The 57,283-nt window shown below is 41.7% G+C and overlaps 2 protein-coding genes across 4 annotated transcripts; one reads left to right on the forward strand and one right to left on the reverse strand.

Moving 5' to 3' along the window:
- Window positions 1-2,740: 2,740 nt before the first annotated feature.
- Window positions 2,741-43,869, reverse strand: nagpa (N-acetylglucosamine-1-phosphodiester alpha-N-acetylglucosaminidase). 2 transcript variants are annotated; one of them, XM_008283179.1, is made up of 13 exons: window positions 43,864-43,869; window positions 29,878-29,994; window positions 26,007-26,212; window positions 25,345-25,612; window positions 20,018-20,157; window positions 17,718-17,826; window positions 14,867-14,995; window positions 14,495-14,694; window positions 13,980-14,027; window positions 11,392-11,520; window positions 10,352-10,483; window positions 7,562-7,643; window positions 2,741-4,444 (listed from the first exon to the last, which is right to left on the reverse strand). In XM_008283179.1, exons 2-13 carry the CDS (start codon window positions 29,958-29,960, stop codon window positions 4,198-4,200), a joined length of 1,773 nt encoding a protein of 590 aa, XP_008281401.1. In that variant the 5' UTR covers window positions 29,961-29,994; window positions 43,864-43,869; the 3' UTR covers window positions 2,741-4,197. The 2 variants fall into 2 exon arrangements, with proteins under 2 accessions (XP_008281401.1, XP_008281402.1); XM_008283180.1 differs by lacking the exons at window positions 29,878-29,994; window positions 43,864-43,869 and adding an exon at window positions 29,505-29,626.
- ndufaf6 (NADH:ubiquinone oxidoreductase complex assembly factor 6) lies at window positions 35,248-53,335 on the forward strand. 2 transcript variants are annotated; one of them, XM_008283177.1, is made up of 9 exons: window positions 35,248-35,521; window positions 36,792-36,891; window positions 37,182-37,304; window positions 37,564-37,620; window positions 37,958-38,060; window positions 39,823-39,956; window positions 43,512-43,613; window positions 48,194-48,250; window positions 52,855-53,335. In XM_008283177.1, the coding sequence occupies exons 1-9, from the start codon at window positions 35,331-35,333 to the stop codon at window positions 52,981-52,983; spliced, it is 996 nt and encodes a 331-aa protein (XP_008281399.1). In that variant the 5' UTR covers window positions 35,248-35,330; the 3' UTR covers window positions 52,984-53,335. The 2 variants fall into 2 exon arrangements, with proteins under 2 accessions (XP_008281399.1, XP_008281400.1); XM_008283178.1 differs by lacking the exon at window positions 35,248-35,521 and having other exon boundaries at window positions 36,794-36,895.
- Window positions 53,336-57,283: the final 3,948 nt, after the last annotated feature.

Consider the following 57,283-nt stretch of genomic DNA (forward strand, 5'->3'; position numbering starts at 1 on the left):
TTAGCCGTTGAATTCATTGTCAGAGATGAAAGCGAGCGAGAGCATCGTCATTTAACAACGTAATACAAAATAACATAGAAACAAGTAAAGCTTTAATAAAGAAATAAATTATTAATGGTTTTATAGATGGAATGTTTTTTTAAATCATGATGAATTTGAGGCTTAAATACAATTTAAGTAATTTGCAACTGCTTTAGTAAAGAATTTAATAAGCAGTAAAATGATTATCTGTGAAAAGTGCTGTTCTTAAAAATGAGTCTGCAGTGCTGAAGGTCACATGTCACTGTTTATTCAAGACAGCTTCTGTAATCTGCCAGAGGATGAAATGCTGCCCATAGCAGCAGCTTTACTCCAACAGATAGAATAAAAAAAGAGTGAAAAATTTGCTTTATAAATCCACAATCTTCAGCTCAGCATTTAGACTGCTAAACACATCAGTGTCCACGTCATAAAAACAAAGATCTGCACTTCCCTCCTATTTCTCAGATAAATCCAAACATTAAAAAAAAAAAACCGTCGTGCATCAGTAACTGACAAGACGAGAAAGCATGAAGTGTGGTTTGAAGCTGTTTAGAGCAACGAGCGTGCAGCTCAGAGTCCAGGTCGGAGGTCAAGCGAATGCTCCAGTGAACTGCGAGTTGACAAAAATGCCCCTAAAGGTGCAGTGACCTCGGGGTGAAACCTCAGCCTCGGCTGACCTGGATGTCTGTGTACACAAACAGCTCTGTCAGTAACACTAGAGTGGCCTCGTGGTAACACAAAGCCGAGTGCTGAGTGGGGGGAAAAAAGGCTAGAATTAAGTCGGTCAGGAAAACAGCGACAACCAGCACAAGACTGAAAAGTAAAAGTAATACATAAAATTACTGCAGAAACATTTTTACCCACAATAAAAACGCATGTTGTGTTTTTTGTGCCACGGAACCTTCTTTACATGTATTAATCAGTGCATAATGAGATGAATAAGAATTTTAAGAAACATAAATATGTCACAAACCACAGGAAGAAACTCTGAATAAATCAGATTCTTGTGCACATGCTAGTTTGGCAGTGTTTGTCTGTTGATTGTTTGCTCAAGTGTGAAATATCTTCACAAAGTGGGTCCAGAAATTTATGTTCCCCTCAAAATGAATCCCACCGACTTTGGTCATCCGGACTTATCAGTGGGTCAAACTACTTTAATATTTCAACACTTCAGTTCATACTGGGATACTGCCAAAACTGACAAACTCCCGCCACTATGCAAACAAAATACGTGCATGATTTTCATGTAATGCAGCAGGCTAGCACTCTGCCATTAGCATGTTACCAAGCTATCTGTGTGCAACATGCAGATACTGTCATGAAATGAAAAATACTTTATTTATCCCAGAAGGGAAATTCAATATTGCAAAAGCTCACTTTTTAAAAAAAAAAAAATCAATATAACATATATTTTATACAACAATAATAATAATCATTAAGTCAGTCAATTGTCAGTCAATCAGATTTGTTCGTCATGCCTGTTAGCATAACATTGTAACTCCATGTTGATTTGTCAGACACTTCCATAGCTTTGAATCACTTTGCAGTGATCCACAGAGGTTTAAAGCAACAACTGGGCCTTGAGTTTCTCCCCCTTTCATTTAATTTTTGCCAACTATAGAGCAAGTACTATACCGTGCTTGTTTTGTTTTTATTTGCATCTTCCACTGGTATGCTACCATGCTAAATGCTAACATGTTGATAAATGTATCTATGGGAACATTGGTGGATTAGTTTGTTTGATTCAAGGGTATTGTGCATGTTTTTTAGGATGTGAACAAAAAGTGGGAAGTTGCATTGTTTGGGGGCCTGGAGATGGATGGGTAGCAGGAAGTTGGACCGAAAAAAAAAAAAAAAAGAAATAGCCCAGAGCAGCTCGTTAAGGTGGAGGGGAAAAAACAAATGAACTAGAACTTTCAGTACTTTTTGGGGAACTTGTGAACTGTGTGAACTTCAAAATTCATGATTGTGAAATATTAGAACATGAACTAGCTCTTGTGAAGAAACAACTGAGTCCTCAAACACACAGGCCACTGAAATCCAGCGAAGTCACTTCCTCATGATGGAAAGAAATCAGTAAAAATCGTTGTTGGAGTGGAGTTAGACACAGGCGAATACAAAAACAAATCAGAAAAAGACCTCTTTTAGAAGTCAGAACAAAATTCTCATGTTTACATTTAATTTTATATTTAAAACAGGCAAAAAGCACCTGTCACATTTACAACAGGGATCCGGTGACATTAATAAATGACATCATATCTTCTTGTCGGCACCTTTCTCCATGGAAACAGTCCAAATATTTGACAACCGACACACTTGTGCGTCCTTAATTGTTCATCTGATATAACTCTAGTAGAATGAAATGAAATGAAAAATGAAATGAAAAATACTTTATTTATCCCAGAAGGGAAATTCAATATTGTAAAAGATCACTTTAAAAAAAAAAAATCAATATATCATATATTTTATACAACTATAATAATAATCATTCAGTCAGTCAATTGTCAGTCAGTCTGATTTGTTCTTCAAGGTGATGGCTGTTGGCAGGAATAAATTTCTGTATCTCTCCGTTCTACAGCGAAAGTAATTGTCCATCTATATAACTTGTTGCGGCGTCCAAACAAACCTTTTCGCCGCTGAGAGTTTGAGGTTGGGTCCTCAGGTTCACAGATTTGTGACGCGCTTGGAGGCTATAATAACAGATACGCTGAGATCCAAATATGCTTTTTGTGTATTTATTGGGACAAAAGAGCACAGAGCTATCACAGCGCAAAAGATGGATGAATGGAAAAAATGAAAACCAGCGGAATAAACAGATAAAAAGGTGATTAATGAATGAATGGGTAGCGGTCAACAAACATTGTGGCTACTAACCAACCCTGACTCTCTCCTCCTTCCCTCTGTGACACAGGTGAGTGCACCCCTTTATACACACACATACACTTCCGCATGTGCACACGCCCACTCCCACCTGAACCACTGCCTCTGCAACACACACACATTCAAGCACACTGTGCTCCTCATCTTCAAACTTGTATGTCTCCTACATAACTCTAATAGAATATTATAATATATAATATCATAGTTATTTCACATTCAGGCATTGAGCACAGACTATACTGAGAAAAATACTCGTTTTGATTTTTAAAAAATTGTCACATAAAAACCCAGTTTGCATTGAACGTCACAGTCCTTCTGGTTAAAGTTCATCTGATTACAGCTCCTATCAGGAGTCTGTATCGCAAATTACAGTTAATTAGTCTGGGTGAAGACACTGGTGATGACGTGTTGGAACCAAAGCATAGGACCATTTACCCATTACACAAATGTATGGACACTTTTATTTTTGTTGATAGTTTCTGGCTGTATATCATTATTTGAAGTGACAGGATTATTCTATTAACAGAAACTGAATCTGCAGCAATTTTTTTTAGTCATTTATGGTTTCATTAACTTTTTGGGGGACCTGAAATGTAAGACTCTTTAATATCTTTAAAGTCTTTGAAATCACCATTTTTAAGACCTTTCAAGATCTACAGATACCTTCAATGTCACTGAAAAATGATCATGGGTATCAAAGTACATGTGATGACATATTAAAATTGCCTCTATTGCTTTTTAATTAATTTTTGCAAGCTACATACTTCCTGTACTCAGTTATTCCTGTGATCTGATTGGTCAACTCGTGCTGTTGGCAGATCTGACATGATTTTACCTTCTCCATGTAGTCGTTTACCCTGCTACCCTGGAGACCGACCCGAGAAAACCAGGGTTAAGCTCCAGATAACCTAATAACATTGTTTTGTAATAATGTAGAGTTCAAAATTCATCACCTCAGATGAGAAAAAGTCTAAAACCTCAAGCCAGGATGCTGAGACTGCTGACAGAATAAAGCTTTGACCATTTTTCTTTCATCATCACATTCAAAAGTTTTGGCTCCAAACAAAGGCCGCAAGCGAAACACTTGAACAGCTCCCAAAGGTTTCCTCTAAAAATACCTGCTGGGCAGTTTGGTGCCGACAGACGATACAGAACGTATCATTTCAGCAAGACTGTCGATGGACATTTGCAAAGATTAGAAGATTAAATTAATAATTTAGTTCCATCTCTTTGTGCAATAACACTGTCTCCACTTAGCGTCCTTGGTCCTCCTGACTGCTACGACCTTCCTGAGTGCTACGGAGACCAGATTTCATCCTGAGAGTCTGAGTTGTCCAATTCGAAACCCCTCTCCCGTGACGCTCCAGCTTTGTCTCTGGAGCGTGAAGCAGCTCCGTTGATGTCGGTCAGCGGGACGTAGGAGTAATCCCGGCGCTCGGGGAAGTGGGAAGCCACCCTGCCGCGACACGCCTGTACGATGTGAACCAGCAGGCTGGCCGACAGGAGAGAAGCCAGGGTGAATGTGACGATGAGCCACATTCGCCTGAGGAAAAAGGAAGGTTGGATCAATTTCATGACTCTGCAGCTCAGTAAGAAGAACCAAAACCATGGAGGTCATGAGCATACATGGTCAAAACAATCTGCATCGCTCATGAGAAATCGAGCTGCAGTGACTTCACTCTGTCTACATATGTGCATGTAAACACAGCAACAGGCAGCGAATCATGACAAATAATTATTAACTTGCAGCATTCACTGAGTGCATGTGCAGGTTGTCCTACTTCCAACTCTGTCTTTACATGCTGGGTCTATTTTTACTACACTGACCTGCAAAACATCTCTTGTGAATGTAAATACAGTCGTGACTCGATAATCCGACCCGTAACAATCCTAAACCTTGCTATCCGACAGGTTTTTAGGAAAAACTAACAGAACCAGTGAGAAATGGCCTTAACATACAGACAGCCTTGGATTCCGACTCCGACATGACATTTTATGTCACAAATCAGGATAACGGCGTATTATCTGACTGAACAATCCCACAGATTGGCTACGTTCACACTGCAGGACTTGATGCTCAATTCAGATTTTTTTGTGAAATCCGATTTCTTTGCGAGTTCGTTCACATTTCCAATTAAATGCCACTTGTATGTGATCTGCTGTGTGAACTTCATACGACCCAAAAGTGTCCCGCATGCGCAGAAGAGGACACGACGACGTCACACGCAGCGAGCGTGCTCAGTGTTTATGGAAGTAAACACGGATGGAGGAAACAGAAGTGTGACCGCTATCCTAAACTAGCATCAGCAGCCAAGTACTGCCTGTGCGTTCCAGCCACTTCCACCCCGTCAGAGCGCTCCTCCGGGGTGGAAGTGTCCCCCGACCGTGCCGAATATTTGGACATTTATCATTAATTGGGCCTGAATATCCAGAGACCATAAAGTGCTATTCGGATCAGATCAACTAGTTATTATAACAACTATGAACAATAAATATTAACAACAAATGAGCCTTCCAGCATTAAGCCCTCCTTGTAGCTCAACCTCCGTCTTGACAATCCGACAGCCTTGATATCCGACATAAAAGAAGGTTCTACATTTAGTGTCGGACTATCGGGTCACGACTGTACATTCTGAAAGTCACTGACATACATTTACTTACTGTTTTCCCCTTTATGTACAAAAACAGCAGAGCTAATTGTCCTTGTGTGTTACTTAGTAGTAAGAGGAGGAACAAAAGAAGACAGAGAGACGTACTGTTTACCGTTGCTGATACGTGAATTGCGACAGCTTGAGTGCGACCACAACGAGAAGCAGCTCGATGCAGCGGATCTCATGATGACTACGAAGCTCCCCAAAGCAAAAAGGAACATGTCCATAACTCTTTGTTGTTAGGTACACGCTATCAGAACTAGTTTGTACAATGTGTTGACAGACCCTGTGTGTATACCTGATCTGAACAGCTACACTCCAAGACGGACAGAAAAGCTGCCTGTCATAGAGACGGAATACTATTAAAACATAAAACATGGGAACAAAGGTGTGCAATGGATGACCACCCTCATGGTTCAGATCGTATCACAGCTTTTGGAATTAGATCATTGTTTGGATCAGCAAAAAGCAAATAAATAAGAGAAAGTAAATACCTTGGCTGCCACTGTTAACTGTTTCGACATGCCCTGCTCATGTAAACACACAACCGCTTTGTTATCTCGTCACTGCGACTCTGCATCGAGATTTAGTGAATGATTCGCCGCTGAGGCAGAGGAATGCTATAGATTTGTTTATATGTCTGTGTGTTTCTCTGTTTCCCGTCTCTCTAGGCAGGATAAAACTACCAGGCCCACATTATGAGACAGGGCCTTTATGGAAGAATGCACTCTCCGGGGGTCCTCTGAAAAGTGACAGGGGTGTGATGGTTAAACAATTAATCTGTGGTTCACATATCAAATCAAATCAAAATCAAGTTTATTGTCATTTTGCTGTACATACAACAGCAGTACAGGCGAGATGTGAGAACGTTTCTCCAGGATCCAATAACTAAAAGTAATTAAATTGTGTGCATATCCGGATCAGCGGTATGTGGCAAACATTAACTACAGTCCCTTCTACCACCACAGTATGCGTGTTTTCAAACAGCATCCCCAGGAAGACATTCACAGTCTCTCGCTTGGGTGATCACACGGAAAGTGACAGAGACACTTCATCAAACCTACAAAGCGGCCCCACTGCTGCATGTGGTGGTTTCACAAAGGTGCCGATGATGGATGACACACGTGAACCCGATCAGATGTTTGTTTCCAAACACTAGCCAACTATCTGACGTAGCTTAGAAATGCCGGTGACAGACGTAAGTTTCAATTTTTATGTCAAATAAGGGTTAAAACCAATGTTTTTTTTGTTTTTTTTAAAGTCCTTTCCTACATCTGCGACCAGAGTGCCCATTCAAAAAGAGCTCTGCAGAAACCATAGCAACAGCTAACAATCCCTAACTTGCATGTGAAAGGTAAGGAGGCTAATGAATGCATCCCATCCTCAGAGTGTCAGCCTTGTTTACATGCAAAAGAGCCTGAGACAAAAAGCCAAATGCATGTCTGGACTGGCTTAGAGATGTTTCTTTGTTGTTGTTTTTTTCCATTGAAGAAAGCAGAAAACTTTTGTTTTCGGCGATATAATTATTCCTTATTAAGTGTCTAACATCAAACTGACTCAGCTTAAACTGGCCTCCAAGCATTTGACATATTTTAGTTTTTTTTTTTCTAATCAGCTGGTGGGTGTAACTTTAAGCCACACTGATAGAAAACAGACCATCCATAAAATGAGTGTTTAAGTGGCTGGAACAGAAGACAACCGGAGCAGCTGTGTGTTAAATAACATGCATTTGGCTAGCAGAAATGTTCTATATTTGAGAGAGTGTCTTTTTTATATCATTTATACAAAGAAGAAAGGCAAAGCAGCGAATAGATTTTTACTATTTCCCCTTATTAGATTAGGAGTATTCCTCTCACGTGTTGACATTAAATCGAGGGATAATATCAATGAAAAAACTGCTCAAATAGCAAAATGTCACAGCTTATTGAGCAGGTATGGAAGATGGACAGCAGAGGTGAAAAGTCAAAGGTGAGATGGTGGGTTCATGTTGCCTGACCTTTGACACTTACTCTGTCAGATATGGCTGCTCTCTGTTAGCGTCTTCTTCTTGTCTCCATGTTGTAAACATCTGTTTGGCCAGGCAGTGTCCAGCTGTGGAGGAAAACAAGAAGGAGAGGTAAATTACAGAGGATGTTGGCCAAGTTTTGGTCAGTGTTTTTGAGTGAGAGAGTCATTTTCCACGCTGGAATTTTGTTTTTTGTTTTAACCAAAATGGGCGGCTGTGGCTCAGGTGGGTGTCCTCTGATCGTAAGGTTGGCGGTTCGATCCCCGGTCCCTCCACAGTCAAAGTGTCCTCGAGCAAGACACTGAACCCCAAGTTGCTCCCTTGCATGGCAGCTCTGTCGCCATTGGTGTATGTATGGGTGAATGAGAGAACACTGTGAAGCGCTTTGAGTGCCGCTAAGGTAGAAAAGCGCTATATATACATACAAGTGCAGTCCAGTTCCCTTCAGTTGGTGTGTGAATTGGCTGCTCCTTCTGTCATTAAAATCCCACCTGGAGTGACATCCTTGTATTTTAAGGTGTTTTCTTTCTACCCTGCATAAAGAGCTGCTTCTCCAGCTTTGTGTTATTTTCTTATCTACTGGGTCAGTGTGAAATCTGAGCAGCATCATGACAACAAAACCTATTAAAACGCTACATTTCCTGTTGCAATATCAGCTACGAGCAGGAGCTGCTGTTATTTTACTGTATTTTTGGACTATATTTGTTTACATCGGATCAAACGGTCACTATTAAAAGTGTGTATAGAGACTGAAGACAACCTGAAAATGCTTAATTAGGTTTCAGGCAACTTTCTTCTACTATTTTGAAGCAGATTTATGAATGTTTACTCGCAATGGGAATTAGAAATGACAGTTTTCTTTGGAGGCGAAAGTGCCGCTGAATGATTTCAACATGTGTGCTCGGATGAGTTACGACTCTGAGAATGAAGATCAGAGTTGAATTCATCACAGCAGTATCTTTGCCTTCCCGTCACTTCAACACTGAAGCTACTGAAACATATTAGTTGTGGCATTATCTTTACCTTAAAGTGCAGAATCACCCCATTCAAAGACAGAAAACCTTAAATTCTGTGCCTTTGAACTGAAGCAGCCATATCTTTAGATGATTTGCATGTGTTAATCTTCACACACTTTGTTTCTGCTGTGCTATTTCTTCAGATTAAATTGTTGTTGTTGCATTTTTATTCTAATATTTTAAATTTTTGTGCTTTTATTAGAGGCACATAAAGGCAGAGAAGAAACCATCAGATCATCGAGCGGTGTCAACATCTACACACAGCATGTGCTAAAAGGCATTTCTATACTGCTGTCTACTTCGCATACATCACGGCGGCAGGCTAAACAACATCTGTCAGTATGATATAATATACTGCGGCGCCACAACCCAATTGCACAAAAGCAATTACAGCTCAATCAATACGCCTCTAAAGCAGCTTCAAAAAAACGGAGCACTATAACCTTCATGAAGAGTGAATTTACTGCAGGCCTGCTGAATCTGTTTTAGCTCGGTGTTCGTAATTAACTGGTAATATTCTGCAGAACAGAAAGGGCTAAACAATGTGACTTGGAGTTATAGTATCGAGTAGAGTTTTTGAAGCTGATGTGCAGGTGAGCAACATTTCCAGTCCTTCCAGTTGAGTTGTAGCACTGCTGCTCTGTTTGGACAAACAGCAACAAAGACAGAGCTGTTCCTAGGTCTGCTCTATGTAAACAGTCAAACAATAGCTAAATGTGAGCACAACACGCACCTAAAAACAAGAAGGAACACAGTCGCTCCCTTGTTTCCCCCCATATTGAGGCTGATATACTCATTTAGTGTCGCTAATATTTTGCGTTTGCATCTCACAGTGTAATAGTTTCTGCATAATAGAACCCAGAGAGAACCGACGCTGCACGGCGAGAACATGGAGACTCCACGCAGAAAGATCCCGGGTGTCCTCACCGGGACGCGAACCGGCGACCTTCTTGCTGCGAGGCAACAATGCTAACCACCGAGCCACCTTGCAAAGTATTTTTATAAATGGAAGAGTACAGCATACATAAATCAACAATAAATTAATGTAAGTTAGTTAGAAAAGGTTCAGCTGAGATAATATGTGACTACTGTAGATCTATCTTTTAATATCAGTGAGCAGTTTTCCAAAGCAGTCTCTATAGTTTGTAATTTTAGAAACGCCAGCCTCATTGTTTGTTAAGTGGTCTGACGACAGAAACAGCAGAATATGTAAATCAGAACAGTTGCACCATGAATTCAGTTGCAAACACAATTTAGGTGACCACAGAAGGCAGAAGGACATTGAATAGATGCCTAATGGGTTTTACGATCAGGGCAGTATTGTATTGTCTTTAGCTTTTTGTGTAACCTCACAACAAATGTTGATACAGACAACAGCACAGCACAACCTCTATCATGAACCTGTGTTTGTGTATATCCTATCATGTGTAAATAATGATTTGGTCCATCAGTCTTTCTCATCACCAGATGCTTGCTGGGATGCTGTTTTGTGTTGCCAACAGAAAAGGGGGGAAAGAAGAAGACAGTGAGCTGCTTTCATGTTCTTCAGCCGTTCACTGTGGACAGAGCTCAAACTACTTTTGTCCCTAAAAAGAAGCCCCTCAGTGTCACCTCAACATGAGCAACACAGACACAAATTCAGACAAGCCCATACCTCAGGTGGGAATGAGGAAGAGGAAGCAACTGAGCCACCCTGAATCTAATGATCGGCTGGATGAGAGAACGATGTGACCCCTGCATGCTTATGTGTGTTTGCAGATGTTTAAAAATGTATGCACCTCTGTGTAAGGTGTAGTTGGCTTCTCCTCGCAGTGTGACATTACAGCTTCCAGTCTGCGGGTCACATGGACACAGGTTGTCACAGTGACACTCCTGAGCACAGGCTGGACCGAAGAAACCCGGAGAACACGCTGACAAAAAGAGACGGAGAGAAATTAAAATAAAGTGACATTTTACAAAAAAGACAAGAACAGATTTAGTCTCACAATAGCACACTCAATGTAATGAAAAATTTAAGACTGTGAAGACTTCCATCCATCCATTATCTATACACTGCTTAATCCTCAGTAGGGTCATGGGGGGCTGGAGTCCATCCCACCTACGGACAATTTAGAATCACCAATTAACCTCAACATGTTTTTGGACTGTGTGGAAGGAAGCCCTAGAACCTGGAGAGAACCCACACTGCAAGGGGAGAACATGCAACCTCCATGCAGAAAGATCCCAGGTGTCCTCACCGGGACGCGAAGCAACGGCGCTAACCACCGAGCCACCTGTTAAGACTTCTTAACTGTAATATAAAATCTAGTTTCAAAAACCTGTGCCACTGTCACACCAGCAAAAATATAAAGTATGTTTTAAAAAAAAACTGATATTTTCCATCAGTGTATAATGTAACCACAGGTTCTAATGATATAAACAAATGAACGCAACCTGGACAAGTGCTGGTGTCATATAATGGATGGATGGAGGTTTTATTTTGCTAAAACTGACTATTAAGATCTTAGTCACGACTGCAGCTAGCAGTAGCAACGGCATCCGCATCACGCCTGATTGTGTTGACTGAAATAAATTGAGAAGCCTTCTGCAGCACAATCCACCATCACAACATCTCCCAGAAGCATGTTACGACCAACCTAACTTACTTCCTGCAGCAGGGAAGAGACACTATATAAGCCTTCTGGAAGCCTAATTCAAGATCTTTTAATGCTGTCACATGGCTTCTGAGCTCACATCTGGTGAGGGACATCTAGCGTAACCTGTCGTAAGGACAATTTCATTGACACAGATGCAAACTGCACATTATAAAAGAGCCTACTGTGTTCGCAGGTGTCACCATGGAAACCAGGAGGGCAGGCGCAGCGTCCGTCGATGGGGTTGCAGGAACCGTCGTTATTGCAGGAACAGGTCTGACTGCAGCCGTCACCATAGAAACCAGGGAGGCACACTTCAGTGAAAAAAAATGGGGGAAGAAAACAAAGTCATGTAATAAATGAATGAGTCGCATTTTTCTGCCCCCTAATGTATTTTACAAAAAAGCAATGTGAACCTAAACCAAACAATCTGGTTTGTTCGTCCACCAACACAAAGAAAGCATCATTTACGTGCATCTGTTCATGCAAGTTAAAACAATGTTTATTTGATTGAGTTCATGAATAAACCTGCGATCCGTATACAAGCAAGTAATAAAAATTATGTGTGGACAAATACATCTTACAGCCAAAAGGCTTCCTCCAATTACAAAGGAAAACAAAGGATCTAAAATAGGGGCAATTATTTTCACAAGTGTTTGAGGACTTTATTAGACACACAATGCTTATTTCCTGTTGGAATAATTCTCTGTTATGATCCAATGATCTTTTTGATAAGTCTATGAGTTAATGCTGTAAATGTCCATTACCTCTATTGAACTTTGTGAGTGTGAGATAAGGACACGATGTTCTTACCATGAGAACTTTGCCTAATTGCACCCGTTTGCGGGAGTTTGTTTTCTGTTTTCTGTTCACTGTCTGTATGTAAGAATCAGTGCTTTGTGCTTTTAGCAGAGATGGCAGAAGTACTCACATTCTTTACTTAAGTAGAAGTAGAGATACTTGTGTAAAAATAGAGTCTGGTAAAAGTAGAAGTGCTGACTCAACTCCTTTACTCAAGTAGAAGTAAAACAGTACAGGTTCAGAAATTTACTTAAGTACAAAAGGGAAAATGAATTTTTAGCTTTGATGATACGCATTACCTCTTTTGATAACTCTGCGAAACGAAACAAGTTTTAAGCACACAAAATAGGATTGTTTTCATCCTTTAGGAACTTGCACAGTGCTGCTACAGAGAGTAGAGTTTTCCATTTCAGCAACATGATAAACATTAAACATTATAATCAACATGGAAACACTCGTCTCTTCAAGACTACCAAAATCTTTTATTGAGCCTCAGCAGAAGCTGGTTCTCAAAGTTCTTTGAATGACGTTTCAGCCCTTTTGGGTCTGAAAATCAGTCCTGCAGGGCTAAAAAGCCTCTGGCAGGCAGCTGAGGCAGGCAGGGCTGTGTTGAGCTTCAGGGACAAATTGCACACTGCTGGTAAAGATAAAGACGTTTGTTGTTACGTCTTTTATGTCGTGTCGTCATCCACGTAGGTTGAAACAAGTAACGAACCAGTTTTGAGAATGTAAGGAGTAGAAAGTACAGATATTTGTGTTCAAATGTAGGGAGTGAAAGTAAAAGGTCGTAAGAAAAATCGATACTCAAGTAAAGTACAGATACCTGCAAAATCTACTCAAGTACAGTAACAAAGTATTTCGTTACGTCCCACCGCTGGCTTTTAGTCAGTCACTTGTTAAGAATCTGTACTCTGTATGGTGGCTCCTTGCTGCAAGTAAAACTTTACTTTGACTTGAGAGAAGACTCACAGAAGAGTAGGAAAGGCTGACATGAGTCTCAGATCAGACGCCACTTCAAAACATGTCACTTTTTTTTTTTTTTTTTACATGAAAAACACAAGCTGAAAACAATCACAAGGCAGTAACAAAGTAAAGATGCCTCTTCATTAGATCATTAAAGTAAGAATTCAGGTGACACAAACGATTTCATGCTTTTGTCAGCTCCGACCAAAACATAGCTTATGTCTCTTTTTGTCAACTTTTGTCCCCTATAACACATCTTCCTCTTTCCTCCCTTATCGGGATCTCAAATTACTCTTTTCTGTACAATTTTTTCTCACATGATCACAACAAGATCGTCAAGCGTGATGCTGATGTCGCAGAACCTGTAGGTCATGTTGCTCTTTCACTCTTTGTTGCTGGGATTTTACAGCATTTGGTATGCAAGGAGTACAACCAGCAGAGTCTTTCAGATCTATGTGTACAAACTGGAAACGCAGGGCTGAGGACCCTCTAAGGGTGAACTGAGGTGAAAGAGGTGAACCAGGGGCAGGTGAAGCCATGTGCAAACAAGACGTTTCTGATTTTCAGAGCAGGTTCACAGTATGTGATCTTTCAACTCTAAGAAGGATAATTATTGAACGTATTCTCGAGAAGCCAACAAATGGCAGACTTCTGATGTTGAGAAACTACAGACAGAGGAAGATGACTGAAGACAAACCAAACAATGTCTGCATATGATGTTATTTTATTACCTTTCTGAGGCCCAACTGGTGCCTTATACTTTACTAACAGGCAGTTTATACTCTTACAAAAACAGTTCATTTCATTCATTCCTTGTATTAAAACAATTCGCGGTTGGCGAACAGAGACAATAAAATGCCTTTTTTAAAGCTGGTATGACTGGACCTTTAGGGTAGGTTAAGGTTATAGGGCTTTGGAAATGTAATGAGGTTACACGTGTACAGAAAAACAAAAACGTGTGTGAGTGTGTGTGTGTGTGTGTGTGTGAGACCAGATAAGGTTTGATTACCTTGGCTACAGTTCTTCCCTCTCCATCCAGCATCACAGACACAGCCATCTGCAACACAGAGGACAGAGACAGAAAGACGTCAAACACAGCAGACACACAATGAGTCACCAACAAGAGGTAGAAGAAGAACTTTGATCCTTAAGCTAAAAACATGTTTGCAAATATATAAAAATGCTTTGTTTTGTGTATCTTAGGTAAGTTTAATTACTTGATTGCATTACTTATAGCGATATCTAAGACTGACAAAAGCCGTTATCCATTATCTCCATTCATTATCTATACACTGCTTAATCCTTCATCAATTCCTGCTCGCAGTTTTATTTTCCAGTCAACCCTGGCCAGGTGATAGGGACAAGAAGACTTGCATTGTGAAATTCTCTCATTCGTCCCTTATTCACAAAGCCCAAGGTTGTTCATTTAGCTCTTATACTCAGCAGCAGTTCATTTAGCTCCCACTCAGCAGCTTGTCTGTTTCTTCACCACCTGCTGCATCTGAGCTCCAGCTCCACACTTACTGGCCAGGCAGAGACCGTGGGGTCCACACGTCTGACACACCGACGAGTCACAAGCGACGCCCTGCCAGCCCTCCTGACACCTACAGTGTCCGTCCACACAGTCACCGTGTCCGCTGCAGTTTGCTGGCTGGCACCGAGGTGGATGGACACACAGGATGGTGGAGACCTTCCGACCACAGCGCCACCTGCTGTCTGGTATGCTGGGAGGGGAGGATGATGGGCAGTTCATGGGCATATACAAAAGAAAGCACATATCGGAACAAAGAACTGTCATTTCAATAACATCTATTGTACACATTTAACATCCTACGGTATACAATAAAGACATTTCAAGTGTGAAGTTTCACGTGTATGAAGGATTTCCTGGCTTACCAATGATCAGAGGGGTAGCTGGCCAGTGAGCCATTAACCACAAAAGTGGAAGACCCGCCTCCATCCAGATTAATGGCATTGATCACTCCATACTTCTTCAGGGCCTCAGCCATCTCCCAAAGACTCATACTGTATGGACACACAAAAAAAAAATCGAACTGAAAAGCTGAAGACAACCAGTAAAACCCGAAAAATGCTCAGGACATTGAGTCATTCTGGCAGAATGACATTAGCGGCGACTGCCAGATAACCAGCCCCCAGTCATTCTCCTTCACAACAATAACTCAATAACCCAGTTTGGCACAGACATTTATAGACTTCAGAGGAAAAATCCTACTGACTTTGGTGATCCTCTGACTATGGCAGCCCAAAATGTGCGTCTGCATAGCCACGATGTTACAAGCAGCAGTGCACATGCTTGGCAGTAGTATGCATATGCAGAATACGTAAATGCATGTCTATTGCATGTGCATTAAATGTAGCATCGAAGCAGACTCAATATAAGATAGAAGTCTGTTATATTGAGCTGTTTATAGCGTAATATCACAAAAAAGGTAGAAAATGTTGGGCAGACACATTACGTGTACTACTGTTTAGAAGCTCCCTTCTTTATTCAAGGGCTCTGCAGTTTTTTTAATGGCAACAAAGTATTTCTTGTTTAACTCATCCACAAAGGGTCCACATTCTAAAATCAAGTACTGTACTAGATAGTTAAATGAAGCCCTTGATGAGAAATTGTACTGAGCTAAAGAAGCTAGCTGCTAGCCCAGACATGATGCCAAGACTTCCATTCAAACACGATAATATCAGTGTGAAAAACATGCTAAATGTTGCAAGACATACTAATCATATTAAAAGTTGACACACTGATTTTCTAATGCTGGCATACATGCATGTGTTGGTTAACAACACTTCATGTTAATGAGCTGTAGCTGTAGCAGAATCTCCACTGAGCTACGGCCACCGATTTATCATTTATCAAGGGCCTTCATAATATGTACCTAAGAGAGGATAACCCATACAAAACAACAAATCCGTTTACCAATCAGGCATAGAGACAAGCCCGACATGTCCGAAAATAGCTACCCTTCACAAGATAAGTGGTAAAGATACTGGTCAGTTCAGCTGGCGACACTTTTGCTTGGTAGTGCATTTGCTTTATTGCGTAATAAATACAGAGGATGATTAAGCAATTATCAAGCAGCACTCATTATTAAATTTCTGTCCACTGACAAATCAATCAGGCACTAAAACCATTTAATACATTTTGTTATACCATTTATTTACTGCAGTTTGAGTGCCTTTGCTCAGTCTATGTTCCCTGTGGATCCTCAGCTCGCTTAAAGTATGTAAGTGGTGACTGTAAACACTGAAACCCATCTTTCAGGCAACAGTCACAACAACTGAGAGCATAACACCATGACGCGTTTTCAGCAGCCTTTATTAGAAATACTTAACAATTTGAAACTGCGGGCTTGTTGTTCTTGAGGACAGAGGGTCAGTCTCGAGGTCGCTTTTATTTTTTTCTTTAACATGTTTTATTGAGCAGGTGGAGGCGTGATATTGAGCCGAGATATACTGAGGGCAAGTGGACATATGCAGACATGTCAGTCTGTTGTGCCTGTAAAAGTGAGATCATTAACAACAGCACATTAATCTTTGGAGTCACCGCAGGGTCACTGCATTGAGGGTGGAGGGAAGGTCAGATCAATAGACATCGATTGGTGAAGGGATCTTAGTGGGCTGAGCTGACGTGAGGCCGATACTGTTAGTCCATCTCATTAACTAGCTCTTTCAGGGCTTTAAAATACCCTCTTCTACAGCATCCCTATTTGCCATCAGATTGTTTTTATTCTAAGCCTCCAGTTTCTCTTATTTTCTCGTACATTTTTGCAGGTATTTTGTTAAAACTGTGTTGCAACAATCTACCAGGAAGTAAACGAGCAGGATGAATCTAATTATTTATGAGTTCAGATGAGTGTGCTTTAGTTTCTATTTGCTTTTATAGTGTACCATCTTTAAGGTGTTTGTGCCAAGCCGGTATCTACATCTGTCTGCTACGTTTTATGGCTGGGCACTTAAGTTCATACCAATAAAAATGTGTTTGTTGTGTCAAGTATTGAAAACCATGTGGGAAACTGGCATCGACTGCTCGGCCAGATCATCTGTTTTGTTTACTTGTGCTGTGATAAGATATTTCCTGATGTGAATCAAAAAAAAATATTTATCCAGGCAAAGTCCTTGTAGAGATGTTTGTGTCATGAGAACGTAAACACAGATGCATTAAAAACCCAGGCTTGTTTTGTTACAATGAAAGGTTCTTTATAATCTAGAAACTAACGTATATCACCGGCATCAAACAAACTGGGTTTAAACTACTATGGAAAACCAAGAGGCATGTGTTTTTAAATGAAAAATGCAAAGATTGTAATGACTTGACGTATATTTGATAGAATTATCGCACACCTTTCAATGATCTTAGCTATTTTTAAACCGTGAACAATTAAAAGGGCATGGAGGTTGTTTTTCTCTGTGTTTGGCTCAGCAGTGGCTCAGGCCTGTAAAATCAAACCCTGCATATTTAATTCACACTTGGGGCACTTGTGTTAACTCAAAGGCTTGTGAGTCACTTTAGGCTAATGGAATAAATTATCATATGTTTTTTTTTCCTCATTCACATCTGTGTCTGCTCTTTCTGTACTCCCTGGAGGGCGACTACCTCTCTCATCCACTTACTGGGGGGTAAGTATAAAAATACTTCTTCCATTTCATGACTATTTCTTGCTGACTAGATGTTTGGAAGAGAACAGGAGTCGGCCGTAAACATCCTTTAGCTCTCTTCTTTTCTTACCCTCTTATTCCCGTCTGTCCGTCGATGTGAAACAGGACTAGCTTTCCCTCGGCATCATGGCCCACTGCCGTCCTGGCCGACACCACATCTACAAAAGTGCGTAGGTGCCCTGCAAAAATACAAGAAAAAAGTTCGCTGTTGTGTTTTTTTTTATTAAAACAAGTTCAAGAAAGCTTATCTAATCACACTGTATTATTACTGGAATAGCTATGTAGTATAGTTTCACATAAAAAGTCTTGGAAGACAATAAAAAACAAGAACCACAGAAACGTGCATCAAGTATAAATGGATTAACAGCTTTGTGTTTTTAACACAATGGCTTGTATTTTTGATATTCACCTCACATATGGAAGGTCTAACACCTTGCATCTGTGTATCCAGTGACTGAGGCACAATGACATGAGGCTGCTTGCACCGAGTCTGTTTTTCCAGCTAAAGACAAAACCAAACCACAGAACTAATGAAAATGTCCCTCCTTATCTTCTTTTCGGCCTGAGGCAGAAGGAGCTGAGGAATCCATCAGTGTTACACAATGTAAAACACATTGTGTAACACGTTTTGTAACACTAATGGAAAAAAGTCATTAGCACAGCTCAGTACAAGTATTTCACTTCAAAATTTACTGCTTGCAGCAGTTACAGCATCGTGTCCAGCTGCTGCACCAAGCTGTGCACAAGTTAAGACCAAAAGTGTCTCTGAAGTTATGATTTAGATCAGGGGTTCTCAACTGGTGGGTCGCGGACCTGTTCTGGGCGGGTCGCGGACAGCTGGTCAAAATTAAATCATATATAATGTGCATCTCAGGTTGGACTTATTTTTTATTTTGAAAAAACATTTATTTTGACAGGCATGGTAACCATAGCTTGTTTGACGTTCATTTTAAATTTGTGCTGATGTTGGGATGCAAGATGGCAAAGCGCAAATATGACCCGGAGTATTGAAAATGTTGATTTTCATACTAGGGCTGGACCCAAATAGCCAACTATTCGTTCCTTATGCTGGAATGGGGATATGAATTTTGATCTCCGAATATTCCTCCCACCTCCCCCCCCGCCACCGCCGATACAGCAGTGTGACCGTCGGCTCAGCCCCCCCCCCCGTCTGAGTAATAAGTTGAGAACCCCTGATTTAGATGACTGAACCAAATGAATGCATGTTGCACCATCAAAATCAGGTCTTATGTAGGGTTCAGTTGCTGTAAAGTATTTCCAACTATTGCCTACTTGATGCTACTTTGACTTTCAATCAGTCTGTTGCAACCCCACAAAGTAACCTGCTGGCCTGGAACTAGCGAGCTCTATGTAAAAAACAAAGGAAGGACTTTGTGGACAAATTCAGTGATGAAGTGAAACACCTGGTGCAACCTGACCAAGGGGGGAGTTGGCGATCTAAAAGTGGAACTTAACCATTGCAGTATTTCTAGACTCAACACCTTCAACTGTTTGTGGTTGGGTTGCATTGTAGGTAGTGTAGGCACCAACGACAAAAATAATAATTAAAAAAATACAGGAAATCAATGAGGTAAATATTGTGTTGAAATAAACATTTCACAGTAAAGACCTGAAAATCAATTCCTTATTTTAGAATGATAAGGTCAAGTTTCAGGGTTATGTAAACCCTGACAACTCACTTCTGGGAAACCTCATCCATTATACAATATGTGTGTGTGTGTGTGTGTGTGTGTGTGTGTGTTTGTGTGAGTGTGCACACATGTTTCTGGCTTAATGAGTCGTGTGCACTTAGCAAAACATCATGTAAACTTTGGTTGGTCAACATACTTTCACTCTTGTTAATCAAACACGGCTGCTGTTGGTGTTTTGGTGGTGGGATGAGGTTATATCAGGTCACAGGTGAGTTTCTGTGTTATGCAAACACTGGAAGGCAGCACGGGTGATATGGTTACATTTAATTACTGCTGAACTGAAGCTGATCCAGTTGCTACCTCCCAGTCTGGGCTGAGGTCAGGTGAACTGATCCTAGACAATGGGAGAGTATTCTAGAAGAGACTGGCATGCTATTAAATACTGGGATTGCATTATTTTGGATAGCCGTTAATACGGGCTTACTGACAGTCTGTGTCCTGTTACGTAGTCCGTTGGCTTGATGTTAAACCACTTGGTCCACATTATTTTTTATTTCTGATTTATTCTTCCCTTGTTAAGGAGATGTCAAATCCTTCAGTGTGTGACTTCAGCTTTTACACTTTGCTGCGATCAAAGACCAATTTCCGCTGGTTAAAAAGAAACCTTGCTTCCAGCTGTATAGTTTTCGCCGTCAGGATACGGATGTGCGACACCTACCCGTCTCCTGCATCTTGTCGCACTCAGCCTCCAGACTCTGTTTGATGTAAACCTCGCCATCCCTCAGCAGCCATATCACACCGCTGACCAACTGGACAAATGGGTTGGACTCGTCCAGAACATCTTCCTGTGACAGATACCTGAAGGGGCAAAAGACCGATAGAAGATCAGAGCATTATAACAGCCCACAGACAACACTGTAGTGTATTATCGCTTTATATTTCTACACTTAACAGCTGTGGAATTCACTAACATGCTCAGTTGATAAGTCAGCAATTTAGGCCCAGATTGAAATGTCTTAATAACTACTGGATAGCTTGATGTGTCATAGCAGGACACCTCTAAATGTACTGACCAAGGTATTGTCAACCTCAGCAATGCTTTGAGGGTAAAGTTAAAACTATTAGTTCAATTTTAATATAGATATATAAATATTATGTAGCCTCCCAGTTTTACAAGCCAATACGAAATCGATCCAGGTGCGATGTAATCCTGTCCAGCTATGCGCCATCAATCACAGACGCCGCAGACAGTGTGTTCCTCGTGAAGGGGTCGGGAAGAGCAGCAACTCTTTAGATTTCAGCGCAAAGCTGCCTGTTTAGAAAAGCCTGGGGTTACACAGTCCTGGTGGAATTAACCAACTTTGCAGCATTTTGAGCTGAAAAACTGAAACTGTGGGGAGACTTTAATAAATTTGCTGAAAAGCGGCACCGTTTGGGGCTGTTAAGACTAAGAAGCTGATTGCTAGCATGTTACTCCACAAACAGCAAACAAGTTCTGCTCTGAAAAGAAAACTTTATACTCAGCAAAGTGAGGTAGCGCAAAAAAAAAAAATCTACTGTTAGAAATCCATTTAGTACGACAGCACAAGTATAATGAGGACACGTGAAAACAAAAGGTCAACATCATACGTAAAACTAAAACGGGACAGGGAAACCAACGGCTGCCTTTCAGAGGATATTTGGACAAAACACTGTGAATTTCAATGGAGGATATGGAGTTCAACCTCATGGAGATCATTTGGCTGGAAGTATCTTATTAGGTACTTTATTACACCTGCTCAGAGCTCTCGTCATTCAGGCTCTTCTACTTGCTGGAGGTCACGTGGCTCCCAGGAGGCCAATCATTACCACTTGTTTTGGGCCTGTCCAAAAGCAAACGCTTTTTGGTGCAAGATTTATTCAGAATTAGCGATTTAATTTGGGTCGGATATCACATTTAACTTTTGGGCTTACACACTCTATAGCTATGGGTGTTAAAGCAAGATATCTGTTTGGTGTTAAAAGTGTAGCTGCTACCAAGAAATGGCTTAAGCCAGATGCTGGATCAATAGAGGACTGGTACGACATAATTTATGAAATATTTGTAATGGAGAGAATAACTTTTTCCCTGAGACTGCAACAATCCAAATTTGAAGCTATTTGAAAGGATTGGAAAGGGTATGCTTCCCTGAGACGCCCCTCTTTAGTTTAAGATTTATTTCATTCACCTGATTGTCTTTCAGACAGGACACTTTGTCAGGTTATAACCATTTATTTGAGATCACATACATTTAGTTTGGCGGTGACTCTGCTCGTGATGCTCTGGAACGATCTGCGCAAGCATGACACAGATAATCCCTGAGATCACAAACCCCCGCAGAGCCATGAATTTACAATTTACAATTTTTCGAATACAGTATGAACACGAGACCAACTAAATAGCCTTCACTAACAGAATCTAGATTACATAGTTCAAGGTACAATAATGAACCATCTGCAACCTACAATCCCACGATATGGGAAACACGGGGTTATATGAGATTGAACCGTTTTTAAAAGGTGGTGGTTGGGGAGGAGGAGGAGATTTGATGATCTGCAGAGGCTGGAGTAGCAGCGATGTGGTGAGCGTGAAGCGGGCAGAATGAATGAACGCTGCCTCAGTTATAAAGCACGCTAAGTGGGTGGGCTGGACTTTAGCGATGACGATTGGACAGGAGGGGCCATGTGACCGCCTGACTCCGTGCCTGTCTGAACTAACGCGAAGCTCCATTTACATTAAGGTTTTTAAAAAAATAAAAACGCCCCATGTTCATGTTGTATTGGCATCATGCAATCGTACAAAATGTGTTATGAAAAAGAAAAAGGAAAATGGGTCACTGTGGAAATATAATTACCTGTGATGAAGAAGATTGCATGTGATGCCAAATAAAGAAACATTTTTAAAAAGATGAAAACAAAAGGTCTAAACTTTAAAACATTTTCTCAACACCTCCAGGTTTATATCAACCACAAAACACAATACATACAGATTTCCCCCATATAGGACCTTTAATGCCACTTTCAGTTCTATTTTTTATTTATTTTTTCACAAAAGAGGCTCAGCCCACATGGTAACTTCCAGTATACCAACAGTGGCAGATCAGCCTGTTTACATCTTGCAGCAGCTGTTGCTCTTTGATAAAAACCCATAAAAACACTCAGATATCAGCATTTCAGACCCAGTTTGTTAGTCACATGATTAAACAGCTGCTAGGACTCTGGACTTGATTTAACTGGGCAGGGCGAGGCTACTGAGCTAGCGGATATTGTTTTTCACACGGAAAAGCTGCTGCTGATCAAGATCGCTGGAGCGCTCCACCAGAATTATTTTCACACATATCCGATCTGTGTTATTTGCGAGAAGTCAAGCGTCCGCAGGAGGCGTAAACACAGCCCTTCCGTTGCATCACACCGACACCACAAGTTGGTGTTGTGCGCATGAAGCAGTATTTTCTATTTTAAATTAGAGGCAGGTTTGTTATTAGCCGGACTTACAGGTCCAGGACAACACATTAAAACTCCTCCGTGTGGTTGTTGCGAGGCTCCAGCGCAACCACAGCCAGTGTTGCATCAGGTAGGAATTCCTGGCATTTGTGACCTCAGTTATCAAACAAACAAGTTAAATAGACTATTTCATGGTTTATAAGTAAACGGTGAGAGCACGTGCGGTTGTTTGTGTGGGTCAGTGAAGATGTGCTCACCTCCCAGTGGCGTTATAAAAAGCTCTATCGTAGGGTAATAATCAAGTTTTTAACTAATATCTATTTTAACTTCTGGGTGGATCTTCAGTTACTGACAAGACAATTGGACAGTAGTTTCAAGCATTTCCTTTATTAATTTATCATTATAACCCACTGGTTCAACGGTGAGTCATGTAGACATGAACTCATCACTTGTGGATTGTTTTTGACTTGTTCCTTAAACTAGAGCAGAGTTTATAAGCTACAGGTCCGTGCAAACAGGAAGTCACTAATTTGCAAATGTGGTTTACATGACACGAAACCAAACAGAGCCCAGCAGCAGGGGCATACGTGAGAAGAGATAGCATATTAGAAACGTGAGGTCAGGTGCGAACGAGCAGCAAGACGGGACTGAAAGTGGCTTGTGTTTATGCAGAATGTAGTTTCTCACTGTTTAATGACACGTCCCAACACCGATGATAACTTTCATGCAGGGGGCCCGTGCCTTATCAAAAATAAAAGCGGCTTGTATGCTGAATAAGTCTGGCGGCTTGCCGTAACCTGCCTGCAACATGGATTTCTACGATTCTTGTTTCTAACGTTTGTAAACTAGCTTTTCCAGTGAAGCTCCACTTAAAGTTCACTCTAAGTTTGTAAAGTGAACTTCAAGATTTTAATCATTATTCTAACAATGCCAACAGTATTCAGCTGCATCTCACAACAAGCTTCCAATAAAACAGTGCACGTCATCGCATCGTGGTGCATATAAATGGTTAGTGAGATGGTTCGATTAGTCTTTCGCCCCTATACCCAGGTCGAACCACCGATTTGCATGTCAAGACCGCTGCGGGCCTCCACCAGAGTTTCCCCTGGCTTCGCCCTGCCCAGGCATAGCTCACCATCTTTCGGTGTGCATGCTTGGTCAAAATCAAAATTGCAAAGCAGACACTATGTAAAGATGTCGATTTAAGTGTCAGGATTTTGCCAATTTTTAGGACAGCTGCCTGCTGAAAATCTTCATTATCATTTATTCTTTTAGCCTTTAAAGTCCAAGGTAACGGCATCCACATTTCCTGTTACATTTAATCAACTAAATCCATCCATCCATTATCTATACACCGCTTAATCCTCACTAGGGTCATGGGGAGCTGGAGTCTATCCCAGCTGACTCAGGGTGAAGGCAGGGGACACCCTGGACAGGTCACCAGTCTATCACAGGGCTACACTTAGAGACAGACAACAAGCACACTCACATTCACACCTACGGACAATTTAGAATCACCAATTAACCTCAACATGTTTTTGGACCTTGTGGGAGGAAGCTGGAGAACCCAGAGAGAACCCACGCTGCACCGGGAGAACATGCAAACTCCACGCAGAAAGATCCCGGGTGTCCTCACCGGGACACGAACCGGTGACCGTCTAGCTGCAAGGCAACGGTGCTCACCACCGAGCCACCTTGCAGCCCCTAACTAAATCCAAAGATATCAAATTTACTATCACAAAAGACTGCAGCAAATCCTTACAAGTGAAAAGTTGTAAACAAAGAGTGTTTCTGTGATCACTTATCAATACTGATTAATCGGTTAACAGCTGCAGCTTTAAAGGTAATCAATATGAAAAATGTGCCAATTCAGATGTCTCCCATTTAATTTAACAGCGTTATTTTTGGTGGGTAAGCTGACACGGGTTTACATAAGACTGGAGCTGGCACACTGACAAGAGAAGAACTGCTTAGAAGGGAAGAAGGACTCCATGCATGAAAGGAGCTGCTACAGAGAACCACAGCTGCAGAAGCTGTCTGGTATTAGAAGTTTCATTTTGACTTTTGTCTGCCCCTTTTTTAAGGAAAACAACTCACTTTATTCAGCAGAACAGGTGTGTTAACATCATAGCACTTGTAGGGACACTTAACAGTTGGTGTAGGTTTTCTGGTCTTGAAAAGAGCCAACCACATTGTACATACTGCAGATGCTTGCAGTAAATATATATATATTAAAAAAAAACAAAACAACAGCACTCGAGTCAAATCATACATAGAGCCGCACCATGCCAGAACTGCTCCCTAATAAAGAACATTTCCAAAGTTTTAAAAAGTGGAACTTTTTTGGCTCAGACTGAGGCTCTCAGACTTCATTCCCATCTGACATTCATGATTAATACAAAATACACAAGAAACACACATTATCTTATTCATTTTGAGCAATGTCTGGCCATGAATGAGTTGTGATTGAGTCTTGATCACTTGGATGAACTGACCCTTCCACAGTAGAAGTGTGATTGTTGGACTGATTGTACTTCAAAGACACTAGCAGTGTTTTTCAGCATCACAAGCTGAATCTCTTACCCGAAAACCAGGCTGCCGTCGCTTCTGATTCCAAACTGGGCGTTTTGCACTCCGCCGCTGTCCTGAACCCTCCTGCCGTCGCTCACCACGTTGCCCAAACACGCGCCTGAATGTGTGTTGAAGAAGCCGGCGTTCTGGGCGTACAGACACCCAGCAGCCGCAGCCGTCTCCTCCACTGACACTCTGTGGTTCATTTTACAGCCGCCAGTGCCTCCTGGCTCCAACACAGACACCGTCCTCAACGGGTCATGGACCACCGTCATGTGACCTGCAAACACAGACGCAGCAGGATGAGATGAGGGGACACAAAGTGAAACACCTGCATTCAGAGCTACAACATAACGGGACTACATCAGCTAAGCAAGCTGCTCAATGTCAAATTTTATTTAATCAGAGTCGAGTTAAGTCAGTAGGATGATGTTTTTTACTTTAAGAATATTGTGTTAATAATATTAGTTGCAGGCAAAATGAATCTCTTTTCCTTGTAAATACTTTTCTAGTCAATTTGCACAGATCAATCACACATCAGGAAGTGTTTAATAAATAGAGGGATATCATCAAGGATCAAATCCAGGTTCCACACAGAGAATCTGATCAGCCCAAATTATCTACACTTGATGGAGTTATTTTCTGTTCCTGCAACTTGAGACATCTTCACCAACCGTAAACCCATCTGGAGCTTCCCGGCACATCAGACGCAAACAACGTGGAGTCAGCGACAGGCCGTCCGCTGTGGTTACTGGATGGATGGCTCTCGTGGGTGGTGTTGCCGTGAGCGATGGGCTGACAGCTTCTGACGTGGCGGTGAGAGTGGGTGGGGCCGTGGCCATCAGCGTAAGGCAGCAGGAGGTCATCGTCCATCGACACGCTGCAGAGGAAAAATTTTGTTCATTTCAACGGCGAGAAACAAAGGCAGACTGAAAATCGAGTCAAGACTGTATTTATAAAATTCAAAACATATACATGATGACATCCAGACTGAGATGTGGTCCAGCTTATAGAACACTGCGAGGTGTATTAGGCCACTCTGGAGAATGTTAAGAATGGCTACACATGACTGTTTTGCAGTCATATTGGACCTTTGTGACAATTAATAGAAATGTCATTGTTATGTTCTCTACAGAACATCAGTTTTTGCTTTCACCATTTACATGAAATTACTAAATAAAAATGCGGCAATAGTAGATATTACCCATGAAACCCACTGGTGTTCTTGAAGGAAAAACAAAAGCCCAAACTGAGTGCTGATGCCATCCACAACAGCACACCAGTGTGTTCAGCACTGTCAATAAATCCTGGAGTATCTCATTGTGTCATGGTGGCTCACAGTGGAAGAAAAACATTCCCACAGCTCTTAAAGCGATAAAAAACATAACTCCCCCTTGGGGACTCTGTGGAAATAAAATATTTTTTTAGTGTTGTTTTTTTTTTTACATTATAAATAAAACCTGTGTTGGCTCATTTAATGGGGTAGATTTCATCACACTGCCTCCTCTGGTCAAATCAGAGTTTCATCACATGTAGGAATGTGTTTTCACAAAAGCTGAGCTGCGGTTTCTCTTCAGCCTCAAGTAAAAACAGCCCGTGACCAATCGAGCTTTTCAAAACTTTATTATCTCGTCATTATTTTAATGTTTAACTTTTATCCGTGACTTCCTCCTTTTGTCACACTGTTATTCGACACGAGGGCATTTTTACCTAAAGGATGATGTCCATTAATAACTGACCACCTAAAAATCTGTTTAGCAATTAATCAACTATGTGTTTCTGCAGTCTGACATGGGAATTGTGTCTCAGCAGTAAACAGGCTCCATGGTTGATTTTTGTAATTTGAAGTCATAATAATGTCAAGATCCCTAAAATACATGATTTGAGCTTAAATATGGCATTTCTCAGCTGAAACACCAATGTCTTCAATTTGCTTGTTTCGACTGAATAGCTGTATAACAACATATAATATTAAATTCAGTTCAGTTTATTTAGACTTTATTCCTCCTGGAAAAACAGCTTGAACTCCAATTGAAAATTCACTGTCAGATGAAAGCCAGCTGACTGGCGAACAACGAATGGTGAATCTAAGAGTTGCTCTTAAAACACGACATCCTTGAATTGTAACATAATATTGAAGCAGATTGTTGGAAACTGTTTGTATCATAAATTAGGAGAATTTTTTTTAAATAGATGCGCAAATGGGAAGCATAGATTTTGTCCCAATTTTTGTGTAAGAAAGACTTTAAGGGTATTAAATGTGCTGGTTGCATGTGGAAAGTGGAGATAGTCTAAAAAATGGACACATTGTCGGTCTGCAAAAAGGCACAATTTACAAACTATACTAATCGATTTGTTTGCTTTACTCAAATAATCAATGTGCTCTCTCAGATCAACTTCCCTTCTTTAGTTCAAATTCAGAGACCTTTTTTTTGCAATTATAGTTGTTGTCAAGTGAGACCTTTGATGAGTCTATGATGTCTTTTTGCCACCATCCATCCATCCGTCATCTATACACCACTTAATCCTCAATAGGGTCGTGGGGGGGCTGGAGTCGTATCCCAGCTGACTCAGGGTGAAGGCAGGTTCACCTGGACAGGGAGGGGACACCCTGGACAGAGACAGACAACCAAGCACACTCACATTCACACCTACGCACAATTTAGAATCACCAATTAACCTCAACATATTTTTGGACTGTGTGGGAGGAAGCCGGAGAACCTGGAGAGAACCCACGCTGCATGAGGAGAACATGCAAACTCCACGCAGAAAGATCCCGGGTGTCCTCACCGAACCGGTGATCTTCTTGCTGCGAGGCAACGATGCTAACCACCAAGCCACCTTGCAACCCAAAATTAGGATGTGACAGAGCTATTTTCATTTATAAGAATGGACTGTTTGCGGGCTTTAGATAATGAAACAAGCAAAGATTTTCTGTCAACTACTGAATTAGTTAGTTGATGAATTCCTGCAGATCCAACCAGTCTTCCTGTTTAGTGTAAGCCTAAACTCTACCTCTAATGGGTGAATCATGAGAGGTAGACTGTAAAGCCTAAAATATGCAGTCAAATGATCATTTACTAAATAGAAAATGGCACACACACACTAAGCAAGGTCAGGCTGAGGTCACCTCCACAGTGGGGGAGGGGTCAACCGTTACACAACTACAATCTGCAGTAACTTGACATGGGTGCCTTCAGGCCAACACCTGATATGCAGCTTCACATAAAATTAGCCTACACACACTTTGTCACATTTACATGTTTCTTTTTTTAAAAATATTGCTCTAGTTTTTCTAATAGTCATGCAGGGCTGGGCGATGCTGTGTTTGTTTATTAGTCGTACGATTTGAGCCCCTCTTTATTTGTGCATTTCTTTGGTTTCAACCTGAGTCCAGGATTTTCCGACCTCGCATGACTTCTCTGTCATGAGATGTGAGTACTTTTCCCCACAAGGAGAATGCTTTACTCTCAAAACTAAGACATTCTAACAAGGCGAGGAGAGTTCTGCTGATCCTACAGCCGGAAAATCATTTGAACACATGGGGAGACTGCAATATAACACAGCAATGGTCTAATTAATAAACACACTGATGTCTGAAGTAGCATCACCAGTTAACAGATAATCTATTGATTATTTTCTAGGTCTAAATATATAGTGAAAAATGCCAATTGTAGTTACTCACAGTTCAAAGGGATGCATTGGGGTTGCCTGATTTGTTCAATCAATAGTTTAACAGTGAATAATATTGTGTTTATTTTCAGATTATCATAAGAAAGGTCACATTATCCCATTTAAAAAGGCAGGAACAATACAACTACAAAAAGAAATTTTAGATTAATTTTCCATCAATAAATCTACTACTTTGCAGATGTGTTTATTTAAATAGAAGAGTATTTGTTTACATGTGACAGCTTGTTCAAACTGCACATGTGTGGTGCAGCGGCGCCATCTTGTGGCTAACCGGTCCGACTGCAGCAACGTTTTCACGGAAGCTTCCTCCAAGAACAAAAATAAAACGTGATGTCTCATCTTAAAAGTTTGCACTAAACAAGTTTTATCTGCAGCTGAAACCACGACAACACCGGAAAAGTTCAGTGTAATGAATACGGTCAACGTGACAGATGTAATTACGCCACACGCCATATTTATTATTTAGTTTTATTACTTACATTTAAAGTGATTTGCTTTAATATTTAAGCAAACAGGTGGTCCTTAGTCCGTTTTCTATTTGAGCTCAGTCGGTCAAATCTGTCAACTTTGAACCACTTTAAGAGTTTCGATTCCGGATGCTGTTGCCCAACAGCTGCCAAATAAGGATAGCGGTTCGGTTAGCTTGAGTTTATGTACTTAGGTGTTAGCATGAAAACACTACGTCGTTTCAAATTAAATAAATTTTACCAAAAAAAACACCCACAGCCAGCGGACTAAACTGACAGCCACGAGGTAAAGAAACTAGTGTGGACATACTTCTCTCAACCGTTAGGCTCGGCTAGCAGCAGCTAGCATGCTAACCGTAGCACTTAGCTCAAACAGCCTTCTTACCGGGTGTGTTTGGTGTCGGACAGCCGGACACAGAGCCACAACAGCAGCCACACACACGTACATTTCACCGACTCTGCTGCCATATGAGGAGGAAAAACTAGCCTGCCACACTCCCCTCTCCTCCTGCTGCTGCTGCTGCTGCTGCTGCTGGATCCCACATTATCCAGCTGCACACAGCACGCAGCACCAAGGTAAACACTACGCGACACACTTACCTTTACTTAACAAAATAAAAGCCGTGGTAGTAGACGGTGAGCAAAATAAGGGATTAAATTAGATTATTTTTTATTTTCCTGATTGGCAGGTAAGTAGAAGATTTTTCATTTTATTTTTTTAACGATTGCTGAAAATCAATACATTTAGAGGTAGTTTAATTATGGCATATTGTGCCAAATTGGACGTCAATAATCATCTTATGGGTGGATAAATTGTAATTAAGTAAAAACCCATATTAAGATAATTTTGACTTACCTTGGCTCGACTGAAAAAAGCGCTTTACTGCACAGAATTTCATTATTGTTATTACTGGTATTAATATTATTATTGACATACTCGTATGTTACCTCATAATTTTGACTAAGCGCGAGTGACTAATCATAAAGTTAATCAAATTTGCAATTTTCCTCGCAGCAATATGTTGGTATTAATCCTGTGTCCTGTCACAAAGCTATACGTCTGTTTTATTGTTGTGTCCACAGACACTGGTGATGTTATCTAAATTCTATTTATCGTGGATTGGCTGTTTAATTAAAGATCTGGAGGTTGTGGCAGGTTTCTGTGCTGTGTTTTGAATTTCTGCAGTGGGGGCTTACATTTTACTTACATTTGTGTCATAATTTGACAGACAACAGGAATAGGAAACATATTTTGCTCATCTACTATAGACGTTTTATCACACTGACTAGGCCCTCCTTCCTACATGTTGTGTTAGATGAACATTAAAAACAAAGCCAAAAGTCAAGTGGCACTGTTGCCCATCCATTTAATATATGATGTATTTAACAAACAAGACTGAGGAAGTTGTTGTCTTGCAAAAGCTAGGGTGGACTGTTACTAACTCATATTACCCCAACAATAAAATTAATGCATATCATGCATATATGATTTCCCCTAGATATGAAATATGAATTCAATTAAGACTTCTTTTTTTTCAAACTACGGCAAGAGAAACACACTGGGACTGTAAATCAAGAGGTGTTTTAAACTTGAACTTTATAATACTACGAGTATTTCATATAAATGATGCGCTTTTACTTTGAAGAAAATTGCAGCGCTTCCGTAAATGTTGCCGGTAACTTGACATAGTGAGGTCACATCACTTGTCTCCGCTCGGCTGCAGCCACAAGTCTGTCACCTGTCCTGCACATATATGGGCAAGTTGAAAGAGGAAATAAGTATTTAGTGACAGTAAGGACGTGTCTTCTTTTGATTGTTTGTTTCCTGTCTTTGCTCAGTCGACATGTTTCTCCTTGCATTCATTTTCTCTTAATTTTGAATTTTACATTTATTGTCTAAATTAGTTCCAGGAGGATCTTTTGTGTCAGTGCCCCTCGGCCCATTGTTCTATTTCCATCTATGGTATGAAGTCATCAGTTTCAGTTCTCTAATCAGTGTTGTGGCTCAATCCCACATCTCTGTTCTGACTCTATAGATGAGTCTTGTTGACATCTGTACCATCTAAACTGATGCTTATTTATGAATGAAGGCATAACATGTTACAGTCATGTTTAAAATGCTGTAAATTGGTCACAGTTCCCTTTTCATTTACTGTTTTTATTTCCCAAAATTTCAGTTTTACTAATAAAATAAGAAAACAATGTCACTTTATGGCATCAGTGAAACTGAAGCACGCTCTCGGACAACTTCTCAGGTTTGTAGGAGACACCATAAAGAAACCATCTCCGACCACCTGTTGCATCAGCAGCAGAGAAACCAGTATAACAGTGATTATCAGCCACACCTTTCTGTGGAACAGATGGAGCAGACTAAATTTAGCTTCCTCCCAAAGTTGGCATACCAAAATGCCACTCCATGCAAATGACATCTGAACATATTGTCCTAAATGTGCTACACTGAACAAGAGAAAAGAGAATTTGCTGTGTCTTTGCAAGATTTATTAGGGTTTGTTTGCTTCTTCCAATCTTCATTAAAGGTTTTTCTTAAAGTGGATTTTTTTTTTCAGGGTCATAACATGAGCCTGACCTGTCTACAAAGTAAATATCACACTATAATATGATAGCTTGAATAAACAGACCATGAATCTAGATTAACCATCCATCCATCATCTATACACTGCTTAATCCTTCACTAGGGTCGTGGGGGGGCTGGAGTCGTATCCCAGCTGACTCAGGGTGAAGGCAGGTTCACCTGGACAGGTCACCAGTCTATCACAGGGCTACACTTAGAGACAGACAACCAAGCACACTCACATTCACACCTACGGACAATTTAGAATCACCAATTAACCTAAACATGTTTTTGGACCTCGTGGGAGGAAGCAGGAGAACCCGGAGAGAACCCACGCTGCACGGGGAGAACATGCAAACTCCACGCAGAAAGATCCCAGGTGTCCTCACCGGGAGGCGAGCCTTCTTGTTAACCACCGATCCACCCTGCAGCCCCCTGATGAGCATTAACAAGTCTTTTTTAGAAATCAGGTTTTTCTCTGAGGTAATACTGATTAATGTTCCTCTATAAATAAATGAACACATATTATTTGTTCTTGTTCTTTTCACTGAGCTCTCCGTATCTATTGTTTTGGACTTCTGAGGATACTTTAAACCATGTTTCTGCAGCAACATAAGATATTTCAAAGGGTTCCCATATTTCCAAGCAAATACATTTTAAATGTGCAAACACTGTTCGTGGCTGAATACGGCGTAATTAGTCGAAATGCTGCACAGTGAGTCTGAAAGCACAGCAGAGTGCCTCTCTCATGCCATTAAGATTTCTTCTTGTGTTTTTGGTCCAGCACTTGCACAGTGTTCTCCTATAGTGTGATTATTATATGCTGATTCAAATATATGATAGGAAAGATCACGGGTGTCCTCATCGGGACGCAAACCGGCGACCTTCTTGCTGCGAGGCAACAGTGCTAACCACCGCTCCACCTTGCAGCCCCTCAGCTGTACATGCAAAGCTCTTTTTTTTTTTATTTGTGAGTCTTTCAGAGGTGAAGAGTTGTTTATCACTGAGTGTCAGAATGTGACGACAAATAGTTCAAAAATTTAAAAAAAATAACATTTTTTCAATTTAAAATTGCAAAGGATCTGCAGTTATGATTATCTACAGTACATACCAACATAAATTCAGAGAACCTGGAGAAATCTCCAAATGCTTGCAAAGGACAAGGCCAAATACCAATATTGAATAGTCTTGGTGTTTGGGTCCTTATGCAGCACTGCAATAAAAACAAACATGACTCTGTAGGGGAAGTCAGTGCATTAATTCAGGGTCAATGTCCGTTATTCGCTGCATCCACATTAAGACAAGTTAAATCTTTTAGCATGTAAAGGAAAGACATATACGAGCAACATGCAGAATCCCAAGCTGTGATCTGACAAATTAAATTTTGATTTTTTTTTTTTTTTGAAATCATGAATGTTGCATCATCCATCGACCTCATAGCTTGTGATCAGCACACAGTTGAAAATGAATCGTGACGGTTTTGGGGCGCCTTCATCCACATGGCATGTGTAACTTTCCCGTCTGTGAACATCACACACTCAGTCTCTGATCGTCATCTCAGGAGACTTTAATCATACGTCGCTCTCTACCACTCTCCCCACATTCAGCCAGTGTGTGGAGACAGTGGGGCCTTGGACCTGCTGTGTGTGGACACCAGGATGCATATTACTTAATTACTGTTATTTTCTTGTACTTTCTATACTTTCTGTACTTTCTGTACTTTTTTGGATGCTGCTGTGGCATGTAAATTGCAGGAAGACGCAAACCTGCAAGAGGAACAAGTGCAGGTGGAAACAAACCTGCCGGACGAGATTCAAACCGTGGAGGTAAAGAATGAAGAGGTTCCTGCCAAGACCAAGAAGGGCAAGAGACTCTTCAGTTTCTTTCAAAGACTGATGACGAGAAAGACGGAGGAGGAGAAAAGACTTAAAAGTGAAAAGAAAGAAAAAGAAAAGGCAGAGAAGAAGGCCCTGAAGGAGCAACAGAAACAGGCCAAAGCCAAAGAAAGAGACCTGGTTCCACTGATGGAGTGTGGCAGCGACCAGAAGGCGGACTAAGCTGCTGCTGGTTCAGGACGGACAGCAGCAGCTCCCTCTGCCTCCTCCCGTCCCCCAGCTTCCCTTCATCCTCCCCTTCTCCTTACCCATCCTCCATGACTGTCCCCCCCCCATCTCCTCCACCCTTATCCCTCCTCCAGCCTCCATCCATCACCCCTCTCCTCCATCAACCTCACGTGGGTTTTCCCCAGGTGCTCCGATATCCTCCCACAATCCCCCAAAAACACGCCGATTTGAAACTCTGAATTGCCCCTCCAAAAAAACTGGATTTGGATAAATACAACAGAATAAAGTCCGCTCTAAATTCTTTTTGGTTTCCAAGTGTTGAAGTTGTTTGCAGGTCTTGAGGGTTTTTTTTAATCATTATAACTGGACAGGATTAATATAAAGGTTGGTGTTCAATATGATAGAACTTTACTGAGATCATGTTTTTAAGCTGCTGCTGAGAGTCGTCCCACTGGGGTGTGTTCAACAAACAGGTGACGAATCAATGAGTCCAATCTACAAAGAAATGTACCACCCGATATTTCCATCATAAGTTGTCCATTTTATCATCGCTTCAGTTACATCTGATTTTTCTGATTCTTCAGTTGCAGCTGATAACAAACGATGGATTTCACAGCTAAGTTATTTTGAAGAGCTGATGATTCATACGCATTTGAAGATGAAGGAGATTTATTTTCTTCACGTTTTTTTATTTAAAGAGAAATAAAAATGCATATCAAACGAGAGCTGAGGTCTTAAGAGGTTAAAGGTGCTAAAGTTTGACTTACTCCGAATACAAAAGAAGAATCCTGACTCGTCCCAAACTTAAATCTGTCACGTTTTCTACGATGAAAACTAGTCTGTCTTGTGTTTGGCCTTGGCATCTATTACTCTAGAAAGAAACCACACAGGGATCCTTGTGTGACGCGAGTGTAATTTTTTCTACTTTTATTTTGGCAACAGTATGAATCGATTTCCGGTGTAATTGTCGCTAACAATGAATCGCTTGACCTTCCGTTGTCTGTGAATTTGAACGTAATATGTGCCATATTTTACGTTGTATTGTGTTGTTTTTCACAATTTCCAGTTGTATCGTGTTAGTAAATAATTAACGAGTTTTTTTTCGGGTCTTTTAGTCAAATTAAGCGACATTTAAAGTTTGTCGGTGTCCGCTGGTCGGGGGAAGGTTTTTAATGTAACACAAGGATAGAGTTGAAGGGGAACATGGCAGCTGGCATCAGTGCTAAACCTGGATTATTAAGCAGTAAAACCGCGCTGATATACGGTCTGTACAGAAAGATATCCCCACATAGTGTTTGCATCCAACGGGCGGCTGAACTTCAGAGTGTGAGAGCTTCAGCGAACGCGACAGTCGACTCACAGCTCAGTGAGAAGTACTGTCTGGACCTGGTCCGGTGGGTGGCTGCACTCACTGCTAGCAACACCAGCTAGCCGCTTAGCTAGCTAGTTACAAAACAGCTTAATTCACGCAGAGGAAAGTCCTCATCATAACTAATTAAAAATGATAAGTAATATCATGCTAGTATAGCGAGATGATAACCCACACATTTAGTTCAGCGCAGGTTTTGTAAGGGGACATCTTCACACCAAACTACATTCAAAAATTGGGTAAAAACATAGAAAGTGCACGATTTTAAAAGAGTAGTAAATGTAATTTGAAGGTCAAGTATGTTGTTTAAAAATGTTGTTTTCACTTTTCATATCGGCTGTCAAATGCTTGAAAAATCCTCATGGTTGCAGCTCCTAATAAGTCTGAAGAAAAGAGCAGTTTCTGAAAACAGCTGTTCTACTAAAGCTCAAACTAAATGGACCCACGTGGGCAAGTTGTTTATCTGTAAACATGTGTGGGTGATTTTTAGTGTTTCATGTCTTGTGTTTCTTACCGTTGTTTGAAAATGGTGCATGGGCTCATTTACTGTTCCATCTATGAAGTTAGCTTGTTGATGAATAAATGAATGAATAAATGAATGAATGAATGAATGAATGAACGAATGACCTCTATTGTCTTCATACAGTGTACCACGAGATTGGAGATCATAGGCCAGGGGTGGGCAATCCTGGTCCGCGAGGGCCACAATCCTGCATGTTTTAGATGTNCTTCCAACACACCTGATTCAAATGATCAGGATCGTTATCAGGCTTCTGCAGAGCTTGATGATGAGCTGATCATTTGAATCAGGTGTGTTGGGAGAGGGAAACATCTAAAACATACAGGAGTTTGACACCCCTGCTCTATTGTCTTCATACAGTGTACGACGAGATTGGAGATCTTACGCCAGGGGTGGGCAATCCTAGTCCGCGAGGGCCACAATCCTGCATGTTTTAGATGTTTCCTTCTTCCAACACGCCTGATTCAAATGATCAGCTCATCATCAAGCTCTGCAGAAGCCTGATAACGATCGTGATCATGTGAATCAGGTGTGTTGGAAGAGGGACACATCTAAAACATGCTGGATTGTGGCCCTCGAGGACCAGGACTGGACACCCCTGTCTTAGGCCATATTAAAAATATTGTCAAAGTGTCGTACATTTGTGGCAAAGCAATGAAGGTATTTGATGTAAACAGGATGGAAATATTTTAAAAATACAGAAAGAAGTGCATCTACAGCTTCAAGAGAATTCTGAAACGTGCTCCTTCCCTTCAACGTGCTTCTCCTCCCTCAGGTCCAGAGACTATGAAGGCTTCATGTCCTCGCTCCTCCTCCCTTTGGAGGCCCGGCGCTCCTCTCTGGCTCTAAGAGCCTTTAATGTGGAGCTGGCACAGGCAGGTATTTCTACAGTGGTGTTGGATGTGGAGTGATGACTGATAATAGTGCTGTTAGCGCTCTGCTACAGGAGTCACTAGTGACTCTCGCTGCTGCTGCTGCTACTACTGCACCATTAGCCCTGAAATGACTGATGCTCCTGTTGCTGTAATAATAGTAATAATAAAAATAATTGTTAAGTGAAAACAAAGGGGGTTGAAAAACTCAAAATAGTGTCTGATATCTGTTCCCATACGTGTTTAATGTAGTTTATCAAACATTTGACGTCCTATGTCTGTTTTTCCATAAGGTGAAGGACTCGGTTTCCCAGAAAACCATTGGGTTGATGCGAATGGAGTTCTGGAAGACAGCCATAGAAGAAATCTACAGAGATAAACCTCCAAACCAGCCAGTCAGTGTGGAGCTGTGGAGGGTAAATATCCAACAGAATTATTAAATGTTTCATCTTTCTGTTGTCACGTTAGCAACGACTTAGCTGTACTTTTAAAATGTTTTATCTTCATGTCAGCAGCTGTTAGAGGAACTAGTTTGTCAGATGCTGGATGTCTCATTTCAGCTTAAAAATTGCTCGGCCGTCTGTTTCTGTGTTCTGGTCCCTCAGCTTTGTCGTGAGCTGATTCACTGTAAGTGGAATAACTCGGCTCATTAACAGTCTGGGTGATGTTTTGCAGGCAGTGAAGACGCATAACCTGACCAAAAGATGGCTGCACAGGATCATCACAGAGAGAGTAAGACGGGTTGTCTCTAATTAGGATGATCAGTTCCCCCATTAAATTAAAATTTGTACAACTTGTTCTTTTCCTGATATATATGTGTTATGTCAGTGATGCCATTGCTGGACAACTAAAAAAAATAATTGCCAATAAAAGTAGACTTAGACTAGATTTATTTCACAGATTGTGGACATTTGTTTGAAGTAGACAGTGCTTTAATTTAAAGGGTTACACGGCAAAACCTTTGCGAACTGCTGCTTTCTATAGATATTATATAAACTAGCCTCATTGATTTATTTAGTAAATGTTTACTTTCAAAGTGAACAATCATCAAAACTGTCTGTCTCACCAGGAAAAAGATCTGGATGACCGAGCCTACAGGAACCTTCAGGAACTGGAGGCGTATTCAGAGAACACACAGTCGTCCTTAGTGTACCTGCTGCTGGAGTGTTTAGGTAAGGACAGGCAAGGCTGCTCATAGCTGAAGCATCACCAGAAATGATCCTAAACTGGAGATGTCCCAAACTGATCTTAAAGATTGATATCAAGGCTGATCCAGGCACACTTTAATGAATTGAGAACAGGTGAAAATCCTTTCTTTTCTGTTTGTTGTAACAACAACCTGCTGCATTCCTTAATGACATCTGGGCTCCACACAGCAGCGCTTCATCAGACATGTTAGCTAAAGGTAGAAACGTGAAAAATGATTTGATCACACCAGTGACTGACTGTTATTGCTGCTCTCTCTTTCTTGTTAGCAAAGATAAAGGTACAGGGTTCAGCTTCTCACTTTAGCTGGGACAGTCGTGACTCGATAATCTGACCCTTAACATTCCAAAAACCTTGCTATCCGACAGGTTTGTAGGAAAAACGAACAGAAACCATTAAAAATAACATACCGACAGCCTTGGATTCCGACTCCGACATGACATTTAATGTCACAAATCAGGATAACGGCGTATTATCTGACTGAACAATCGCACAGATTGGCTACGTTCACACTGCAGGACTTAATGCTCAATTCAGGTTTTTTTGTGAAATCCGATTTTTTGCGAGTTCCTTCACATTTCCAGTTAAATGCGACTTGTATGTGATCTGCTGTGTGAACTTCATACGACCCAAAAGTGTCCCGCATGCTCAAAAGAGGACACGACGACGTCACACGCAGCGAGCGTGCTCAGTGGTTACGGAAGTAAACACGGATGGTAACGGTGGAGCGTATCTGCCACTCCCCCGCTGCCCCCGATGGTGGAAACAGAACTGTGACCGCTGACGAAACTGGCATCAGCAGCCTGTACTGCCTGTATGTTCCGGCCACTTCCACCCCATCAGAGTGCTCCAACGGGGTGGAAGTGACCCCTCTGACTGCGCAGAATATTCTGATATTCATCATTAATTGGGCCTAAATATCCAGAGACCAGAAAGTGCTGTTTGGACCAGCCCTAGTTTGTCGTGTATCAATGACGTGTAGGTCGGATAAGTGCGACCTGGCCCTTCAGGCAGAAGTCACATGGCAAAAGATCAGATACCAATTGGATTTAGGACCACTTACATTAACTCCATGAGTTCATGACAGGCCTAAAAATAATTGGACTGCTGTTGAGTTTCTGTGTCGCTGCAGTCCGTCAGCCAAAGGTTGTTTATGAGGTCATGAAATCATCATCATCACGTAGCTCTTGTGCTACGACCTCAGATTCCCAACAACTCCAACAGAGAGAGAGAGAGACGTCTTAGTTGCATCAGGAGTTACATTTGTCCACTTTTTGAACCAGACCGTTCGATATGTCGATCGAGCAGCTTGTGAAAAATAAGATGTGAGTGTCGGATACATATTTCATCAACAGTGACATGAAGTATCAGGGGAAGCGTCAGGTCAGATTCCTGACTATCTCGTAGATAGTTGCTGTCACGCCACTGGCTGGTGTTTACAGACTGCACAGAGGACCAGTGTGTGACGTCATGGTCACACGGCGGTGCTAATGTGATGTTGGCGATGCATATATGTCCGTGTAAGGGGGTAGAGACCGCGGCAGAAAGCTCCACTGTACTGAAACGCTCGGTAAAATGCTGGTAACGCTGCTAAAAGCAAAAACAAGATCCTGCCTCGAGCGGAGAGAATTGTGGAGAAATTTCAACACAGGCTCTAACAGGAGAGAAGTTGATTTAAAGCAAGTGATGCCAAACTGTGTGTCCGTTTTTTTTTTTATTTCTCTGCAGGTGTGAAAAACGTCCACGCCGACCACGCAGCGAGTCACATCGGCAAAGCTCAGGGAATCGTAACGTGTCTGAGAGCTACTCCCTACAACTGCAGCCGGCGGAAAGTCTACCTGCCCATGGACATCTGCATGCTGGTGAGTTGAGGATTCACGCTGACGTCAGCGCCGTCGGGTCTGAAACTATTCAGCACCGAGGGAGACATTTACCCAAACGTCCCTGATGTCTGATGCTCAGCTGATTATACACATCGATGAAACCGAGGAAGGTGATGCGTCTCAGTGTAGGAATAGTCGACCCGAGCTGAAAGCATCCAGTTAGTGCATCTTTATTGTTTGTTATAAGGCTAAGGGGCAGATTGATGATTGTTATTTTGGTTCTGATATATTTTTATTGTACACATTTGATAGGGGGATAGCGGCTCCCGTGGTTGGGCGGGGATTTAAGCTCACCTGTTCACTGTCGGAGGAAGAGAGAGGGGGTGGGCTGGGTCGCTGTATTTTTTGTTGACCGCTGTTTTTGCTTGATTACTTTAATTTGGAGTTTCGTATGCGTTTATATGAGTTAATTATCTTGTTTTCCTTTAATAAAAGGCTAAGTTTATTTTCTATAATCTCAGTGAGTTAGTATTGAATTGCGCGTCAGACAAACGGACCCAATCTCTCAGCGACACGAGGTCTGGGATGTCGCTACAGGTAGAATAGAACTTTATTGATCCCTTTGGTTCTATTCTGTTCTATTCTATCTGTAGCGACATCCGAGACCTCGAGAGATTGGGTCCGTTTGTCTGTGATAAAGCCAGAAAATCTGTGATAAAGATGTGATAAAGCCAGACACAGAACAGGCTTTCAATACTTAGTAACATAAAATCAACCACTTATTTTTATAAAACAAAGCGATGAGAACTTTTTTTTTTCCCAATGAGTTCAGCCTGCTGTGATAATAAACTGACAAATATTATTGCACATTAATGAATTTTAAGAATTTCTAACCAGGCAGTCGAATATCTTAACAGACAAATTATTATTCAAAGAAAAGTATTTCTTGTATCTTCAGATGTGTCAGTACAGGATATCAGCTGGTTTAAAGTCTGATTTCTGTTCTCAGAGATGACATAAGGCAGCCCCACACACACACACACACACACATGCCTTCAAACGTTTGGCTGACTCACGGCTGACATGATGTCACATGACATTCCTGTCGAAGCAGTAATGAAACTGTCGTCCAGCACGAAGAGACAACAAACCAGTGAGGGATCGTTACACAACGGCCACATGGCCAGACGCAGAGAGCTTCAGATCTAAACCCCCTCTGACTGAGATAAACACACACTGCAGATAAGCAAATGACACTGCAAACAAATTTTCAACCTTTTCTTCTTGGCCATCTGTCGCGTGTACAGAGAACAGCAAACTGCTGCTGCTGCTAGACTAGAGGAGAGGTTGTGTGTATACGTGGAGATGAGTTTGGGCTGCTGCATGAAGCGTGCATGCTCTGCCCTTAATATCTTCAGCTGAAAAGATGATGCTTGTGACCCGAGGCCCTACTGAGCACGCTCACCTCGCATCACCTCTGCTCTGCGGCCTGAAGGGGGCTCTGGTGGAGTGCTGGAATACCACACAGATGAACCCTTTAGCTTTTCATCCAGTGAGCTTATCAACACGGACTCTTGAGACCTGATTTAATATATTCTTAATCAACTGACAGGGGTGTCGGACGCAGCAGACAGACAGCATACAAACACATCTGATACTTAGCTAATCATTCCTGTTCACAGTGGCAACAAGCCGAGGAGGACAAAGATCAGGTGACTGAAGAGCTACTCACACCCTCACTGAACCGATTCATAGGCAATCAATCAATCAATTTTAATACTCTGTTCGCTCCACAAGTGTTTCCTGATTTTCCTTTCTGTTCAATGTAGTCACCTCCTCTTGCATTTACTGAACTGAATTTAATTCATAGTTTCTACATCGGTGTATTCATTTAAAATGACCTTTACCATTATTTGATCTTCGTTGCTCACGTCTGGTTTCTTGTCTTGGGAGAAACAGAACTCTTTTGTTACGGAGAATTAATTAAATAAATAAATAATGAACAAAAGTCAAGTCCACATGTTGAAGATTTTTAGAAGCGGGCACGACGCAGCACATTTCATTCACAGGAGGTAGAACCTGTTTGCAGATTAAACGTGCGGTCGCAACTTCAACTGATTTTGCTCGTCTTTCGCTCGCTGACACAAAGTCCTGCTTTTTATGTCGGTTCTGTTCCAGGCTGACAGCGTATGACACACGTCAACACCTGCAGCCGTGTTTTGATGTAAAATCGCACGCCCTTTGCATCACGACGCGCGTCATCCAGTCACAGGGTAGCTGCAGGTGTCCCAGAGTATTGAATTTAATTTTCTCAAAATGACAAGCTGCTGCTGGCAGGAGTTATATGTTGTACAACTAAAAAACAGAATAGACACGATCAAGTTATGAGAGAAATGTTAGTGTGACTGACTGCATCTTGGACACACTTGTCTGTGTCCAGGTGAGTTGATTTGAACCAGCATTCATTGATATAGTGATATACATGTTAATACATTTAATCAATAATAAATAACTGTAAGCCTTTATTAACCTGACTGATTTGATCATGAATCAGGCATTAAACTGCATTCTGTTTGGCATTAAAAAGGTCTTTAATAGTCTTTAAATGTGTGTGTTGAACAATAAAAAAAACAAAACGAAACCCTGACAAGCTGCATTTTAGGGCTGTGGGAAATTCTGATGTTTAGGATAAGAAAGAAAATTAATTGGCGGATGAGTAAGTCATGAGAATAAACATTCAAAACACTTTTTTAATTTTTTTTTTTTGCCGTTGACCTACAATCTGGTTTCAGACTCAAGGAGCATCTGAAAGTTTAATACCCTCCTCATTCATTTATTTATGAATGATTATTTTAACACTAATCATTTGGGCAGTCAGGGGAATTTGGAAGGTTTTGATTTAATAAGACGTCCCCTTAATCCTGATCATTTACGGTATTGATTTCTCTTCATGGGATGAACTCCAAAGAGCAGAAATCCGATGACTTGATGTTGAACTTACAGACAAAACAAAACTTTATTTATCGCAATTTCTGTGGAAAAGACGCTCATCATACTTGTGTTTTTCCTCACAAGATAAAGTGTGCGTGGACAGAATTTGCAGCAGAATCTATGTAGCATACAGGTTACAACACGAAACAAAATTTCAAGTAGAAGCTATGAAACAAGCTGTACAGTAAAGTCTATAAATGTGCACCGATGTTCCAAATGACGATCAGATATGAGACAGACAGCAGGAGTCGACACTGGAACGAGACATTTTGTTCTAGTTTGCACTGATCCTCCGACTTACTAGCTGAATTAAATGAAGGATAATTATTCTGTTAAAGATGCCCAGAATTAAAAGAACAAAACAGTCTTTCTCTGCCGCCTGGTGCAGCGGGGGTTGGTCCCCCCAATGGCATAACGTCACACTTCACCAGAAGCCGACTTCGGTGCAGTTTAACCTTCTTTATTTTAAAACCGATTAAAGAAAAGGCTTGGCGATGGGTGTGAAGTGGAGCCAGAACGGATGCAGCTGAACTGCACAGATAGGCTTTGCTGTTTAATTGCTGTGACCACATGGGTTCTTGTTGTGTTGTTGTGTTTCTCCAGCATGGAGCTTCTCAGGAGGACTTCATCCGTGGCAGGCGGGAGCAGAACATCCGGGACGTGGTGTACGACGTCGCCAGCCAGGCTCATGTGCACCTGCAACACGTATGTACCGGGATCAGCAGCACGGCCGCGACATCCACACCTGAAAGCTCAACATGCGATTGCAAAGTCAACAGGCTTGAATAAATACTACCCCAGTGTCTGGATGCTGGCCGTAGGGATTTGCATAAAGATGTTTATTCGCTCGGCAGATGCTTTTGTCAAAAGTAAGGCGCAGCAGATCAAAGAGAAGCCCTGAAGAGAAACGCTCCACGCTCCATCTGACACAAGCGCCACGAGGCTGCAGGTGCACGAAACACAAAGTGCATCACAAATTACCTTTTTTTTTTTTTCCTTCGAGAGGGAAGAAAGTAGAGAGAGCACATTTAGTAAGAACCCTCAGAAGGTCTTTTAAGTGGTTTTTAAAGACCGAGTGGGATTCTGCTGATCGAATTGAGCCAGGTTGCTCGTTTTACCACTGAAGGAGCGCAGAGGAGGAGAGCTGGAGCGCTCGTCGTCGCTCATTTTACAGCATTCAGGCACGAGAGCGTTAAGTTTGGGGATTACGTTTTCTGTAGCCTGGTCTAGTTCTCGATACTGTGTGTTCCCTCCGTCAGGGAACTCAGTGTTCCTCCAAACCCACTAGTTCTTAATGAAGGTGTAAATATTTAAAAGACATTCATTAATATATAAATATTGCTTCATTTAAAAAAAAAAAAAAAAAAAGAAGCTGAGTAACTGTTCAAAGTAGGGTAGCTTTTAAAAAGTGATCCAGGATAAAATAGTGCATTTGTTGGGGGATTAATCCACATTTTGAAGCTTTAATTAGTGTTTCTGGCAGCAGACAATGCATATGTGTGGATAACAGTATTGCTCACGACTATGTTATTAATAATAGGGAGATAAAGTTTTTAAACTGGTCACCGTCAATCAAAGAAGCGGCAATTGCTGATACATTAACAATATTTCAACAAAGTCAGACGATGGCGGTCAGATCAACAGTCGCTGCCACGTTGTCAGTGATTATTTTTTCTCCATTTTCAGGGTTTCTAATGGTTTAAAATCTTGTTTAGTTAATAATAATAATACATTTTATTTAGAGGCGCCTTTCTCGACACTCAAGGACACCGTACATACATAAATCGATTAAAAGAAACTACATTAAAAGTAAGCAGAATCACTAAATGAAACAGACAGAACAACATGCGTCAGGGGGAGTAGGCAGTCCAAGTGGGAAGGGAACTAGGGGAAGGAAACCAAGGTTCCGAAGTGGGAAAGGGGGGAAATCCAAAAAACAGGAACAAAACAGCCGGAAGCCCCGCCTCCCAAGAAGGAAGGGGAAAAAGGAAAAGGCCGGGCGGCCGGGAAAAATCCCAAGCAACCAAGGCGGGGGTAATCCTGGGGAATAAACCGAACAAACGGAACTACCTGAAGCCCCTGAAAAACATCCAACCCTCATCCAAGAGACTTCATCAGTTCTGACTGACTAGTTGAGAGTTCCACATACTTAGATCCTAAAGGATCCATTAACACCTGAGTTTTGGTTTTAGTTGGGGTTTTGTTGCTCCTCCCGCTCGTTATGTGGGTCATTAGTGCTCCAGGGAGGACAGATGGTTTGAGAGAGGGGTGAAAGAAGCCATCCAACTGGAAAGACCATCCCTCAACAGAGATGGAGGTCTGAGGCATCACCTCTCACCTGTTTACAACTCAGTCCTAAGATCTCTCCCCAGGAAGATGAAACCACATCCACACCTAGACACAAAGACCCTAACGAACCCCACTGTGGCAGGGGGAGCACTAACGACCCACATAACGAGGGGGAGGAGCAACAAACCTAGTCAGTCAGACCTGATGAAGCCTCTTGGATGAGAGGTGGAACGTCTTCAAGGAACTCAAGCAGTTGCTACGATTAATCTACTTAAATGGAAGACTTTGAATTAGATGCAGAACTGAACCGCGAGCCAGTGGAGCTGTTAGAGGACAGGAGTGATGTGGTGGATCGAAGGGGTTCGGGTTATGATGCGGGCAGCTGAATTCTGGACCAGTTGAAGTTTATGGAGGGAGACCAAAGAGGAGAGAGTTACAGTCATCCAGACGGGAAGTGACGAGGCTGGATGAGGATGAGGATGGGAGGGCGGAGGCGACTGATGTAGGTGGAAGTAGACAGACCTGGTAATGTTTGGACAGATAAAGTGCTGTCAAGGATGACACCCAGACTCTTAACCTGCACAAATAGTTCAACAATTGTTATTGTCACCAACACCTCTGCACACATTTTCCTAAACTGATGCATTCAAGTTAGCTCGCTGAAATGATCTTTGTGTTTACCCAACTCTTCAATTACACGATTTTCTTCTTTTTGTGAGATTTGTTGACAAGGAAATATTGAACACAACCAGGCTCCTAACACTCTCAGGGTGTTCATAAATGAAGAAATGTGTACGCGCAGCATCATGACAGTCACCTTAAACAAACTCACGACTCGCCTCGCACATCTGCCGTCTGAAATGATGACTCCATTAGTCGAGAAGGTGAAGCAACGTTCACGTCCCCTGCAGTTGTGTTTTGTAACGCTCTTGAAAACCTCTTAGGACGCTCAAACAGCGGGGCGGTTTTTGAAATGTAAATGAACGTGAGTGATCGCTAATGCTTAGACGTTCTGTGTGAATAGCTCATATTCAGTGTGGTGGCTAATTAAGCATGTCCTTGGAGCATCTTTAATTTTAACTTACTAATGCAGTGCTAATGAGATTAGAATGTGGAGATGTATTAGCCTCCCCTGACATGATTCATTGATTTTTTTTGTGTGTACTTTTGGATGCTTTTTTCATTAAGCTGCTGCCCACATCAGCATTTTATTTTGTTTTATGCCAGTTAAGGATGTCTGTAGAAGTTACAGCCCACGTGATCATACTGGGCGTAAACAATAAGATTATAAATGAGGTCCTTATATTAATGTGTTAAGTGTTTACATCCCCCTCCTGGCTGTGAGCCAGCTCCAAAGTGCTAGACTAATTAGCTCATTAAGCAGAGGTGATGTGAGCCGTGGTGTTTATTTATATTCATAACAATGTAAACAACTGAAATATTTAATTGCTCCAAGAGGCTAAAATTAGACACGTGATTAAAATGGTTGAAGTAAAAGAAATATATTGTTTTCTCTGCAACATGTTGGTAAAAAAACACATCTTTGCTAATAAATGAATCCGCTAATTGGCTTAATTGGGAGGAAATGGTGAAGTAGGAACTTAATTCTTGCACCCATATGGAGCAGATGATGTGAAAACATGACAGGACCTTTTATATAATAATAATAATTGATCAGATGTATATAGAGCTTTTCTAAACACTCAAAGACGCTTTACACTGTCAATTATTCATTCACACACATTAATTCCGGTGGTGGTAGCTACGATTGTAGCCACAGCCGCCCTCGGGCAGACTGACAGAGGCGTGGCTGCCATTCTGCCCCTCTGACCACCACCTCAAACAATCCATTCATACGCATTCACACCAGGCAAGGTGGGTGAAGTGTCTTGCCCAAGGACACAACGACCACGACACAGGGCGGAAGCTCCACAGCTGCCCTGTCCTTGACCTGTCGCTGCAGGAAAAGCACATGCAGTCGTCCTCACATGTATTCATAGCCTCCCACTAAAGAAGGAAAAAAACACTGAAATAAGTTGAAATTGACAAAAGTGATAATAAATAAAAATGTAATGAAAATCATGATATTGCTTTTGAATTGTGCTTCAACAGAAATAAAAAACAAACAAAAAAAACAAGCAAACAAGCCTGATGGGACCCATAAACTAATATTTTGTTGAGCCAATCACTGCTATCAAGTGTTTTCTGTAACTCTTAGTCAGACTTGTGCTCCTGTTGACAGGTGATTTGACTTCACTGCTCATCAGCAAAGTGCTCTAATTTGTCCGGAACAAATTTATTTATTTATTTTTTAAATTATTCTTTTCAACCACAGTTCAAAAGCAATGTCTTATTTCACTAAATTATAATTTAGAAAATTTTTATTTATTCAGACTTTTTTCAGTTTCTAATTATTTGAGTGACCTTTGTGAGTTTTGCCTTTTCTTTAATGAGAGGGGATGAATACATTTGACTGTATTTAGCTGACTTCGTTCTAATGAGGCGACTTACACGTTGGTTATTTGATTATGTGCCGTAGGCGGCGGTATTGATAATGTATAAAGACTCCTCAGGGTTAAGACTCACCACACTTTTTTAATGCTAATGTAGCCACACATTTAACACAGGTTGTGCTTTTAACTGATGTGTATTTGTGTTTTGTCAGGCGGCGTCTCGATCATGTTTCTGTGCAACAAAGCAGGAGCTGATGTTTATGAGCTGCCACTACTTTATTATCTTCTAATGTGTTCCATTGTTTAATGACATAAACAGAAAGATAATGGCATTATGTGTCCATGAGAGAGCAGGAGAGGATCGAACAGAAGCCCCTCTGCATGTGAACCAGACTGTGATCAGTAGCTTTGGCTGTGTGATGCTGGATGGAGTAGATGATACTTAACTGTCATCCTGCTGTTTCTGTGTGAATGTAAGTGGGCGTGTGATGGTTTTTATTTCCCCCTGCTTCTTTAATGTGCGCCTATTCTTCTCTCCTTCAGGCCCGATCATTTAGCGACAATGTTCCAGCAGCTGCCGCTCCGGCTTTCCTTCAAACAGTAAGTAATCCAACACCAAATATTATGATCCGAATTTAATCCGAGGACGAGAACGGGGGCTTTTCTCTCTTTGGCTTGACATAAAACCGTTGGTATTATTCCTGATATTTATGGAAGCTAAAAGTCAAATATCTTACAGTTACTCAAACCTTTAATAAGGTTCTCATGAAAAGCTTTATGCCAATTTAGGATCTGAGAACGTCAGTTTGTTCTTATGGAGGTCTGTTTGTACCCAGACGAAGTCCAGACTTCTGCTGCACCCAAACACATGAACATCATCACTTCTTATCATGAGTTAAACTGACTTCTCAAGCACCCCTCAGATTTAAAAATTCAGACTTTAAGACTTTATCTGTGAGACTTATGGTTGTGGCTGAAAAACTATAATAACGTAATAAAGCGAGCTGCAAGGTGGAGCGGTGGTTAGCACCCTCACCTCGCAGCTAGAAGGTTGCTGGTTCGCGTCCCGGTGAGGACACCCTGTGTGGAATTTGCATGTTCTCCCCGTGCAGCATGGGTTCTCTCCAGGTTCTCCGGCTTCCTCCCACAAGGTCCAAAAACATGTTGAGGTTAATTGGTGATTCTAAATTGTCCGTAGGCGTGAGTGTGCTTGGTTGTCTGTCTCTAAGTGTAGCCCTGTGATAGACTGGCGACTAAGTGGTGTGTAGATAATGGATGGATGGAAGTAATAAAGCTCCTAAGCATGAACCTCACCGAGTTTCACGTTCGTTCTTCCCTGAAAGGTGAACAAAAACTCTGGGTGAGATCACATTTGCAGGTTTGAAAATGCTCTCCTATTAACTAGAAAATAATGCTCGTCGGGTTTGTTTTGAAGCAGCAGGAGTTCAGTGCTGCTGACAATAAAAATGCACATTATTCTGTGCAGCGATCAAGTCAGCTGAAGGCAGTCATTAGAAACAGTGGTGGCATTCTGCTCAGAGGAGGAAACACTTCAAATGAGAGCACGTACATCCTGTGGATCAGTTCATCCATCCGTCACACAAGAGATCCCAGAAAACACAACTTTATTTTGACAAATAATTTAAACTGCATTTATTCTGCAATATTTTGAGAACTGGTTTTTAACTCTCTGATAAATTTGCAAAACTCACAGACTTGATCATGTGTGTGCAGCAGCTTTAGATCCTCCACTGTGGGAACTAAATCTACACAAACAACATGAAATACAGAATGATTGCATCGTAAATGATAATCACATTTATTTTTGATCTATATTGAGATCACAGCTTTTTATCACAAATGTGAAAAATGCCGTCTGGTTGTCCTGCTGACTGCAGCTGGGACTGCTGACCAGACTGCTGACCGCCTGTGAGCAGTTTGGGACGGGAGGAGCTCACGGCAGCACCCACTGCTGGTTGAAGACAGTAACTGCAGAACGATAGGAGTCTCCGAAACACCAGAAAGAGTCACTAGATTTGTCGCTAGTCGCTTTTGACAAAAAAAAAAAAGTCACCAGGAGGATTTGGAAAGTCACCAAGTTGGCAACGCCAGCAGGTGTCGCACATCGGCGGCTGTGATGCATATTTTGCGCGACAAAAAAATTAAACACGTTTTATTTGAATGTGACAAATTCACAAAAGTCTTCAAATTTAGAATTACATTTAAAAAACTAAAATAAAATACATTTAAATTAAAATTATTTATTTTCCAAAGCAACAAGGAGCCGGAGCTCCGGAGCCGCGGGCTGCCGACCCCTGATGTATAGGAAAGTTAAACGAGAGCATCGGACCTTGAGTTTGAGTTCTTGTGCCACTTTGCAGAGATTGATTGTTACAGTGAAGCGTTTTCAATCTGTTAGCTGCAATGAAAGAATCAATAAAGAAACATGAAGTGGATGGAGTCACACAGACGGAAGGAGTAGATGCACCACAGGCAAACAAGAAAGCCTGATAAAGCTTCTGTTTGTCTGGAGACTGGAGTTGCCAAGTATGGGAAACAACACCTTGAGGTTCCTCTGCTGTTCCGGTTTGTATTGAGAAAAGGGTTTTTGATACTTGTACTCTGTATTTGCCAAGTCCAAACGCCTCAAACTAATGCCTGCTGGGCACCTCGAATGTGAGCCACACTGAGATGATAAGAAACAAACAACATGCTTCATTATCCGTCCAAAACATGAAGCTGTCGGCTGCGTAAAGCCGATAACTAAATCAAGAAGTGTTTCCAGGCTTATTAGCCCGTTAGCCTGTGGAGTAACAGCAGTAGGTCTGCTGTGACCTCAGAAACACCCGGCAGGAAAAGACGGCGCTCGTTTTGATGAAGGTGCAAATGCAGCATGATCTGTCAGGCAGAACCGATCAGTTTCTGAATTGTTAAAGCACAGTAACAGTAATACCAGCGTGTAGCTCTCATAAATTGTACTTTGCAGCATGGAAGTGACTAATCTTAGAGCGTGATTTTAGCAGCAAATCCTGCTCAGCAACTTAAAACGCAGGACTGCTCTCGTCTTTTATAAAACACACATAGAAACCTGCTTCCAACCGAGTCCATAATCACGGTGCTGTACTGACCCGCCGTAACTACAGAGCAGAGCTGAGAAGCACAGCAAAAAGCACTCTGCCCTCCTGAATGTAGAATTATGATTTCACGCTGCAGTGGGCCTCCACTGTGCAGCCGGGGTTATTTGCGCATATGCGAGCGTGTCGGTGTGTGCGCGCGAAGTTCTTCCAGCTCAGTGTGCTTCTCCACGTGAGAACGCCGAAACAGCCGCTTGAGGTTTCTTAACCTGCTGAAAATTTAATTCGCAACGGATCGCGCTTTTGGATGTGAAACAGCGGGAACGACAAAGCGGCGGCTGCTGAAGCCTGAGGGGAATGAACCACAGCGACTGACCAATGTCGCTCGTTCGTTTGAACACATGACCATTTATTCGAAGCTGACTGAGCAGATACGAGCGTTGGATCCATGTCAGAGCTGTAAATGTTCTTTTTTTTGATGTTATACATGACAGATTTCTTTAACTGTCTGAAGCTAAATGCTACACTGGTATCTGCTGTAGGTCGTTTCACTCAGCAGCACACATTTATGGATCCACCAAAGTGTTACTCTTTGATTAGCCTCCAATTTGTTCAGTGAGAAGCAGTGGTCAGAGAAAAGGTCAACTTATTAGAGGTTTCTTGGCAGGATTAGAATGTTGGTGTCATTTCTCTGTGTGGCTGCTTAGCTACTTAACTACATCCATGTGAAACAGCCACAGGAAAAGATGAATATGTAGATGAGATGGATGCAGATGTACAAGTTTGACTATCAAACATGTGAGTTGATCATAGTGAGACATTTTCAGAAAATGATAAACTCAGTTTTACTCTGAAGGTTTCCGCTCAGTGTTAAACCAACCCTCATGACTTGAGCTGGTTGGAGATTAATTAAGATAGTGAAGCATTTAGAGGCAAAAGAGCCAAATACAGTCGTGACTCGACAATCCGACACTAAATGTAAAACCTTCTTTTACGTTGGATAGCAAGGCTGTCGGATTTTCAAGACGAAGGTCGAGATACAAGGAGGGCTTGATGCTTGAAGGCTCATTTGTTGTTAATATTCATTGTTCATAGTTGTTATAATAACTAGTGTATTGTTAGAACACTATGCATCACTGGATTTCACGCCTAATTGACCGGTGCGCTTGTGCACGTTCCGGCCACTTCTACCCTACGGGAGCGCTCCGACCCAAAGTGGCCGGAACGCACAGGCAGTTTAGGATAGTGGTCACAGTTCCGTTTCCACCATCGGTGGCGGCGGAGGAGTGGCGAATACGCTCCACCATTACCATCCATGTTTACTTCCATAAGCACTGAGCACGCTTGCTGCGTGTGACATTGTCGTGTCCTCTTCTGAGCATGTGGGACACTTTTGGGTCGTATGAAGTTCACACAGCAGATCACATACAAGTCACATTTAATTGGAAATGTGAACGAACTCGCAAAAATCGGATTCACAAAAAAATCCAAATTGAGCATTAAGTCCTGCAGTGTGAACGTAGCCAATCTGTGGGATTGTTCAGTCAGATAATACGCCGTTATCCTGATTTGGGACATAAAATGTCATGTCAGAGTCGGAATCCAAGGCTGTCATTATGTTTCTCTTGGTTCCATTTGTTTCTCCTAAAAACCTGTCGGATGGTAAGATTTTCGGACTATCGAGTCACAACTGTATTCCTCTCAGGAGGTGGTGGAGACCAAAAACTGAGCTAAAAAGATAAATACTGAACTTGAATTTGTTGTTGCTCCAAATAAGTGACCATGTTGCTCCGTGGCCCAAAATTAAACACATTTGTCCTGTAAGTTTTCATTCATTCCCTCAATTTGGAGGTGTAACAGACGTGGTCAGTGTTCATCCACTGCCCCAGCTTCTGTGGGCCGATATGTCACTTACTATAGATCGGTTATTACAAAACAAAATCCCCTCCCTTCCAATGAGAAACTGAAGCATAGACAACATCAGGATAAAGGAGTGTGGTGGAGCAAAGTGGCAAGTCGAGTTATTAATCATTCATCAGTCTAATGATTACTCTCCATAGTCCATCTTCAAGAACGTCCAGGACAATCTAACTAACCCAAACTCTCCTGTGGTGTGCGTTTGTCTTGCAGGTGGTGTTGGAGGACTACCTGCAAAGAGTGCGGAGGGCAGATTTCGACGTTTTCCACAAAAGCCTGCAGAACAGAAACCCTCTCCTCCCCATCCAGCTGTACTTACGCTCCTGGAAGAAGACCTACTGACTCCAGTTCTCCTCCTGAACCGGTCGTCCTCAGCTCGCAGCCTCCGAGAGACTAAACCCCAGAGACTTCACCTCCCTGTGTGGATTTCTGCCAGTAGACTACCCTTGAGCAGGCTTCCAGATTCAGTTTGAACCTCAGTCCTGCCACTAAAGTCTGCTTTTAGAGCAAAAGCACTAGACACAGCAGCCTGTTGTTCTTCAACCACCTGTAGGATCATCACTGGTTGAGCCAGAGGAGTTCACTGGAGATGTGGGTCACTGGACAGTATTTAACGTGTTATTTGAAAATGTACCAAAAAAAACCTGTCATTCTTCACCATATGTCTTCTAAATTATATTCCTTTTTAAATGCACTTTGGGTCTTTTTTTTTGTGGTTTTAGCCATCACTGTTTTAGTCATTCTTAGCAGGTAAGGTGCACATATAGTTGACACAGTGGGAGTTATACGCAGAGACCTATGATGTAGGCTACGCTGGACACCTTTGTTGTTGTTGTTGTTGTTGTGATCAGGCCGTGTCATTCCACAGAGTAAGCGTGTTTTTTTCATTTACAGAGCAGCAGCGGGCTCGACAGCAAGATTGTAGCACCTGCCAAGGTAACGCGATGTTATTTGTCTGCTCACTGAATAGGAGGCTGCCACTTCTGTTCATTCATTCACACGGAGCACAAACTGGGTGAGGGGAAGGTTTATCCTATGATCGCTATGGTGGAACCTCACATCCCACGCATGCTCCCACTGTCGCCGCAGCCTCCTCTTATTCTATACATCTTCTATACATCCAGCTGTAGCTACTCAGATTTGTAAGGCATCTGACATCACTTGTGCGATTCAAATTCACTCTTTTTTTTTGTTGAATTCACTGAACGTCTCACCACAGTCACCAGCTGTCTGTCAAATGTGTGGGTGCTGCATAAAAATAAGGCATTAATGCACAGACTTGTTCACGTTAAATGGAAAAACAGTGGGAGGGCGTCCATCTGGAACATGCTAACTATTTATATACACCTCCAGGCGAAACAAACCTACCTGAATGATCACACAAACTGTCCGTAGTCAACATCTATTGCAGGTTACGGACCAACTTCTTGCTTAATATCGTAGCTGTTTGACTTTTTCATGTTGTCGTCTTGAGAATATTTACTGAACCGTACAGCAGATAGAATCCCTCCCCTGTATGTGCACTGGACAGGAAAATGAGGGACATTGCTCTGTCTTTATTACGGCACAAATATGAGGCCAAAGTGTGTGACAGGGGAGACATTTAATTATAGACGGACATGTAGGATGTGTTGTATAGACATCAGCTTTATCTTCACTGCAGCAGGAAACCATGCAGCTGGTACATACTGATGAATGGCTGTATGTGGCGGATGAAATTGCCCATTTTGTCACATGTGAATGGTTCATTCATCCTTTTCATACGTGTATGTCTCCCATCTGTGTGTTTTCTTCAGTATACCTTCTGTACAAATATGAGATATGCAGTCGTGACTCGATAATCCGACCCTTAACAATCCTAAACTTTGCTATCCAACAGGTTTTCAGGAAAAACGAACAGAAACCATTAAAAATAACATACCGACAGCCTTGGATTCAGACTCCGACGTGACATTTTATGTCACCAATCAGGATAACGGCGTATTATCTGACTGAACGATCCCACAGATTGGCTACGTTCACACTGCAGGACTTAATGCTCAATTCGGATTTTTTTGTGAAATCCAATTTTTTTGCGAGTTCGTTCACATTTCCAATTAAATGCGACTTGTATGTGATCTGCTGTGTGAACTTCATACGACCCAAAAGTGTCCCACATGCACAGCGAGCGTGCTCAGTATTTATGGAAGTAAACACGGATGGTAACGGTGGAGTGTATCAGCCACTCCCCCGTCGCCACCAATGGTGGAAACAGAACTGTGACCGCTAACTAAACCAGCATCAGCAGCCAAGTACTGCCTGTGCGTTCCGGCCACTTCCAACCCTTCTTAGCGCTCCCCCGGGGTAGAAGTGGCCAGAATGTGCACAAGCGCACCGATCAATTAGGCGTGAAATCCAGTGATGTGTAGTGTTCTAGCAATACACTAGTTATTATAACAACTATGAACAATAAATATTAACAACAAATGAGCCTTCCAGCATCAAGCCCTCCTTGTATCTCGACCTCCGTCTTGACAATCCGACAGCCTTGCTATCCGACATAAAAGAAGGTTTTACATTTAGCGTCAGACTATCGGGTCACGACTGTATATTATTCACTCCCCTGGTGCTGTGTGTGTTCGTTCAGTGCACCTGCAGAACCATCACACTAAACTGCAGTCCACACATTTGTACTCTTTGATGTGAACACGTTTTCATTAGGCAGGGTGAGCGTTCTGGTCAAGGTTCCTGAGCGGCTGACAGCTGAACACTCACTAGTTTGCACTAGTTTAGCTGACTTCACTCAACGCGAGACGCCTCCTCGCTGTACAGCCATCATGGTCGCTATGGTAACGTGGAGGAGTTCGGTTATCCATAACGTCCTGCAATGTTCACAGTGAACTCTGCTGTTAATCAAATCTTCAGTCTTAAGAGATTATTTAAAAAAAAAAAAAAAAAAATTCACTGTAAATGACTCCTCTGTTCATCAAACACAGGATTTGCTGCGGTGGGAAATACGGCGGAGAGCTCTCATCTGATTTTGTTCTCCAATTATGGAGGCTCATGGAGCCACTCAGAGGAGAGAGTGACGATCAATAGAAAGATCACAATCTCAAGAGATAATGAGATGTTCACACGAGCGGCAGGCAGCATCAAATAAGAGACACTTTATCTTTGAATGGGCTCGATATGAACCCCCCCGTGGAGAGCGGTTTGACGTTTCCTCCTGCACAAAACACATCCGTACATTTCGACTGGTCCCGCTGTCGGTGCGTTACGGCCACTTTCCCAGAATGTGTCTCGCTTTAGTAGAAACGTGTCTTCTGCTGCTGCTGTTATGAAACCAGACAGTAGTCAAAACAGAAAGAATAGAGCCACTCCACGTCAGTTTTGTTTCACGCTGTGGCTGAAAAACTGGACATCAGGACCAATCGCGGCTCCGTAGACTGAATGTATTGTATCTGGAGAATTAGAATAGAAGCAGCATCTTTAAATAGAAGAGGGTTCGGGGCTGTTTGTTGTTGGCTTCTTTGCTCCTCTGATTAGAATTGTTGTTTTGAGGTCCTCGTACCGTCCTTTACTTCATCATTTACATGTTTTTGCTTCTTTACTCATCTACTTTACGACATTTCTGTAGGAGATATTGTACTTTTTATGACACTACATGGGTCGTTTTTTTCAAATTAAGATTTCATGTTGAAAAAAAGAACACACACAAGCTAAAAACTGACTTTTTAGAACAGGCCCAGCAGCATTAGTGTTTACTGACTCATTGTTATTGGGGTGTTAATTATATGCTTTAGTTTGTATAACACTGTAAGCTGTAAAAAGAGCAAATGATTTAAATAAATACAACAATCACCAGCTGTTAAGGAGATTTAAATAAATTACAGCTGAGGGACTTGGACAGTAAAGGCATTCAGTGACAACACAAGAATCAGGAACCTTTACTGATGCTTTGATCTCAACAAATTGCAGACATATAAGCAGGAACGAGACCTTTCCAGACTATTTTTAATCCAATTTCTTCTCAAGTTTTGCTGGTGTTTTTCAAATCCCACTCTGTCCTGGTGATGAGGACGGAGAAGCTTAGATTTCAGAACTGTCCCGAGTGTCTCTTCTCAATAGAGGCCAAAGGTTTTTCATTTTGGTCATCCTGTTGTGCACCTGGTCCTGAAGCTGAGGTTAAATTGAATGTTTTTTTGAAAACAATAATAAACAGTATTGTGTTTAAGGGCATCCAAAGAGATAAATTGATTCACTATTTAACCAAATAACAAATATTAATTTGGGCAGCCCCATCATTGTGAATCAGTGCACGAAACCAGTGGTTCTCAAACTGGGGGTCGGGACCCCCATGGGAGGTCCCCAAGATAATTTCAGGGAGTTGCCAGATCATTGTAAAAAAATACAAATGAAGCCTGCATTTATCAAATAAATGTGTATTAGCGCTTCTTCCCACTCCTGCACCTCCACTCCACACTGCACTAAACTGTCCAACTGAAGATCCTGAACAGATTCTAGTGGTGGTGAATTCTGCTCACACATTGATGGATCAGTATTAATCTAAAAGTCTCATAATGTCAGATATCATAGCTGTCACATGGCTTTTACTTGTGCTTTGAATCCACATAAATCCATGACTTTTACTTGTAATGGGGCC

Source organism: Stegastes partitus, unplaced genomic scaffold, assembly GCF_000690725.1.
Source record: "Stegastes partitus isolate 25-593 unplaced genomic scaffold, Stegastes_partitus-1.0.2 Scaffold300, whole genome shotgun sequence".
In the NCBI taxonomy this organism is placed as follows: Eukaryota; Metazoa; Chordata; class Actinopteri; family Pomacentridae; genus Stegastes; species Stegastes partitus.

What these genes read in the sequence shown, in the direction of transcription:
- nagpa (XM_008283179.1), bottom strand. Translation starts at nt 29,960, where the DNA reads ATGGCAGCAGAGTCGGTGAAATGTACGTGTGTGTGGCTGCTGTTGTGG. An exon ending in GGACAGACGGGAATAAGAGG is followed by an intron (nt 14,996 to 17,717) that starts GTAAGAAAAGAA and finishes GTGTCCATACAG; the next exon opens with TATGAGTCTTTGGGAGATGG. An exon ending in CAACTACACCTTACACAGAG is followed by an intron (nt 7,644 to 10,351) that starts GTGCATACATTT and finishes TTTCCTCCACAG; the next exon opens with CTGGACACTGCCTGGCCAAA.
- ndufaf6 (XM_008283177.1), top strand. Translation starts at nt 35,331, where the DNA reads ATGGCAGCTGGCATCAGTGCTAAACCTGGATTATTAAGCAGTAAAACC. An exon ending in CCATGGACATCTGCATGCTG is followed by an intron (nt 39,957 to 43,511) that starts GTGAGTTGAGGA and finishes GTGTTTCTCCAG; the next exon opens with CATGGAGCTTCTCAGGAGGA. An exon ending in CTCATGTGCACCTGCAACAC is followed by an intron (nt 43,614 to 48,193) that starts GTATGTACCGGG and finishes TCTCTCCTTCAG; the next exon opens with GCCCGATCATTTAGCGACAA.